Source organism: Lactuca virosa, chromosome 7 (genome assembly GCF_052849685.1).
Source record: "Lactuca virosa cultivar CGN04683 chromosome 7, Lactuca_virosa_CGN04683_v6, whole genome shotgun sequence".
NCBI classification, from domain to species: domain Eukaryota; kingdom Viridiplantae; phylum Streptophyta; class Magnoliopsida; order Asterales; family Asteraceae; genus Lactuca; species Lactuca virosa.
Genome location: NC_136432.1, coordinates 90,137,812 through 90,209,900, shown reverse-complemented (window position 1 = coordinate 90,209,900; position 72,089 = coordinate 90,137,812). Strand labels below are relative to the sequence as shown.

Below are 72,089 nucleotides of genomic sequence, written 5' to 3'. Positions count from 1 at the left end.
GCACGGTAATATATTTTTAAATATATTTGTTATTTTCTTAAATGTTTATAAACAAATTACATTGTTGATATATTAATGGTTTTTATATTGTTGTTGCAGATACGTTCTTTCAGAGAGTGTTGTAGAAAAGTTGTTATTATGGATGGTGCTCATTTGAAAGGAAAGTACAAAGGCACCATCTTGCATGCAGTAGCCATGGATGGCAACAATGAGATCTTGCCTATTGGGTATGGAATTTGCCCAAAAGAGACTACGGATTCTTGGACATGGTTTCTTGAAAAACTACATGAATGCAATGGTGATGTGGAAGGTCTGACAATGGTCACAGATAGAGCACCCGCAATTGTTGTAAGTATTCAAAATGTTTTTCCAAATGCTCAACATGGATTGTGTGGTTTTCATCTAATAGGAAACATAGTCCACACCTTTGGAAAAAACAAAAAAACAGCAATTTTGTTTTGGAAGCTGGTAAGAGCTTACAAAACCACTGAGTTTGAATTCTATTGAGGGAGACTTCATAATACAAGAGATGATGTAGCGACATATCTCAGTCAAATTCCACGTGAGAAATGGACCAGAGCGTATCGCCCTACCACGAGGTATGATTATATGACCTCAAATAGTGCGGAGTCCATGAATGTTGTATCAAATAAAGCAAGGAAGTTGCATATATTACCACTTCTTGAGTTCTTTTGCGCACTTATGCAGAAATGGTTTTACAAGCGGCGGATGGTTGCAGGTATGATTATGTTTAATTTTAAATTATATGATAAATGTCATATATAATAATATATGTTTGTTTTAATAGAAAAAGTACAACAATACTTACGAAGTGGGCTGAAGATATGGTTAAAAAAAATAAAGAGGGAATTCAAGGATGGTTGGTATCTGGTGTTGACAATACAACATATCAAGTGCATGACTTCAAAAGTGGCGGCATAGTGAATTTCAGGGAAAAGACTTGTTCTTGCAGATATTGGCAACTAACTGGTTTGCCATGTGGTCATGTGATAATGGTTTTAACGCACTTGAAAAATGATCACTGTGGGCATATGGCTATAGATGCTTATAAAATTGAAACATATCGAAGAACGTACGAGCAGGCCGTATACCCTCTTTCAAAACTTAGTGATTGGGAGGTTTCGGATGACCTTATGGTTGTTAACCGTCCTGTGATGGAAATACGTCAAGCCGGTAGACCAAAAAACACCAATCGTATTCCCTCTCAAGGTGAGGAACCAAAAATAAGAAGGTGTACTAGATGCCATAGCACAACTCATAATGCAAGGACGTGTAAGGAAATCGTTCCAAAGACCAAAGTAAAAGTAAAAAATGTTGGAAATTTAGTATAAATATTTATATTTTTACTAACTTTGGACATATATAAATATATACATATGTTGTATATATAACGAACTCTAAGTGGGTTTGTGTTCTCCTCCATGAGGACTTCGAAACGATATATTATATGTCCAAAATAGAGTATAAGTGAATGAGATATCGATACTCAAAGATGGGTATTTGAGAATAAGTTTAGCAAAAGAGAGGAATGTGGGAATGAGTCCCACATTGGTAGAGAGACCAAACTCAACAAGGTTTATAAGCTTCATTGCATGGAAGGCTTACAAGCTTGTGTCTATGGTTATGCTACAATTCCTACCCGCGCGCAGGGGGGGTGCAAATCTTGGTTCCGTAGACCAAAAACACCGAACTCGTGCATGGGCGCGACCTGCGGACACGAATGCAGCTCCGAAAACTCGGGCGCGCGCTACCCTCGTTTTTGCTAAACTTGACAGTTTTGGTCCCTATTTTTGAATTCTGTAACGGATGCATTAATTGCGTAATTAATGACATTTATTGCCATTAAACGCTCAATCAATTAGTGATTTGTTTCCGTTTCAAGATTCAACTATAAAAGAAGACCTTGGCCGTCTCATTCAAAGACACGGATGAAAATACTCTTCTTCTTCCTCCTTCTCTATACTCCTGCTTCCGGCGATTCTTTCAGGCAAGTCGTCATACCCGGCAGTACACAATACTGCTAAGGTTGTTGTACCCTGGGAACAGACGGTGAATCTGTTTAAGGGAATCGAGTCCAACTCGAGCCTCAGCCACATCGTTTGCTGCTAATCTTTTCATTACAGGAACCATTCTTAAGAGGAAAACGAAGACACTATAACTAACAGTCTTAAACAGATTATTCTTTGTTCTAACCATTTCTTTTTTTCCTTTTCTTTTATTCTGAATCGATTTTGTATCGACTTTTTCCTGTAATCTATTTAACTGTGGTTACGATTCTTTCAGAATGTCTGGAACTCCCGCTGCTACTGGAACTCCTGCTGCTGGTGCTAACCCTCCTGTGTGTTGGGGTACAAAGTTCTTCATGTATGACTTTGTAATGGGTTGACTTGTGTAGACCCACTTGCATGTGGTGCCTTAGCCTTTAGACACATGTGTTAGTGAGAGTGAGAGAGAGACATGTAAACACCTCGATAAATAGTGGGTTCATACCACTTGTAGAGGTGTGCTGGAGAGATGTAAAAGTGAGTGTGTGAGTGTGTGTTATTTATGTAGATGTAGATCTATGTCCCTTTTTGTAACACAATACATATTCAATACATCTCTTGAACACCCAAATCACCATGTTCATTGTGCAAACTTTAATTCCGCATGCCAAACCATGTTCTTTGTTACTACAATTGGTATCAGAGCGGGTCTTCAAGATCAAAGTGATATTTGAAGAACGATTCTTGGTTTGGCAAACATTTGTCACAATTTGAACAAATTTTTGGTGAGTCTCTCTCTATGATCTCTCGTAATATTTGAATCGTGCGTTGCGTTTTTAAAATTTTTTGATCGTTTGACTCGTTGGATCAAAATTTTCTTTGAAAAAAACTCATTTGTTGTGATCCAATAATTTTTGTTGATCAAGATTCGATCCAATCTAATATCCGTTCGTTCAAATTGATTTTATAATTGCAACTATTCTTTAGAATGAAATCAATCGTATAAGTGGTCATCAATTCGTGTTAAGCACAATGGAAAATTCATCTACTGTTCATGTTCATCCATTGAGCCCAAATTCGAATCCATTATTGTTCACAATTCTTTGAGCCCAAAATGTCGTATGGTTACTGTTCTTCATTCCAATTTGAGTTCAATTAATTTTTTTCAATTAAATGAGCCCAAAATATAACAGATGTATTTGACTCAATTCGCAGTTCGTCACTCTTCGTTCGCTTTATCTGTAATATATACTGTTCTTGATTCACATTTTGTTCAACTTGATCTCATAGATTTGATTTTGTTTCGTCATCTCTAACATTTGATTAGCTTTGATTCTTGAGTTAGAATTGTGAATCGGTTGTGTATGATAAGCCGATAATGATCAATTAATAGTCGATCCATTCTTTGATTTAGATGAAATTGATCAGCTTCTGAGTTAGAAGAATCAATTATTATCTGTTTGACATGAAAATCGATGATAGATTCATGGATTTATGTTTGTCGATTGATGATTAAAGATTTGGAAATCGAAATCGGTTTTTGTTTTGGATTGTTAACTGAAATCAAAAGCTTGATTTTGATTTCAATGATCGAATTTGGGCTGACGTTGACGAACTGGACAGTGACGTAGATTTTGGTTGTAATCTTGGGAAAGATTGATGAACAAATGGGTTTTGGTTTTGATAAGACGATTTGTTTTAAGATTTGAAGGACTATTGCTTGTTTGGTTTGAAATCGAGATCTGATTGTTAGTATGGGAAGATGATTTCGATTGTTGATGTACGAAGGGCTCTCGCATGGTTATGAACTGGGAAGCAAGGTCTGTTAATGGATATGTGATAATCGAATGATCGATTTTCGTTTGTTCATTGGCATCAACTGGAAAAGCGAAGCCTGTTTGGTATTTTGGATTTGAACGAAGGGGTTCTAATTTTGATTTTAGAATGAACGAACAGTCGATTTTGGAATTGGGGCAAATGTTCGAATGTTTGAAGGTGTATTTGGGTCGATTAAAGAAACTGGATCTGTTTTGGGGATGAACGAACCTTAGGTTGTGATTGAATGATCGAAGACTATGATTTTGAAGTTTTTGAAGTTCGTGTGTTTGTTCTTGGTTTTTTGATCGATGATTTGGGAAGCACAGTAAGAAACGAAGAATTTTTGGAATCGAACAGATGGGTGAATGTACGAAGCGTTCCTGTGTTTTGGATTGATGATTTGGGGAAGAACTGTAAGGAACGAAGGGTAATCTGAATGTACGAAGGGTTACTGTTCATTACTGTTCATATATCAGGCTTCGAACGCTTCGCATTCGTGTGTTTGGGAAATTTTTTGGGAAGAGGAGAGAAAATCAAAATTTTCGTGCCTGAATTTTCGTACGAAGTGTTTATAAGAAAACAAACGAAGCGTGAATTGGTGAATTGGAGAAGAAAACAAATATTTTCAAATTGGGTCCCTCATCTTTTATCAAAGTGACACAAACGGTCTAACTTCGAATGTTGGGGCAAGGCTTCGAACATTTTGATCAAAATGCAAAATTTTCGAATTCAGCCCCTGAAATTTCGAATGTTTGGCAAACCTCATCAATTCATTCAAGTTTCGAATATTTTGGGGATTCTTCGTATGTTTGGTGCAAATGGCAGAATTTTCAAAAATAGTCCCTGAGGCTTCGAATGTTTGGCGGTTCATACACAAATTCGAAAAAGGACTGTTTTTGCTGAAAATTGAAGAAAATGCATTTTAAGCCCCTACAGTTTGTGCAAATTGACGCTTTCTACCCAGCTTTGGAAAAGGGAGAGAGTTTTGCATATTTGGCTGTTTTGGGCGCACCGGGTCACTGCAGAATTTTGAAATTGACAATTTCTACCCATTTTTGAGAAATTTTGTCAAAGGCGATCCGTGAACGAAGCTAAAAATTCAATATTTTTTGGATTTTCCGGATTGAAGCACAAAGTTTATGCCACATGTTAAGGGGGAGTTTTGACACGAAAAATTTCAAATAGAGCACGTTCTCTTTCCTTGAAGGTTTTATAATCAAGTTTCGATTATAAAAAGGGGGAGAAGTTTTATATGGAAATTCGAACTTGAATTTTTCATATTACGCGGATTTGAAGACCGAAGTGATCTTGAAGTTTTGAAGCTTACGGAATGATGCAATTGGAAGTTCGAAAATGATTTATTTTCGAAATGGGTTTGGTTTTATTGAAGATTTTTGGGATGTGTTTTTATGCGCAACTTTTGGGTGATTATTTGAAGTTAATCATTCGTTGCTGCTCGGTTTGTATGGTCTCACATCCTAAGCCCAAATTGAAGAATCATGGAAGAATTGAAGATTGAAGTTCGTTTCGACATGTGTCACCTTTGAGGCTCGAACCGCGTAGATGCTCGATTTTGGAAGATTTGAAGTGGGTCATCTATTCCTAACTTTGAGGGGAAGAATGTTGGGGTACAAAGTTCTTCATGTATGACTTTGTAATGGGTTGACTTGTGTAGACCCACTTGCATGTGGTGCCTTAGCCTTTAGACACATGTGTTAGTGAGAGTGAGAGAGAGACATGTAAACACCTCTATAAATAGTGGGTTCATACCACTTGTAGAGGTGTGCTTGAGAGATGTAAAAGTGAGTGTGTGAGTGTGTGTTATTTATGTAGATGTAGATCTATGTCCCTTTTTGTAACACAATACATATTCAATACATCTCTTGAACACCCAAATCACCATGTTCATTGTGCAAACTTTAATTCCGCATGCCAAACCATGTTCTTTGTTACTACACTGTGAACCCAAATACACCAGTTCCAAACATCATGGCTAATCATGCTGAGAGACCTGAAAAATTTTCTGGTCTGAACTTCAAGAGGTGGCAACAGAAGATGTTGTTCTACTTGACCACCTTGAACCTGGCTCGATTCCTAACAGAAACTGCTCCTGTAATTGCTGAGGGGCAGGCTGATGCTCAATCTGTGAATGCAGTGGATGCATGGAAGCATTCAGAATTTCTGTGCCGCAACTATGTGTTGAATGGCCTGGCTGATGCACTTTACAATGTTTATTGTAAAGTTGCAACTGCTAAAGAACTATGGGAATCTTTGGAAAGGAAGTATAAGACAGAAGATGCTGGAACTAAGAAGCATATTGTTGCTAAGTTCTTGGAATACAAAATGGTTGACTCGAAATCTGTTATGAGTCAAGTCCAAGACCTTCAGGTCATCATACATGATAACAATGCAGAAGGGATGGATCTTAATGAATCATTCCAAGTTGCATCAATGGTTGGAAAGCTCCCTCCTGGTTGGATAGACTTCAAAAATTACCTTAAGCATAAGCGAAAGGAGATGTCTGTGGAGGAACTGGTGGTGCGTCTTCGCATTGAAGAAGACAATAGAATGGCCTTGAAGAAAGGCAGTGAAGGTGAATCTTCTAAGGTTCATATGGTGGAAGCTGGTCAAACTTCCAAAAGCAAAGGCAAGGGACCTCACAAAGGGAAAGCAAAGGGCAAAAACCTAGGCCCCAAGGCAGGAACTTTCAAGAAGAAGTTCAAGTGCTACAACTGTGGCCAACCGGGTCACAAGGCTTCGGAGTGCCCTCAACCTAAGAGGGAAAACCGTCAAGCAAACATGGTGAATGATAACATGGAGTTGGTGGCCATGATAACTGATCTCACGGCTATAGTTTCTGAAGTGAATATCATGAATACAAATTCAAAGGAGTGGTGGATTGACACGGGAGCTACTCGTCATGTGTGTCATGACAAGAGTGTTTTCAACACCTACAAAGAAGTTGAAGATGGTGAAAAGCTCTACATGGGAAATGCAGCTACCGCGGATATCAAAGGTGTTGGTGATGTCATTCTAAAAATGACTTCGGGGAAAGAAGTGAAGCTTAGGGATGTATTGTATGTTCCTGAACTTCCTAGTGTCGGGTGGTTTGTTGAACCAATTTGGTTTTAAGCTAGTGTTTAAGTCGGACAAGTTTGTTTTGTCCAAGAATGGTATGTTTGTGGGAAAAGGATATGCCTTGAATGGCATGTTCAAATTGAATGTAATGGTGACAAACAAAATGAATAATGAAAGTTCTAGTTCTGCTTATTTGCTTGAGTGTTCAAATGTTTGGCATGGTCGCTTAGGACATGTAAATTACAATTCAATTAAGCGATTAATTAAACTAAAATACATACCAAAACTTAATATTGACTCAAATCACAAATGCCCCACATGTGTTGAAGCCAAACAAACTAGATTGTCTTTCGAAACAATCAAAAGAAACACCGAACCTCTTGATTTAATTCACACTGATGTGTGTGATCTAAAGTCAATTCCTACTCAAGGTGGGAAGAAATACTTCATTACATTCATCGATGATAGCACGAAATATTGCTACATATATTTACTTAAGAGTAAAGATGAAGCAATAGACAAGTTTGTCTTGTACAAAAATGAAGTTGAGAATCAACTCAACAAGAGAATTAAAGTGGTTAGAAGTGATAGGGGTGGGGAATATGTTTCTCCATATGCTGATTTTTGTGCTAAAAATGGAATTCGTCATGAATTCACATCACCCTATTCACCTCAATCCAATGGGATTGCTGAAAGAAAGAACCGTACCTTGAAAGAAATGGTCAATGCCATGATAATTAGTTCGGGTGTAAACTAGTCAATGTGGGGGAAGCTATTTTGTCGGCTAACTATCTTTTAAATAAGATACCTCGCAAAGAAAAGAATGAAACACCGTATGAACTTTGGATGGGAAGAAAGCCATCGTATAAGTACTTACGAGTGTGGGGGTGCCTAGCTAAAGTTGTAGTGCCACCACCTAAGGTACAAAAGTTAGGGCCTAAAACAGTGGATTGTGTATTCATTGGGTATGCACAAAGTAGTAGTGCTTATCGGTTTCTTGTGCATGATTCTAAGAATCCTGAAATACACAAGAATACCATAATGGAATCAAGGAATGCTTCATTCTTTGAAGATGTGTTTCCCTGTTTGAACAAGGAAGTTGAAAGCCCATCTTTACCAAACAACGAAGCTGTTCGAGAGGAAGAACAAGCTCAATCCGAGGAGGAAGAGATAGAACCCAGAAGAAGTAAGAGGGCTAGAGTTGAAAAATCATTTGGTGATGATTTCTTCACCTATGTGGTGGAAAGTGAACCTAAAACCTACCAAGAGGCGGTAACTTCTTCTGAGGGACCTCAATGGAAAGAAGCCATCAAAAATGAGGTAGAATCTATCTTACAAAATCACACATGGGAACTAGTGGATCTACCTCCAGGTAGCAAGCCACTAGGTTACCTTTGGATTTTTAAGAGAAAGATGAAACCTGATGGCAGTATTGATAAATACAAGGCAAGACTAGTAATCAAAGGTTATAGACAAAAGGAAGGTCTAGACTACTTTGATACCTATTCGCCGGTAACGCGGATAACATCCATTAGATTAGTTCTTGCCATTGCAGCTATCAGAAACTTGCAAGTTCATCAAATGGATGTAAAAACGGCTTTCCTAAATGGGGAGTTGGAAGAAGAAATTTATATGGAGCAACCTGAGGGCTTCATTGCCTCGGGACAAGAGAACAAGGTTTGTAAACTTGTTAAGTCTCTATATGGATTAAAACAAGCTCCTAAACAATGGCATCAAAAGTTTGATCAAGTCATGATGGAAAGTGGCTTTAGAATCAATGAGTGTGATAAGTGTATCTATGTGAAAAACACCACTCATGGTTATGTCATCTTGTGTTTGTATGTCGATGATATGCTTATCATTGGTAGTGATGACAAGATAATAAGATCCACGAAGGATATGTTAAAATCCAGGTTCGACATGAAAGATATGGCTTTAGCAGATGTGATTCTTGGAGTGAAGATCACAAGAACCCAAAGTGGTTTGATTTTAAGTCAAACACACTATGTGGATAAAATTCTTGAAAAATTTGCTAAGGGAGACACTAGCATAGCTAGAACTCCAATTGACACTAGTCAACATCTACGTAAAAATAGAGGTGATAGTGTTAATCAAGTGGAATATTCAAGAATTATTGGCAGTCTGATGTATCTAATGAGTTGTACCAGACCTGACTTAGCATATGCTGTGAGCAGACTAAGTAGATACACTAGTAAACCCAGTTCTGAACACTGGAAGAGTATTACTAGCTTGCTGAGGTATGTGAGATACACGCGAGAATATGGACTGCATTATGGCAGACATCCAACAGTTATCGAAGGATACACAGATGCAAATTGGATATCTGACATAAAATATTCCAGATCTACAAGTGGATATGTGTTTACACTTGGAGGTGCTGCTGTAGCATGGAAATCATCCAAGCAAACAGTTATATCTAGATCCACGATGGAATCTGAATTTATCGCCTTAGATATTTGTGCTGAAGAGGCGGAGTGGCTACGTCAATTCGTAGAGGACATTCCCGAATGGCCTAAGCCGGTAACGGCCATATGTATACATTGTGATAACCAATCGGCAATTGGTAGAGCTCAAAGTACAATGTATAATGGGAAATCAAGGCACATTAGACGTAGACATAAAACGATACGACAACTAATCTCTACGGGGGTTATCACGGTTGACTGGGTGAAGTCAAAGGATAACATTGCAGATCCGCTTACAAAAGGCTTAAGTAGAGATGTAGTTTATAAGTCGTCAAGAGGAATGGGACTAAAGCCCATGAATGAATAAATTCATACGAAGGAAACCTTACCCAGAAGACTGGAGATCCCAAGATCTGGGTTCAAAAGGATAACCTAACTGTATGAGTGAGGCATGTCACTGCGGGGAGTTAACATGACTTCCTAGTCCATTTCTATATGTAGTGATAAAATTAGGCTAAACATATGGTTTTTAATGATTCTTGGAATCACCTATGTGAGAGAGAAGTGGGGTCGCTTCGAGGGGAATTATAGGGGCACAATTCCTAAAGCTCTTGCAGAACCAGGCTAGTGTTTATGACCAAAACGAACACGTCTATGAGGATATGACCTTGTCAGGGAGAATCCTGTGAGATTTACATTGTCGTCTACATAAATGGCAGCTTAGTTCAAAGACATCGAGATCTACTAACTGCTAGGAGATTAAGTGTAACTTCTTAAGGGAGGGTTCAAAGGGTAATACCTACCTATCCTATGCAGGATTCAACTGTTGAAAATTTCGTTTGGAAATTGGATGTGCAGAGATCGATCTCCATTCATGTGGGGGATTGTTGGAAATTTAGTATAAATATTTATATTTTTACTAACTTTGGACATATATAAATATATACATATGTTGTATATATAACGAACTCTAAGTGGGTTTGTGTTCTCCTCCATGAGGACTTCGAAACGATATATTATATGTCCAAAATTGAGTATAAGTGAATGAGATATCGATACTCAAAGATGGGTATTTGAGAATAAGTTTAGCAAAAGAGAGGAATGTGGGAATGAGTCCCACATTGGTAGAGAGACCAAACTCAACAAGGTTTATAAGCTTCATTGCATGGAAGGCTTACAAGCTTGTGTCTATGGTTATGCTACAATTCCTACCCGCGCGCAGGGGGGGTGCAAATCTTGGTTCCGTAGACCAAAAACACCGAACTCGTGCATGGGCGCGACCTGCGGACACGAATGCAGCTCCGAAAACTCGGGCGCGAGCTACCCTCGTTTTTGCTAAACTTGACAGTTTTGGTCCCTATTTTTGAATTCTGTAACGGATGCATTAATTGCGTAATTAATGACATTTATTGCCATTAAACGCTCAATCAATTAGTGATTTGTTTCCGTTTCAAGATTCAACTATAAAAGAATACCTTGGTCGTCTCATTCAAAGACACGGATGAAAATACTCTTCTTCTTCCTCCTTCTCTATACTCCTGCTTCCGGCGATTCTTTCAGGCAAGTCGTCATACCCGGCAGTACACAATACTGCTAAGGTTGTTGTACCCTGGGAACAGACGGCGAATCTGTTTAAGGGAATCGAGTCCAACTCGAGCCTCAGCCACATCGTTTGCTGCTAATCTTTTCATTACAGGAACCATTCTTAAGAGGAAAACGAAGACACTATAACTAACAGTCTTAAACAGATTATTCTTTGTTCTAACCATTTCGTTTTTTCCTTTTCTTTTATTCTGAATCGATTTGGTATCGACTTTTTCCTGTAATCTATTTAACTGTGGTTACGATTCTTTCAGAATGTCTGGAACTCCCGCTGCTACTGGAACTCCTGCTGCTGGTGCTAACCCTCCTGTGTGTTGGGGTACAAAGTTCTTCATGTATGACTTTGTAATGGGTTGACTTGTGTATCTGGTGTTGACAATACAACATATCAAGTGCATGACTTCAAAAGTGGCGGCATAGTGAATTTCAGGGAAAAGACTTGTTCTTGCAGATATTGGCAACTAACTGGTTTGCCATGTGGTCATGTGATAATGGTTTTAACGCACTTGAAAAATGATCACTGTGGGCATATGGCTATAGATGCTTATAAAATTGAAACATATCGAAGAACGTACGAGCAGGCCGTATACCCTCTTTCAAAACTTAGTGATTGGGAGGTTTCGGATGACCTTATGGTTGTTAACCGTCCTGTGATGGAAATACGTCAAGCCGGTAGACCAAAAAACACCAATCGTATTCCCTCTCAAGGTGAGGAACCAAAAATAAGAAGGTGTACTAGATGCCATAGCACAACTCATAATGCAAGGACGTGTAAGGAAATCGTTCCAAAGACCAAAGTAAAAGTAAAAAATGTTGGAAATTTAGTATAAATATTTATATTTTTACTAACTTTGGACATATATAAATATATACATATGTTGTATATATAACGAACTCTAAGTGGGTTTGTGTTCTCCTCCATGAGGACTTCGAAACGATATATTATATGTCCAAAATAGAGTATAAGTGAATGAGATATCGATACTCAAAGATGGGTATTTGAGAATAAGTTTAGCAAAAGAGAGGAATGTGGGAATGAGTCCCACATTGGTAGAGAGACCAAACTTAACAAGGTTTATAAGCTTCATTGCATGGAAGGCTTACAAGCTTGTGTCTATGGTTATGCTACAATTCCTACCCGCGCGCAGGGGGGGTGCAAATCTTGGTTCCGTAGACCAAAAACACCGAACTCGTGCATGGGCGCGACCTGCGGACACGAATGCAGCTCCGAAAACTCGGGCGCGCGCTACCCTCGTTTTTGCTAAACTTGACAGTTTTGGTCCCTATTTTTGAATTCTGTAACGGATGCATTAATTGCGTAATTAATGACATTTATTGCCATTAAACGCTCAATCAATTAGTGATTTGTTTCCGTTTCAAGATTCAACTATAAAAGAAGACCTTGGCCGTCTCATTCAAAGACACGGATGAAAATACTCTTCTTCTTCCTCCTTCTCTGTACTCCTGCTTCCGGCGATTCTTTCAGGCAAGTCGTCATATCTGGCAGTACACAATACTGCTAAGGTTGTTGTACCCTGGGAACAGACGGCGAATCTGTTTAAGGGAATCGAGTCCAACTCGAGCCTCAGCCACATCGTTTGCTGCTAATCTTTTCATTACAGGAACCATTCTTAAGAGGGAAACGAAGACACTATTACTAACAAAAAACGTATTGGGGCGTCAGGGAGTGGGACAAAAGCGACAGAAGAGGAACCGACACAAGCGACCGAAAACCAATGGCAGCATGAGCCAGAGAACCAATGGACACAACATACCGAACAACAATGGCAGCATGAGCCAGAGAACCAATGGATGCAACATACCGAACAACAATGGTAGCAGCAGCCAGAGAACCAATGGATGCAACATACCGAACAACAATGGCAGCAGCAACCAGACAACCAATGGACACAACAGACCGAACATCAATGGCAGCAGGAGCCACATAACCAATGGACGCAAGGGACCGAATACCAACCGCAGGAAGACCCACATAACCAATGGCAGGGTTGCACCGATTACCAATGGCAGCAAGAGCCAGATAACCAATGGACGCAAACGACAGTAAACCTAGGGACACAAGCAACAAATAACCCATGGACGGAATACGAAAACAGATCAAAGTTTCCGTGGTTCGATTTGAATGAATGAAGTTTATTTCAAAGTAGGTTTATTATGAAGGTTGTATGTTTATGTTTTCTAAAGTATGTTTTGTAACCTATAAAAAACATGGAATATTTGTATAATTTTAATTAGGTTATTTATATACACCGGTAGCAAACGTATTACATAAAACATTTCATTATTTTTAACCTTTTTTTTGTCAAATTTTTTACATAATAATCATATAAGGTATTAATGTATTTAAAAAAAAATAAAAAAATAATATTAATAAACGAAAATGAACGCAAAAAAACGAAAAAACGAAAAAAAAATAATAAATTAATAAACCCACATTCCGCAGAGCTGTAGAGGGATCCGCAGAGCTGTAGAGAGATCTGCAGAGGGTGCTCTGCGGATCCTTTGGTCATTTTCCGAAATCCGTTTTCTCTTGGTTATTTTCTTTAAACCAACCCTCTTTTTTTTGTTATATCTCGAATTTTCTCATTTTTAAATATAAATTAAGTAGGTCTACTAAATGGAGTGTACATTTAGACAAGCAAACTTCAAAACTTTTGGCGAGAAAGAGACTTCAACTGTTTTTTAAACCTCTTGTTACTTTAAGGGGCCAAGGGCAACGTTGTCGTTTTGCAAGGTAATTTCAAGATTAAAACTAATCATATCTAAATCTATAGGCATTCAAATACAAAATGAAAATAGAAACAATAATAAACATTCTATATTTTATATTGTAAATTTTTTGTTTGATCGACTAGCTGAAAAATTAGCTTATAAATTAAAAAGATTTGATAAAAAATAGCTTATAAAAACTATTTTAAAGTAATTTATTAAAAGTTAGCTTATAAAATAGTTTATAAACTATAATAAACTATTTTTATAATTTTACAAAAACAGTGAAGTACAGAAAACTAATTTATTTTAAAAAACACAACCCAAATACATGACAAAAGAAAATTTTAAAACTAAAAAGAAAAAAAAACAGCCAACTCAAATGGGTATATTGCAAGTAGGCATGTCACCATTTAGAGTACCTGACAGTTGGCTCCCAACCTGGAAATTATTTTGTCATTCTGCCCCTCAAAATATTGAAACGTTTAATTCGGTACATAGTTTTTTATAATTCGTGTGAATAAAAGCTTAAATCTTCGTTTTGAACCCTATCATCTTTAATTATAGATTACATCAACTTTCTATAGCATAAACTCTGCACCATTTAAATATTGTTGGACTACAACTGCAGTGATCTAGTTATCAACTTTAAAGTCAAATACTAATAGAACACACTCAAAAGAATAGTATGATAATGATTCAAACAGAGTATAGATTGTTTATGATATAGCAATATAAAGTAACGAAAACAAATAACAATAAAGAAAAGAAACACCAGGATCTTACGTGGAAACCTACACGGGGAAAAAGCACGGACATGAGATGTCTGAGAACCAATTCATTATATTGTTGTGGTGATTACAATGTTATGGAAGAAATTATTTATTGCTCATTCAATACAAGAGACCCAACCCCTATATTTATGATAAAATGATCGACTTAACTATGGTATGATAGGAGGTCCTGAGTTCTATCCCAGGCAGAGGAGAAATTTATATTAATTGCCGTTTCAAAAAAAATAATAATAATAATCTACTTAGGAGATTATTTCTTAATTAATCAACAACTTGCAGCTAAATAGCATAGAGAGATAACCACAAGGATACGGATCGTGTAAGGAAAATATCCTCCTACTTTTTCTTCCTACAAATCCTCCTACCAAATTCAATAGTGACATATGTAATATTTAATGTTCATTTAATGAAATTTAATGATACTTTAGTATTAGTAATATGTCACATGTCATCATTTAATTGGGTAGAAAAATTTGTAGGAACAAAAATAAGAGGATATTTAATTTCTCTTTTTCAAAATCTATGATTTCAAATATGTTGTCTAAGGTATCACAAAATCCGATTTAGGTTGATCTAAGAAAATCGATTTGAATATTCTACTAGGTAAGATGCCCTAGACCCCACCAGAGGTGACATGCCTATTCCTCTAGGGGTGCTGTCCCTAGACCCAACAGAGACGATGCCTTTTGGAACCCCACCAGGGGCGTTGCCCCTGGAACCGTGTTCAGTCTTTCTTTTGTAGTTATCTGAGTGTGTACCTCACACATCGTATCTCAAAATATAACCAAATAGAACTTAATTTGTCTCGAATAAAAGTCTCAGCTACACTAAATATATTGATGACACGAAAATCATCATCTTCAACTAATATTCCAAGCTTCATCTTCAACTAATATTCCAAGCTGCTAGATCCATTGCTAAGGAGTGTGAAGTAAATAAGGCAGCCAGGCCAAGAGCACAGCCTGAACTTTTGGTGGCATGTTATTTGGATATGTGAATTTAATCGGATTAAAATAAGATATAAAAATGTGTGTACCAATTATGCTTTCCATTTACGTCGACAAAAAGGACATGCCAATCTTTTTCTATAGCACTATGCATCATAAATGAAACTAAAGTCAGTATGCTGTGTCGTTAGGATATTTGAGAAACATTAATTGATAATGCAAACTTTATAACAAATTTCTTTTACATGAGTAACAAAAAAATAAAAATAAAAATAGTCAAGGTTTTGGGATGTAGTAAAATGCTACTTATACTTTTTTAAATCTAAAATATTTATCATAAATTTAATAAAAAAAAAAGCTATTGTTAAAAGTACCGAAAGATTTGTATAAGAACTATATTTTATTATATTAACCGTTATGTTTTGGGAAAAACTCGTTAAAGATAAACGTGTTATGCATATTAATGTAGATACTAAATTTAAAATGATATAATATTATAGGCACCATATGTATAATGTATACATTACGTTTCTCTTAAGGATGAAGATTTGTTCGATTTTTATTTAATCTCTTTTTATAGGAAAAAGATAACAAAAAATGCTTAAAACATGTTAGTAGATTTCAAGTGATTAACCTTCAACACAAACGTATTTCAGTTGCTATCTTTAATGGATTTTAAAGAGAAGTAACGTAAAGCAAAAATATTTTAAAAATATCAAGCTTGAATTATGTCTTAAGGAGTTAAGGGTGTAAACAAGTCGAACTCAAGCTCAAACTCGGCTAGTTTAAAATTCATGGGGTTCGTTTCGAGCTTAGTTTTCAAAGCTCAAGCTCGACTTGTGGAAAATTTAAAATGTTCGAGCTTGGCTCGGGCTCGACTCGTTTGTCAGATGAGCCTAAGCCCGGCTCGAGTTCGTCTCAGTTGATATTCAAATATCAAGCCCGTTTGTGTTTTTAAGCTCGTAAAATTTTAATTTTGTAACTTAATTAAAAATAAAAGTTATATTATATAAATGTGATCGGCTCGTTTAGGCTTGTAAACCTAATCGAGCTCGGCAGATGAAGCTCGGGCTCGAGCTCATTTAATAAATGAGTCTGAAACTAAGCCTGAGTCAGCTCGAATTTGTTTCACTTGAGCTCAAGTCGAGTTTTTACGAATAAACCACGAGTAATTCGACTTGTTTAGGATGATGTATGGTATCAAAAGAATAGAAGAGAATATGATTTTTGGGTAAAAATCGTAATTAACCAAGAATTGAAGGGGATGATAGCAATATTGTGAAGAATAAATTATTGATAACATAGTTTGCATCACCAATCATGATTCATATTTGTTCAAAAGATTCGATTCCATAATGAAAAACATTTTTTAAACCTTTTAATAAATAAATAAATAAAATTGAAGATTAAAAAAATTAAACTAAGAAAGATCCGAATCTAAACTATCGAACATTCCGAAACTAAAAACCCTAATCGTACGGTTGTCAATCGGCAACAACTGATCTTTAAATCTACCACCATTCGCCACCATTCTTCCAACAATGTCGATTGGAATCATTCCAGCATAAAACCTTTCTCTCTCCTCTATTTTAGAAGAAAAAATTACCCGATTTCTTCTGTGTCTCTGTCAAATAATTTCTAATTCACCGCCGGCAACCACCGTTACAAATTTTCCGGTGGGTTAAGTTCCTTTGAAGTTTCCGGCAAGTGGGTTGGAGTTGGTTGTGATTTCTTGAAACATTTACCATAAAACAGAATATACAAACATGTCTCTGTTGCGTCTCTCTTGAAATTTATCTTTATTTTAAGACACCCAATTCGTTAATCAAAGAAAGAGTCAATCTTTCCATGTTTTTTTTGCTGGGTTTGTTTTGAAATTCAAAAGCTTTTGAAGGTCTCTCGATTCTTCATTGAAAAACATATATAGTTGTATGTATACCGGTGGTGGTGGAGGATGGTGATGACGGTGGCGTCGCCTAAAAACTCGTTGAAGACAGTGTTCGAGAGAGTCGGAGTTTATGGATTTGGTGGTGGGAGTAGCAACAGACAGAAAAGAGTAAGATATGAGATTCACGATGAAGATGACACCATGGAAATGGTCCAGCTTGGTGCCAATAGAACAAAAAATGTGCTTATTTTAATGAGCGACACCGGCGGTGGCCACCGTGCCTCCGCCGAAGCCATCCGTGACGCCTTCAAGATTGAATTTGGTGATGAATACAAGGTATTATTACTTTCTTCCACTCCATATCTACATCTATACATATATGTTTATATAAATCATTCAATTTGGTTACTGGTTATTTGTTCGAGTCATCCAAAATAATCGATCTGTTGATAGATATTTGTGAAGGATGTTTGGAAAGAATACACGGGGTGGCCATTAAACGACATGGAAAATCAGTATAAATTCATGGTGAAACATGTCCAGCTTTGGAGTGTAGCATTTCATGGCACTTCTCCTCGATGGATTCATGGTGTTTATCTTGCTGCAATTGCTGCCTTCTATGCCAAGTATATATTTTTACCCTTTTCTTTTTTACAGTTTATAAAATTACTGTCTGGATAAATGTTTGTTAAATAGTTCTTTCTATATTTTTGAATAAACGAAAGACGATTCATTTCTTGAAAAGATTCATTATGTTGGAAAGTTTATGGGAACTCATTGGTTTTCTAGTAAAAGTTTCCCATGCGTACAAATTTTAAATTGATTCTTCTTTTTGTATTAAGTTTAAAAGAAACCCCGATAAATCGCATTATGGAAATCGCATTATGGAATATTAATTATGTTGGAAAATTTGTGGGAATTGCTTGTTTTTCTAAAATTCTTCCATGTGGCAAAAGAGACACAGTGAAAAGATTCATTATCTTGGAAAATGTTGTGGGAATTCATCGTTTTTCTAACATTCTTTTCTCATGTGGCAAAATTGTAAATTGAAGGGAAGTTGAGGCTGGTTTAATGGAGTACAAACCAGACATAATCATAAGTGTTCATCCTATGATGCAACACATTCCATTATGGGTACTTAAATGGCAAGGATTAGAAAAGAAAGTCATATTTGTGACTGTTATTACCGATCTTAACACATGCCATCGCACATGGTAAATGTCATAAATACCCTTTTCAATTCACCTATATTTGAATATTAAATTAAAATTCTTGTTATGTAATCAGGTTTCACCCTAGAGTCAAAAGATGTTATTGCCCTTCAGAAGAGGTAGCAAAGAGGGCTTTGTTAGATGGCTTAGAACAAAACCAAGTACGTGTCTTCGGATTGCCTGTTCGACCCTCGTTTGCACGCGCTGTCCTCAACAAGGTGGGGAAAATGACCGAAATACCCTTGTGTTTACTACATAATTACAAAACTAACATTAAGTGCAACAAATAGTTTTCAATCTTTATGTGTGCAAATGCCCATATTGCTGGCTATGTCACTTTTTTCTTATCATGGTATTTAAGATTTCATAGGGGTAATTTGGTAATTTTGCAGGATGATTTACGGGTAGAGCTAGAACTGGATCCGGTACTTCCTGCAGTTTTGTTGATGGGAGGTGGTGAAGGAATGGGCCCCGTGAAGAAAACTGCAAAGGCTCTTGCAGAATCTTTATTTGATAAAGAAAATGGAAAAGCTTTAGGACAAATGATCATAATTTGTGGTAGAAACAAAGCTTTAGCTTCTTCACTTGAATCTTTAGAGTGGAAGATTCCTGTTAAGGTAAAAAAAAAAAAAAAAAAAAAAAAAAAAAAAACTCAGTTGCCTTTGATTTTTATATAGCAATGCACTTTCATTTCTATATCTTCCTATATTTGAAAAATAAAAAATAAAAATGTAATTGGATAGGTTAGAGGATTTGAGACACAAATGCAAAAATGGATGGGTGCTTGTGACTGCATTATAACTAAGGTATATGATCTTTTTCACCTATCTTCATTATCAAATATTCAAATTACTATAATTGGTAAATCGTAAAGAGGGGCATTTTTGTCATTTCACAATTTTATAACACTACTTTTTTTGTAGGCTGGACCTGGCACAATTGCCGAGGCGTTAATCAGAGGGCTTCCCATCATCCTCAATGACTATATTCCAGGACAAGTACGTAAAATGTAAAATGAAAATATGATGTCATAATAATATAATAAAAAAATAAAAAATAATAATCTAATGAAAGTACATTGCCATTTTGGTTAAATAGGAAAAAGGGAATGTTCCGTATGTGGTGGGAAATGGTGCGGGTGTGTTCACGAGAAGCCCAAAGGAGACGGCTAGGATAGTGGCGGGATGGTTCACCAACAACTCAGATGAACGCAAGCAAATTTCCGAAAATGCCCTCAAGTTGGCCCAACCGGAGGCAGTGTTTGACATTGTTAGGGACATTCATGACCTTGCGTGTCAACGTGGGCCCCTCCCCTCGTATGATTCTTTTGTGTTGACTTCATCGTTTTCAAACTTAATTTAGCAAGATTGTATTGTACATGTAATTTTTAATTTTTTTTTTTATAGATGTTGTTAGATTATCTGTCTATTCATTCTTTTAGGTTTTATGAAGCTTTTTGTTTGTGGGAAATTGTTTAAGTTTTGTGGGTATGGATTTAGGGTTGGTTTAGAATTTGAAGAAATTGTTATGAATGATTTGTAGTTTGTAAAAATTTAAATGTGGGTTTTGTTTATTGAAGTTAAAGTTGGATTCTTTTTGTTGTTTATTGTTTTGGTGTTTAATTTGATCCCTTCAAAATCAGTAATTTAAATTTAAAATTTAAATATTTTCCGATTTTTATTAGAAATTGGTGATCCTATTTTGGTGGGACGAAATTAATTAATTTTTTACTCAAATAAATTCCATATTACTTTTCGCAGCATCTTCGTCGGGATCAGAAGAAGAGTATCCCTCCGTCGATTAAATTAATCTCCGATTTGATTGATCCGACAATAATCAATTGCAGGTATTTTTTTATTTTTTTTTTCTCATCTCAATTTGTTTTCTTCAGCTCGATTTCAATTTCTTCACCTGTGGTTTCATGGATATTGATTTGTTTTTTGAAACGGAAATTAGAAACTGAATTGATAATTGATATGCGATTGATAATGTCCATTTAGATAATGTTCATTTGGATTCTCTGATTAATCATTTGGGTGAAAATATTGGGTGCGAAATAAGGTGTATGAATATGATGATATATTATTATCTTCTTGTGTTTAACTTTAAAAGTGTTGATGTTTTCTGAACTTGTGTGTGTTCATTGAAGTTTAATATCAAGGGGGGGAAATATTCTTGTGGCAAGAACTAAGAAGCAATCCCACATTAAACATGGTAATAACCTTTTTTAGTTATTCTTATTTGAATTTTGACTTTTAGTTACAAACTAACCATTGTTTTGTGGAAATATGAAAATAACATTATAGTTAGCAAAAATAAAAGATTTATACAGAATGTGAAAATATAAAAGAAATATTGACATGAGATTAAGAACCATTGTGTTTGTCTATTTTCTGGTGTTTGGGATTGCTTATTTAAAATGATTTTTGTATTGTTTGACAAATGGTGTTTATTTGTAATGAAAAAATGGCTTGTCAAAAACTTCTTAAATAAGTCAATAAGCAAGGAAAAAATAACTTATCAAAATATATTTATTTAACTCAATAAGTACTTATGAAATCTTGGAAGTTGGAATCCAAACACTTTAAAAATTCTTATTACCAATGTCAACCCACACTAAATCAATAAGCACTTCAAATAAGTAATCCCAGACACCCCAGAACTTACGATTAACCATGGCTTTTAATAGAGAAAATGCTCTACAACATATAACAATAAATGATTTTGGATAAGCTATGTAGATGTATATAAAGTAAACCTAGTGTTTCCTACCACGTTTTTTGAAATTTTGCAAAAAAAAAAAAAAAAAAAAAAAAAACTGTGATTTGTTCTTTGTAGGTGTACCACTCTAGAATTGTGGATTTGAAGGGAGTTAGCAAAGCTTGTGGTTGTCCCCTACTTCCTCTTAAGAACCAAACAAGTAACCAAACAACTGGACATGGACATGCTCATACTCATGCTCCTCGTCTCTCTGATCAAGGTCTGGTTAGTGTTTTCTTTTTACTTAATGCAAAAAGAACGTCTTAACAGATAAAATGATGTATTTTAGAGGTTGGTTGGAATGATAAAGAGAAAACACATACTAAAATGATGTATATTAGTAGAGCATTGGAGTTGGTCTAAAGTCATGGAAACGACGTTTTCCCCAACTATATTGCCATTTTCTTAACTATTTTTAAAAATCTACTATAATAAATGAAAATTCATTTTGCCACATGTCAATCTCTCATTTGTTTTGACACTTGTCATTTTATGGTATTTTTAAATAAATAATATTCACATTTCAATTTCTGATTTTTTTCAAATTTTAAAATTAAAAACCACATATTACTTATATTTATATATGTAAAAGTATTAATTGTAATAAATATGATGGTAAATTGCAATAAATATGTTTTTTCCTTCCTTATTTTGAAATTTTGTTTTAAAAAATACTTAATATTTATATTTTAATATTTAATATTTTTTAATCAATTTGTGTAATACACTGGTCTCACACATAGTCATTTATATAGACAATACTTAACGGTTGTTATTATGATTATTATTATTAAAATCGTGTATGGATAAAATAGCGGAATAAATAATGATGCTAATGTATACACATAGGTTGTTTCTTTTTTTAACCAAACAAATCCCTCTGATATGTATAAATGATTGATTTACCTTCTTGTCTAGAAATCATGTTTATGTGATTTTGGAAAAAAAAAATACTTATTAAAAGGGGGCAAGTGTTTTATTTATGTATATTGGGGGGGGGGGGGGGGGGGGGGGGGGAATTATAAGGGGTAAGTAAAATAGGACCCATATGTTTCTTATTGAAATGTGTCAATCACAAAGTAATTATAATCTAACTTTTGAGATTGGAAGCCATATGAAGAACAATTGTATAATTTTTTTAGTTAGCATTTAATCTAATTTAGGGTGTGTTTGGGTTAGCTTTTTTTTTTTCACAAAAGTGATTTTTTTTAAAAAAAATGCTTATTAGCTTATGGCTTTTAGGAAAAACAGATTTTAAAAAATGTTTGAATAAGAAAAGTTGTTTTTTATGAGTAAAATGGTAAAAAAGCTAAAAAAAACTAGGATTTTCCAGTTTTTTAAAAGCTTTATTTTTTCCTATCCAAAAAGTTGTTTTAAAAAACGTTTTTTAAATACCCAAACATTTTTTTAGCTTATTAGCTTTTTAAAAAGCTAAAAACTAATAAACTGTTTTCAAAAGCTATACAAACACCTACTTATTTTAAAACAATACTTTAGCCACAGGTTTCATAGAAAAAGAGGGAAAAGATGGGTAGTACACGTAAAAAGAATCTTTAATGGATAAATGCATCATCATCAAGACCATTTTTATATATTAAGTAAAAAAAAACACCATTACACATATGACTAGTCCATTAAGACAAACAGAAACAACACCTTAATAAAATAAAATAAAAAATAAATAATAAAAGTGGATTTGATTTTGCAGGGGAAGATATTGTGGATGAAGCAATAAAGTTGTTTAGAGCAAATGTGTTCTTCAAACACTTTGATTTGAAAACTCCTGCTGATAGGATTCTTGTGTATTTAACATTTTATATAAATGTGGCACTGAAGAGGCTGGAAGGTTGCAGAACTTTGACTGAAGGGACAAAAGCCATTAAGAACTTGAGTTTGGAAGATGTTTATGTTCCTGGAGAACCTGCTTTTCCTTTTTCTGGAATTTTTCCTCTTCCAGGAAGTAAAAAGGAAGCAGGTACTAGTTTTTATAAATCCCTACAACAGAAATTTCAAACAAAAAAAAAAACTTGTTTTTTGTATAAAAACATGTGACTTTTCTTAATAATTGAACAATTTTGAGCTCGTAATAAAGTTTTGTTTTCGTGGTGTTCTTACAAAATAACAATTTTGCAGCAAATAGTGAATTTCACGATCGTTTTTTCTTTTTTTTTTTTGTAGGGAGCATAGAAAAAAAACAATTTTTCAATTACAGCAAATAGTGAATTTCACGGTAGTTTTTTTTTCTATTTTTTTGTGTGGACCATAAGAAAAGCAAATTTTGCAGCAAATAATAAATTTCACGGTCGTTTTTTTTTCTATATTTTTTGTGAGGACCATAATTTTTTTTTTGCAGCAAATAGTGAATTTCATGATCGTTTTTTTCTATTTTTTGTAGGGACCATAGGAAAAAAAACAATTTTACAATTGCAGCAAATAGTGAATTTCACAGTAGTTTTTTTTTTCTATTTTTTTGTGTGGACCATAAGAAAAGCAATTTTGCAGCAAATAATAAATTTCACGGTCGTTTTTTTTTCTATATTTTTTGTGAGGATCATAATTTTTTTTTTTTGCAGCAAATAGTGAATTTCATGATCGTTTTTTTCTATTTTTTGTAGGGACCATAGGAAAAAAAAAACAATTTTACAATTGCAGCAAATAGTGAATTTCATAGTAGTTTTTTTTTTCTATTTTTTTGTATGGACCATAATAAAAGCAATTTTGGATCAAATAGTGAATTTCACGGACGTTTTTTCCTATATTTTTTGTAAGAACCATAGAAAAAACAATTTTGCAGCAAATAGTGAATTTCACGGTCGTTTTTTTCTATATTTTTTGTGAGGGCCATAAATTTTTTTTTTGCAGCAAATAGTGAATTTCACGGTTGTTTTTTTCTATATTTTTTTAGAACCATAAAAAAACAATTTTGCAGCAAAAAGTGAATTTCATGGTCGTTTTTTTCTATATTTTTTGTGAGGGCCATAATTTTTTTTTGCAGCAAATAGTGAATTTCACGGTCGTTTTTTTCTATATTTTTTGTGAGGGCCATAAAAAAACAATTTTGCAGCAAATAGTGAATTTCACAGTCGTTTTTTTCTATATTTTTTGAGGGTCATAGAAAAAAAAACAATTTTGCAACAAACGGTGAATTTAACAGTTGGTTTTTTCTACTTTTTGTGGAGACCATAGAAAAAAACAATTTTACAGCAAATAGTGACTTTCAGAGTCTGTTGCTATTTTGAGGTTTGCAACAAACAGTAAATTTAATGGTCGTTTTTTTCTACTTTTTGTGGAGACCATAGAAAAAAAAACAATTTTACAGCAAATCATGACATTCAGAGTCTGATGCTATTTTGAGGAATAAGAAAACATTAGGCTATATTGGCAAACTTTAAGCCAAAGTTGCTAGATTTGCCTTTTATTATTATTATTATTATTATTGATATTTTTTGAGAACGTGTAGCAATTTTGATGTGTATAAAAATTTTATGAAATGCAGAGGTAATTCGAGATTATTTCAAGGTAATAAGGGAGGAAACAAATAAAAGATTGTTAAACGTCGCATATAGAGCCAATGGGACTCCAAACAAATGGTGGTTAGCATTCTCCAAACGTAAGTTCATTAACAATCTCATTGTTTAGACTCTTTTATACTCCATTTATCACATAGTATTATTATTCTAAATTATTCCTCAATTTATCTATTCATATTACACATGTTCCCTTAATTATTTAATAATAAAGTTCAGACATCAGAAAAATTGCATTTGCGATCCAATTGACATTAGTCTCAATACCAGTATAAGTTGTTGTATATCGTAAGAAAAGTTAGAATTAGTTATAGTGTTGATGAAATAGTAAAGATTGGAGAAAGGGAAAGATTCTTACATTAGTGAGTGAAGCTTCAAGGTTTTTTATAAATAAAATGAAAAAAAAAAAAAAAAAAAAAAAGCATAAGATACAAAGGAAGAGAATACAAAAAACCAAAATTGTGCTACCCAAACAAGTGAATGCCCTTATTCGACAGACTTCCGAATTTACATAAAACAATCTTTGAATTTTTACCATAATTTTTCACAAAGACTTTATGTACTTCTCACAAAAACTAAGAATCACGATAAAGTGGTTGAGCCATCCACTTGAGGTTCAAATGTAATCTTCCTGATTTAGCCCCATCAAGTTGAAAACACTCTTTGTATTCTCCTTCCAATATTACCCTTGTTAGTGTCAAAATGCATCTTCCAATGTAGTCCTACATTTTTTTAAAAACAAATAAATAATTTAAACCAGTGTTTCTTTTTTTTACTTAATGGACTTGTCAGCTATTTGATAGTTGTTGATTCAGTCAGATCTGATTCACTCAGCTTCTTACCAGACCCAGTAAGAGGCATATCAATATTAAAAAAAAAAAAAAAAAAAAAAAAAAACTTACTTTGCCAAATGTATCATGATCATATACTTCAACAACAAGCATATCATGCAACCCATCCTCAACAACAAAGTCAAAAGTCTGATTCCAAACCGGGTTTAAATTCTCATTCACAACCTATAAAATTAATATAATGTAAATATGATCAAGAAGAGACAAGTATAGTATTTATTATTCATATGTTGAAAAGACGAAAATACCCTTGTGCTGTTTTTCATCCCGGTTTTCTTCATAGTGAGCACGACAAAAGGATCCGCCTTTCCCATCAAATCGACAGCTGGCAAGTCTTCGGCGGATATCACAGTGACAGAAAGGACTCCTCTTATAATTACGGTTCTTTTTTTATTTACGAAATCGCCATTTTCATTATCACCACTTTTAAGAACTTTTTCAAGAGATGTCATTGTGTAATTAGAAGCAAATGGATTTGTGAACCCGTTTTCCATTCCATATGGGCAATACAAAAGCTCCAAGTGCACCTATAAAAGTTTTTTTTTTTTTTTGGATTTTATAAATAATTAGTGTGTTAAATATGACTATAAAAACGTGTAGTAACACAAATAACAAAAAATAATAAAGTTAAATCACAAAATAACCTCCATTTCAACTTTATCATAAAATAAATATCCATTTTGCAAATTTCTTTATCAGTGGTCCCCACAGAAAAAAAAACATCATAATATTTCACAATTGTTTTTTAAAGTAAATTCCAAAAAAAAAAAAAAAAAAAAAGCCGCTCTGGTTTTAAAAAACTTTGATTTTGTTACAATTTAGTCCTAAATTTTCTAAATTTTTGCAATGTTGACAACTTGACCAGTCAACCCAGTTGCCAACTAACATGGCATGCTGATGTGTCAGTCTTTGGTGACGTGGTATGAAGACATGTCAAAATTGAAAAAAGTGGCACAAAAGACGCTTTTTTTTCAATTTTGACATTCATTTTTTTTATTCCAAATCGAACATTATTTTTTCCAATTTCATTCAATGTTTTGACCATTTCCATTTGAAACCATATAAAAAGGAAATACTTTTTTTACATTTAAAAACCACATTTTTTGTATAAATACAAGTTTTCTACATCTGTTATGTATAAATATGTATTATTACTGTCATTTTTTGCAAAAGAAGTAAAACAAAAATTTCCACAACAAAAGTAAAGAAGAACAATTTTGTAATAAAAGTTTAAAAAGTGGTCATTTTGTGATATAATAGACTAATAATAATAATACCTTGTCATTTTTGGTTATTTTTGTGATTAGACCATTTTGCCCTTATATTATAAAGATAAACATATAATCAATCACCTTTCCCCTGTCTTTATTGTCTCTTTGAAGATCCAAATCTTTTACCAATTTTATCCATATATCCTTGACTTTACCAGGCACAAGTTCACTTAATTTCACATGACAACATCCAAGAAGCTCAGCTGCTTGAAGCCCTTCATCATCAAATATTTTCACTGTTAAATGTTGTGTGGAAGTATCTTCCACTACAAACTCAAAATGTTCATTCCAAATTGGATTCAAATCGTTGTTCTGAAACATAAAATAAATGTAACATCAACAAGTTTAGATCATGTGTTTAATTGAATATATGAAAAAGAAAAAAAATTAGAAGGATAACTTACGATAACTTTACTGGTTTTTGTTCTATTACGCAAAGGGCGTATGTATAACTCAGCAAAAGGATCAGATTTCCCAATAATGTCTTTATTTGTTAAGCCATTAGCTTGAACAAGCTTCACCTCCAATGTTCCCACAGGCTTTAGTTCAAGATCACTAATGATTAAGACATCATGGATCAGATAAAAGGAAAAGGGTAAAATGGTAATTTACACACTAAGTGACTTGTTGTCAACTCTTGAACTAATCAGTATGCTTATTTTAAAGATATTAAAGTTAGTGACATGACATCATCATAGATTTAGATCAAGTCTTCTCTCCAAATGTGTTTGTTTTATACTGTAGGGGTAAAAATGTCATTTGAGTTTGAAGATTGTGGTTGTGGGTGTACCTGTAATCTCCAGCCAAAATGGGAATAACTTTTCGAACTGGCCAGGTGATTGAGTCTTCAACAGCATCACGTATTGTACTCTGAATAAACAAAAAAAAAATTTAAGAAAAAGGGTATATAAGAAATATAATATGTGGATTGTTTTCCTTTTGTGAAAAAGAAATACAAAATCTTTGATCTTTCCACACCTCAAGGGCATCAGCAACACCAGGAATAGCTGAAATGTCACCACCAACTACTTTAAGTGTAAAATCCATCTTTTTCTGCAAAAAAGAAAAAAGAAAAAAGAAATAAAGGAAGTTTTACTTTTTACTTTCAATTGGATTTATATTCAAAGAAATAGATTAAAGAAGGAAAAGATGTATACTTTTTGTCTCAAAGAAAATGACACAGCTCCAAAACAGGGAAATTCGGGAACTAGAGGCTTAAAAATCAACCTAAAAACCCCAGTGAATGCAATATTCTTCACCTGTACAATAAAAGAGATTAAGATTTAAGAATATGGTTTGTTAATAGTAAACAAAGATGAAGCCAATTATTTTCCAAATTCCAATAATAACCCTTGACAGCTAGGCAAATTGAATTACCTGCACAGGCAACCCAACACCGAGTCTGGTCTTGATATCAAGTATTATACTAGGGTTTCCATCCCAATTCATTTCCAACTCCATAGTTATTCCTTCACCTCCATCTTCAACAATAGAAACTCCTAAACAATATAAACAATTGATAATTAAGATTCAAGAATATGTGGAATCTTCTTACTATGAAAGGATAAATGCAAATGGTAATACTATCAATTAGCCTAACCTGTAAACTGTGGGGCCACTGTGCCAAGGGTAAACTTGGAAAATGACAAAGAGGACAACACCATTGGTCTATATTGTTCAAGAGTTGGCTCCAAATTAGCCTTTATAAGCTCAGATGCTGCCTACAAGACAATCCAAAAACACATGATAAGCATATTACCATAATGATGGTGAATAGAGGGGTTTAAAATTTAAAACTGACCTCATCAACATAGGGCCAGATCTTTGTAAGATGAGCATTAAGCCAGGTCAACTGAAAGATTAAGCAGAACAATCAGTCCCTGAAGAAGATAGAAAGAAAATGGAGAGAAAGTACATAAGCAGGAAGAATGTAGGGTAGAAAAGTAACACTCAACTTCTGTCTCTGTGAGAAAACAACCCAAGAAGGGTAGAATTCTGGTGAAAGCAACTTTTTTGAATCTTCAACTGTCATTCTCGCAAAAGCCGCAATCGTTGTTGCCTTCAACACATAATTTAACCCAAATTTCAATAAATTCACGAATATTCAGAGCATACACTCGCTTCAAATCATGTTTTAGGGCACGCATTAAGGAAGATGCATATTGTGTGTTTTGTTAAATCAAACAATTCACACAAACTATTACACATAATGGAGACTGGAGTGTTTGTGATGTGTGTAATCCAAATCCTTTTGAACTAACTCATAGACAGATGCAGATACAAGTGTGTTATGGCGTGAAAGCTACGATGAAGCTAAATATATAACTTTTGGTTTCTTCCTCTACGAAATTAAAGCTTTTAAAACAGCGCTCATCGAATCAGGCTAATCCATGAACGTACATATGCAGCTTTTATGATACGAGAGTTACAAATTAAGCAACTTGCATCAAGTCAAATCAATTCAATTCAATTCCACGCACCAATTTATCATTCTGACCACAATAAACCAAAAACATAGAAAATCGGAGTTTTCAAACTTACAAGTGCAGTGCGACGCATAGATCGTGCATTCTCAGACCGAACAAACAGAACAATCAGTGCTATCCCCACCACAAGTCCGGTTATTAGTCCCGCAATGAACGACATTCTTCGAACAGGAAAACGATAGCAACAAACTCAACAGATTTGCTGAAAGACTTGGAAAAATTAGAGCCACAAAACACCAAATTTCAAACAGTTCACGAACAACAACAGCATCCAAAGAAAACTCCTATTTAGTGGGTGTTTTGGTGTTTGTGTGTGTGAGAGAGAGAAAGAAAGAAAGGTAACAGTTTCTAGAGTAAAGTGGCGATTGGTGTTCTGTAAATTAAGCGAAGATTTTGGGCAGCGAGGAAATTAGAAGAACCGTGTAAAGTGTGTACTTCATTTTGATTTGTTATTACAATTTGATTAAAAAAAACATTTGATTTAATTAAGTAATTAGTGGGTTATTACGTATTAATTAATATTTTTTAAAGTTTTATTTAGGTCTTAATTGGACACGATGGTTTTGCCGACAAGGAAATGCTTGACTTTTATTAACTTCGACACGTCATAGTTTGCGGATTGGCTTTTTCTTCGAGTTAAAGATATGATTTTTTAAGGGTTATAAGCTTTTTTAAGGATACTCATCAAATTGCTCTATTTTGGTAATATATAAAAGGATATTTATGAAAAATATGATATATGTGGGTTTTTGTTATTATAACTAAGTGTAATATTTTTCAAAAATAATTTTCATGTTCAACATAAATGGTATCACGGAGAATTTTCAATTTTTTATCTCAACAAAGTATATTACTATCAAATGGCTTTCTAGTCCAACGATATCAGGTATTGTCCTCCCTCCTTGAGGTCGATGGTTCGAGTCTCATCTGATGGTAATAGAAGTAGTTAATAAAATAGAAAAACAAAGTATATTACTTGACAAACATACACATACATTTCCCATACGGACTACAAACTTTGAATTACAGAGTATGGAATTTAAATAGATGTCGCATACAGACTACAAACTTTGGATTACATAGTATAAATTTTAAATTTCAAATAGATATTTTACATAAGAACCTCTTTGAGACAACCAATCTCGAGCACTTATTCACATGAATAATGCAAATACAATTTCGTTCAAATGACTCAAGCTTCCAAACTCACGAACGAATACAAATAAATCAATATTTCTGTAAATGTGTTTATGATATTCAAGCTATGTTTTTAGATTTTTGTAGTGATAAAAAGTCATGTAGTCGTTAACATTGGTTGCCCATATTTTCTAGATAATAATCAAAATTGTGGGTATTTTGAGGGGTATTATGAAGAATTACCTAGTGTGAAAAAACCAATCGAAGTAAACAAAGTAATATGGTGAATCTAGTCATGGTTATTATTTTTTATGAGTACGATACTTAAATATGTCACAAATAATACTTTATAATAAGAATGTTGTGATAAAAGCGTGTTTACACAAGAAATACGACAACCCAAAGTGTGTTGCTATTTTGTGAAATTACGGGACAAAAGCCAAAATAGATGTAAAGTACATAAATCAATGATGTGAAGTTTGAATGTTACTTAGAGGGTGTTAAATCAATGATGTGAAGTTTGAATGTTACTTAGAGGGTGTTTGGGTTTACTTATTTAACTAAAAAAATGGTAAAAATATTTATAGACTTTTAGGTGACAAAAAATAAGTTTTTTAAAAAAAAAATATTGGGATAACGACTTAAAAGGGTAATATATTTTTCGATTTGTACATATTTGGTCACTGAGTTTTTTTTCGTCCACATTTACCCCTTCAACTTGTTAAACTGTATACATTCAGTCCTTATGACCGGCTACTCCAGGTTACCCGGTAAAAATGACTTAATAGGGTAATATATTTCTCACTTTTTACACATTTAGTCCTTAATATTTTTGTAAACATTTAGTCCTTATTTTTTTATTTTTTTATTTTATTTTTTTTGCAAAATAAGTCATTTTTTTGTACTCATTCAGTACTTATGAATGATTTCTTTAGGTTTTTCTCACGAAATCTTACGTGAGACATTCATTAATGAGGTGTATGGGGCTTTTGATGCTTATATCTATCGTGATCTCGATTACTTAGTTGCTTAGTTCATGTAGTCTGAACGTCATAACTTCTTCATAGGATCTCGAATTTTAACGAGCTTTATATTCATGCGTTTGTATTTTAGTCCACTACAACTTTCATTCAGATTACTCTCATTAAAAAATAATATTTTTTTACTTACGATTTTTATATCCATACGCCGGGGCGGATTTAGCATGGTCCCAGTGTTGCACCGACAACACCTGTTTTTTTTTGTTTGCAGTGGAAAAAATTTTATTTTTTTTGTTTATACCTATTTTTCATGTATCGGCAATACCTACTATATATTCCTACGTCTGCCCTTGTCCATATGTTTTTTTATGAATGCATGTATGGATGTTTTTTTATAAAATCGTAAGTAAAAATATATTAGATTTTAACCGGAGTAATCTTAATGAAAGTTGTAGTAGAGTCAAAAAATGAACATGTGAATATAAAGATCGTTAAAATCTGATATCGTATGAAGAAGTTACGATGTTCAAAATACAAGACCTAAGCCAAACCACAAGACCTACGCAACCAAGCAGTCGAGATCAAGTTAGACATAAGCATCAACAACCCCAAACACCTTATCAATGATTGTCTCACGTAAGATGTCGTGAGAAAAAACTAAAGAAATCATTCATAAGTACTGAATGGGTACAAAAAATGACTTATTTTGAAACAAAAAACAAAAGTTAAGGACTAAATATGTACAAAAATATTAATGACTAAATGTGTACAAAACGAAAAATATATTACCCTATTAAGTCATCTTTCCCAACTAACCTGGAGTAACCGGTCATAAGGACTGAATGTGTACAGTTTAACAAGTTGAATGGGTAAATATAGATGAAAAAAAAACTCAGTGACCAAATGTGTACAAATCGGAAAATACATTACCCTTTTAAGTCATTATCCCAAAAATATTTTACTAGCTTTTATAGTGACAAAAACTATAAGTTGATAAGTCATTTAAAAAAAATGTTTGGATATTTAAAATAACCAAAAATAAAGTCATTACGTATTTGGAACTATTTACTATTTTTACATATAATATTTTATACTTAACAATTTATTATTTATTTATGTTTGATAGATATTAAAAAAATATAATATATATATATATATATATATATATATATATATATATATATATATATATATTGGAAAAAGTGAATATATCTTTAAAGGTATATAATGTTAGGTATCCAAACCCACCATAATACGTCGTTTTGTTTGATATATACATTATAATGTTCTTAATCATCAACCTCTAACTTGATTTACTTTTAAGATTTACGAAATTTCACTATTATCTTCCTCTTACATCACATTTTTTTGTCGAACACCTACTAGGCTATATATATTATAGTCGAAATGAAAATTATGTAAGAAGAAAATAAATATGAAATTTATAAAAATCTTGGAAGTAAATCAAGTTAGAAGTTGAATTATAATAACATTGGACAATTACAATGTATATATGATACAAAACAGCGTAGTATGGTGAGTTTGGGTACCTAAGCTTATATACTCTTAAGGTTATATTTACTTTTCCCATATATATTACTTACATCACGATAATATTAAAACTTAAGTTTAATTCGTGACTCTAAATTTGGTAAATTCTTTATCTACCTATAAGATAAACATGAATCATGAACTTCACTATGGAATTATAAATACACATGATTTAAAAAAATAGTAAATTTTACCTTTATTTTCTCATCCTACCATCGAGACCATGCATCTAATGTCTTTATCTTCCCCCATTTATTCAGATTTCAAACCTCATTAAGTGGTAATAAAGCCTCCATTATTATTATTTTTTTTTATTGTTGTGCCCGTTTGTTTTTAAGTTGTTTGTTATCATATTTTCCTTATTTTTTTTCCAGCATGTTTTTCTCTAAATTCGTCCATCCAACGTTATTGAAGTGACTATCGGTTTATATCTAACGCCATGATTTTCACCTTAAAACATTTTCTTTTATTTTAACATCTTTTACCAAAAATTGTAACATAATTCTTTTATTCAAACATTTTAAAAAGAAACCACCAACATTCCGTGAATTCCAAAAACATCCCAAATAAAACTGTTTAAATATGATCAAACCAAAAACACTATAAATGACCATCAAGTCGTGACACATTAGAGGACTTGGTCTCCTTGACATGTCTTTTGAAATAACTAGAAGAATAGACATTTTATGAATTAGCCGGAGAAAACCACTTATACAAATTTTATTTTGTTGTATTTTGATGATTCTTTTATGGATTCTTATGAAGTTTGTTACCCACTTTGGATCGTATTTGTAACGTTTCAAATTTCAACCCAAATTTTTTGTTTTTAAAAAAAGAGGAAAACATACCTATATATATACTCATTAATAGTGGAAAAACTTATGAACAGTACCCTTCAGCCAGTCCAATATTGTTCAACGGTTGGTCAATGGTGGTGGTAGTTGAATGATATTTTGGCCTCATTTTGGTTGGTCAACGGTGGTGGTGGTTGAATGATATTTAAGCTCTACCAGATCCCCTTCACCTTCGTTTCTACCAAGCAAATAGGGTTTGTGTAACTCAAAATACATTCATGCTTCACCATCGTCGCTTGTTTGATTATCTTCATTTGGGTAGAAAGATGAGTAAAGGGAGATATAAACATGAGAGAGAATGATACAGTCGTTTTATTAGGGTATGAGGTGGGGCATGAATTATTTAGTCAAATCACTAAAAAAATTTGGCCATGTCATTATTTTACCTGAGGTAAGGTTACCTACAATAACCAGTCACCATAAGAAAGGAAACTTCCCTAATGATGGTTTCGGACCAGCTTTCACGTACTAACTAATCTCTCGTTGCAAACATGAGGTTTTGCCCCATGTCCTGGAGTCACTGCAGGCGAATCTCCATGGCCACAAGGGATGAGTAGTGTCAGGATTTGAACATGTGTCAATAGGTTATCCACCATATCTTTCACGTGCCTTACCAAGTCACCACAACCCAAGTGGTCAGTCACCATAGTCCATAGCTGTCAATGGTATTCTGTGTATAAATTATATACTTCAATGGTATTTTTTTATAAAAAAAAACTATAATGTTATTTTTTGAACATTTTAGAAACTTTACCTTTTAAGTCATTTTCCCTTATAGAACCACTAAAGTCTAGTCTCTTAATTTATAGACATGTGACATATCCATCATATTACACAATTTAAAGTCTAAAGACCCGATATGTCACTATGACAAACATAATGGTATAAAATATAATTGTACCGAACATGTAATTAATATTACCAAATAGTCTTAAGGACACACTAATGGGTTATTTTCCAACATGATAATAGCAAAAACTTATATGTTTAAGTTGAAAGACCTTGTGTTGTTACATGGCCGGTCTAAGCCTATTTGCGGCTCTGGACAAAAAAAATAAAATAAAATAAAATAAATAGGCCTTTACAATATAAAAAAAATAGTAATGGAGGGTGATTTTTTTTAAATGACCATTGTTATAAATGGATCCTTAGATCGTTTTTGTAACAATATTAGCTATGCGGTTTTTTGTTTTTTTTCCTTTTCTCAGTACTGATAAATATTTTCTAGTCAACTTGTTATTATTTTAAACTTTTAAAACAATGAGGAAAAAAAACAAGTAAAGAAAACAAAAACACTTAGTTGTGAACTTGTGATGTTGAACCGTTTTCCATCAAAAAAATATAACGATTTTTTAATTGTTTTCTAGGTTCCAGCAACAAGGATTTTAAAACTCTAAGTTATCTATAGAAAATCAAGAAGAAAGTACATAAATTAACTTTTTATTAGAAAACTAACACGGAAGAGGTGAAGAACATTAACGAATTCTTACAATATACACGAATCAGAATTCAGATTAACGCGAATCAAAAATCAGAATCGGTGAGGTTGCCTGGAATCAGATTAACGCAAGTATAAGATCAAATTTTTGAAGGATGCATGAAATCAGATTATCAGAATCAATGTATTAAGCAATATTAAAACATAAACTAAAAAACATAAAACATAAATTGAAATTGAAATTGGAAATCAGAAGGTTGCGTGAAAAAAACCAGAATCGATTCATAGAGTCCTTCAATCGATAGTGGTGAGAGACCAAATGCAATGATTGTTCCAGAAGAATCGCACGAACCTTAGTCTTCTCTGCTAATTATTTTTCTCATTTTTTTCGCTCAACCGCTATACACGATATATCAATTTTTTTTCTATACTAACATAACAAGATATATAAAAATGGGGCCCTAGAAATTTGGAAGTCTAGGCCATTGTCCAAGCTGTCCCACCCATTGACACGACCATTTGTGTTGATGATCATAAGTTTTGCTATACATATCTAATTATTGAATTATAAAAAATATCCTATTGGGATTGATACTATAGCATTAAACTATTTACAAAGTATGTTAGTTAACCAATAAAATACAATAATCATCCCTTACACATTTATAGAATATACTTTGTTGATGAGATGACTACAGAGTACATAACATCAAGTTGTTTTAACCAAAAATGATCTTGTAACACATTTTGATAATACAATGAATAAGCATGTAAAAAAAATAGTGATGTGAAACAAGTCAAAAACTACATTGTTATTCTATACATTATCATTTTTAACAGTGATTATTTCATCCAAAAAGTTCTATCATGCCAAGTTGCCAACAACATTAACTTTTTATCCCCGATGCTCGAAAGGCAATTACATTATTTTTGTGTCCAATAAAACTGTTATTACATTTTCTGATTTTTGTTAAATTAATGTTTTACAACTAAATAACCCAAGAGAATCAATTAAATAGTCTACATAGTTAAAAAAAAAAATTAAATGTCATTATTGATTGAATTTATAAAGCTTATGTGCAATAACAATTACACTTTCTAGAAATTAAGGGTATTACAGTTTTTGACAAATTATAACAAATACTCCTCATTCTGTAGTTTTTTTGTAACCAAATTACAACAAACACTATGAAGTAAACTCACAATACATTATATATATACATATGGTACAAGTATTTCATGCACAAATACACATAAAACTAATCCAACCAACAAAGTCCAAACTCAACCATCTTCAAATGGAATCGGCAAAACCATTCTCGTAAATCCCATGCATAAGATACTTGTACCGCATTCCACGCATTAGACGCTTGTACACTACACCATGGTACAAGTCATCTAAGCATGAAAAAGGTGATGGGTACAAATGAGAAAAGCTTCAAAGCTTCTTGTTTATATCAGAATTCAGCCTCTTTTTCCGTGTCTGAGATAATCCATTCTGATAACCCACAACTGCTCCCCCACCACCTTCATCTCCGGCCGATCTGCCCTTGTAGGGGCGGCACATTGAAAAGCTAAACCGAGCATCTTTGAAAATATTTCAGTGTCCACCGCTTCTTTCATTTTCATATGTGGGTCAACCAAATCCATAATCTCACCTTCATTGTACTTCCCAAATGCCTGAAATAAGATACAATACAAAGTACAACTATTACTGCACAAGTTACTAGTCCATAGGGACGAAAAGTAGAATAAAAAGACAGCAATCAATGCTTTTAAACATGGTACAAGTAACGATGCATAAGGTACAAACCATCATTACATAAAGTACAAGTGGATAATGACTGGATGGAAGTAGGGTAAGAGGGTCAGGAACCAATCGTCTCTCACCACATGGTTTGGCTATTTGCTAATAGACATGGTACAAGTAACTATGCACAAGGTACAAGTTGATAATCGAGGAATGAAAAGTGGGGTAGAAGGGTGAGGAACCCATTGGCTCGTATCCATGGTTGACATGGTTAAAGTACCGATGCCCAACATACAACTATTGATGCACAAGGTACAAGTTGACGATGCAGGGATGGAAAGTAGGGTTGAATGATGAGGAACCCATGGTACAACTACCAATGAGCAAGGTACAAGTCGTCAATGCAAATATTAAAAAGTAGGTTAGAGGGTGAGAAACCTATTAGCTAATACACCACTTCGGTCATATTAAAATAAAAGGTTTTGAACTTTGTGCAACTACCAATGAGAGAAATAAGTTAAAAGGGAAATTATGTCGAAGTCTCAATATTTTGGATCAGTTTATGGTTTAATCCTAATATATATATATATATATATATATATATATATAAAAAGAGTTGATTATTTAATTTAATATGATAATCTATCATTTGTGTTGAAAAAAAATAAGGACTGTATCATTAATTTGGGCAAAATATAAAATATTCGAGACTTTTCTGTTAAAAAATAAAAAGGGTTTAGGTCATTTTTGGTGACTTAACTTTTGGTTTTGTACTCATTTGGTCACTTAACTTTTTTTAAGTTTTAAAAGGTCATCAAACTTTTGGCTTTGTGCTCATTTAGTCACTTAACTTTTGTTTTGGTCACATTTAGTCACCAAACTTTTAAATTTGTGCTCATTTAGTCACTAAACTTTTAATTTTTTTAAAAAGGTTAATGACTAAATGAGCACAATTTTAAAAGTTAGGTGACTAAATGAACACAAATTTAAAAGTTAGGTAACTAAATGTGACCAAATTAAAAGTTAAGTGACTAAATGAGCACAAAGTCAAAAGTTTGATGACCTTTTAAAACTTAAAAATAGTTAAGTGACCAAATGAGCAAAAAACCAAAAGTTAAGTGACCAAAAATGACCTAAACCCAAATAAAAATTAGAATTAAACCATAAACTGACTCAAAATATTGAGACTTCATTGGAGATTTCCCTACGTTAAAAAGGTAAGAAATGCATACTTTTGAACATGGTACAACCACGAACTGCACAAGGTACAAGTTGATAATGCACGATGTATAAAGAAGAAGTAAACGTAAATACATAATATAAACGTACCCATCTTATGGTGACCTTCTCCTCGGGTGATCTTCTTGACTCAATAGGGCGACGACCCATAAGAATTTCAATAAGAAGAATGCCAAAAGAGTAAACATCACTCTTTGGGGTGAGTTGATACGTTCTCATATATTCAGGGTCAAGGTATCCAACTGTGCCTCTTACTTTGGTCACAACGTGTGTGTTATCAGTCTCCGCTTCTCCAACTCTTGCAAATCCAAAATCCGCCACTTTTCCTCTCATTCTTTCCGTTAAAAGAATATTCGATGACTTCACATCGCGATGTATAATTTGCTTTTCTATTCATCATCAAGAAATACCAACGTTGTACTTTCATTTATTTTGGGATAACTATGTAAAAAGCCAAAAAACGTAAAAATAGTATAATAAGAGTTAGGGTTTACCTGCGTATAGATGGAGATATGTTAAGCCATGAGCAATATCGATGGAGATTTCAAGTCGTTGACTAAAGTCCAAGAAATTTCCATGAACACCTGAAAAGAGGAACCATTAAACTTAATGTTGCTAAGATGAAGACCTAAATCAAGGTGTTAATGGTAAATTTGAAAAAAAAATTACCATCCAAATGTTCTCTAAGTGTACCATTAGGCACATATTCTGTAATAATAAGGCGCTCATTTCCTTTATCAACATACCCAAGAAGCTTCACAAGATTCCTATGATCTATTTTTGCAAGTAGTTCAACCTCACTTCTAAATTCACTTCGTAGAGCATCAAATTGTTCCTACACAATGATTTCACATTTTAAAAATGAAAAAAAAAAAAAAAACGGTTTTTTTTAAAGAAAACACAACAAATTTGAAGGATTGATTCGCGTATACATTTCTCCTCCATTAATACAGAAAGAACAACTTAATAGAGAATGATGTTTGTGTTGATAAAGTGTTGTATCACAAAGTGTGTTCCTTTTTGGTCTGAAAATGAGTAAATGACCATTTTACCCTTACACCCCAACAAACATGAGTGTTCATATTACCTTCTTTGCTCGTTTTATGGCAACCGTTTGACCATCTGGTAGTTGAGCTTTGTAAACTGTTCCAAATCCCCCTTCACCTAATTTTAAAGATGGAGAGAAATTTTGGGTAGCTCTTGCAATTTGACTCATAGTCAAATGAACTGATCCAACTCTATCAAGTTTTGGAGACATTGAGAATCTAGCTGGACTAGGTGGGACCCGTAGTGGACTAGCTGTAACCTTTTCAGAAACCGAATTCATTTCTATAGATGAAACTGAATCCACTGCAAAACAAATATTAAATTAACTTAACTAATCACATTTGATTTGACAAATAGTTATGTATAAATGTTAAGCCTACTAATCAAATATCTGAAATGCCCCTCAATGAAGGTAACATATTCTTTTAGACCAAAATTTTATATTGAAACTTTGCTAAAAGGGAAACTGATGAATTTTATATTGAAAACTTACTTGAACTTGGATCCTTAAGAACAGTGTGGGCCATATCCTTCTTTCTTGTATGAAAGCAAGGGCAAAGAAAACTGCAACACAAAATCAAAATTCCGGATCCGCCCATGATATAATATTTTGTTTTAAATTCGGATTTCTTTTTATCATCTTTTGTTGTCTTTTGATCTTTAAGAAATCTCCTCCCTTCTGCTCAAGAATACAACAAAAATGTTCAAGATTCACAACTATGTATAAAACCTACTACTCCATCTCAAACTTGCAATTTTTCCTTTTATGAAAGATTCCAAGATAAATTTACGTATTTGCCCATCATCGTTGTTACAAGATCCTATCGTAATAGAGGGTGTTGTTGACATTTGACAAATAATCAAAATTGTGATTTTCATTGGAGGGAGTATAAAAATATCTTTTTTCAAGATGCATAATAAAAGTTGTGAATTTCCCTTAATGGGAAGAATCCAAGATAAAGGATATTTTAGACATTCGACAACCAATCAAAATGTTGTAATTTTCATGAGATGGATCCTAAAGGATATTTTAGACATTTGACATCATGTACCTGAAGATTGATCGAATTCATGGCAATGGCTTCCAAGATTTGTATTGATGAAACAATCGTTTGCATGATTTGACTTGAGAGATTTGCAAAATGAATCTTTGCTTACTAATTCTCCATTTAAATAAAACAACTTGTGATTATAATTACTTGAATAGTGGATATTGTAAGTGTTACAACCCTTTAAAGGCAAAACTCCTGAGGCGAATATGATTGGTATTTGGATCAATAGTAGAAAACTCAACAAGATCACTTCCATCCTCATATACGAGCATATTTACTCCATTTTATCAAGAAACTACAACATGGGTGTTGCTAAATTCTTCGAGTCAAAAGTCATCTGAAGCATAATTGGAGGAATCACATGTTGTTTATATATCAATAAAGATAGTTTCATAGTTCATTCAAGAAAATTCTGTAATCACTGTTGAATTCAATCCAAAGTCTTCCAAGTTCCAACCCTATTCACAAAATCAAAAAAGATGATAAGATATCAAAGAAAACAAGGGCCTAGGAAAAAAAAGCATAATTTATTCCAACTTCCGAGAAGCAAGGGCCTAGAAGCAAATTCAACCAAGTCTTCTTGAAAAACAATTCCTAAAAAGTCAAAATTCCTACAATTCTACAGTAATTAGCTCAATTGGAACAAATCAAGATAGTAAGACATCAAAGAAAACAAAACCCCAATTTCTGATTGACATAGAGCAAGTTTAATTCTTTGATACAACACAAAATGAATCAAATGAGTATGCAGTTCTAAATTGATGCTCCCCCTTTCAAGATTTGGGTATCAGGGAACTCAATTTTCATTGTTTTTCTTCATAAATGAGACAATTTACGATGTCAAAACCTAAAATAAACAAAACCCATCACTGAAACCTCCTTTAATTGCCACTGAATTCAAAAGAACACGTAAAAAGACTAAAAATTTGTGACCAATTAAGATTTGCGTATGAAGGAACTCAGACTTCATTGAATTTCTTCATAATTGAGACAAACCCAGATGATAAAACAAAAAATAAACAAACCATATCACTGAAATCTCCCTCAATTGCCACTAAATTTAAAAGGATCACGAAAAAGCTAAAGAATTCTGAATCATCAAGATACTAAGGGACTGCATCTTCAGTGAATTTCTTCACAATCAAAACAACCCCAGATGATAAAACAAACAACAAACAAACCCCATCAACAAAACATCGTTCAATAGCCACTGAATTAAGAAGAACACAGTAAAAATATTAAAGAATTGTCAACCAACTCAGCAAGACACCACCTCAGGATACAAGTCAACAGATGTGTAAAAGAAGAAAGTTCAAACCTTTACGAAGTCGGATGAGCAAAAGGGCATAAATCTTGAGAGTAGGTTAGTTTATATAGTAGATTGTTGAGAATGTCTTGTTTTTTGGAGGATTTGATGCACAAGAAATGCGAAGATGGAGAGATAGAGAAGAGGGAGGGGGTCTGATGAATATAGAATATAGATTTAAGGGGCATCCATGAGTTTTGCATTTAAAATTGGTCAATCATTTTGCCCAAATATTGAAAAACTAATTTATAAATGATGTCACCACCCATGTAAGCAAAGTGAGCTGGCTTTGGAAGTTCATGTGCTTTCCAGTTTTTTAGATGTCATCTTGCAACTCTGGCATGGAGAAAGATTTGCCTCTATCCATGTGTATTCAAAGTTGTATCAAGTTTCTTACTTTCTTTTACGAAAAGTTGAGTTATAGAAAATGATCGAATTCAAAGGATTTATGATTATAAAAATGTTTAAAGAAGAGAAAATCACAAAAATACCAAAGAGTTTAAGAAAAAATTGAATCAACCGACTACCCATTCATATAGTTTTTGGTTTAATAGTAATGTTTTTTATCATAGGTCTTTAATACCATCTCCAATGTAAAAAAAAAATTATAGATTATTACTATTTAATTGAGTGGTCAAAACAACTCAAGATATTTTTTTGCACATTTATATATATATATATATATATATATATATATATATATATATATATATTTTTTAATACATTGAACATTTTAACTTTTTTTTTTAATAATATTATATTTTATCCTATTGATTTAATTTTAAGTATTTATTATTTATCTAAAGTTTATAGATAATATATATATATATATATATATATATATATATATATATATATATATAAACTATAGTAATATGTAAATTTTTGTACATGACTGAATGTTTATATTAAAATAAGTCGTGTTTAAAAAAAAGTTAGTTAAATGAGAGGGTTTTATATAACATTTTAAATAGATAAATATAAAATAATTAAATTAATGAAAAAAATCATAAAAAAGTTTAATCATTGGAGAAACAATTTAATTAGAAATTAATATAATTAAATAGTGAGATGACAATTTTTTTACCTATCATATTATCATATAGGTTTACCATTATAGATGCTCTAAGGCCCCATGCGCGTTACACACCCTCTTGTCGTGCGACAAAGAGCTCGCCACCGTCGAATTGCCATAAACTCAAAGAGAGAGAGAGAGAGAGAGAGAGAGAAAGAGGTAGCGGTAGGATTTGATTGGTGCTTGGGGTCTTGGACTTTTGACCAGACCAGAATTCAAACACATTTTTACCATTTTTTAAATAAAAAATACTCTTTTTTATAAAAAAAAAAAAAATAAATAAAAACTAGCTCTTTTTTACCCTAAAAGTTCAACTTTTCAAATTTTAAACCAACCACTATATATAAACACTACAATCTCAATATTTCACACACACAATATTATTCTTTCTTTCAAAAAAGTTATCAATTCATCAAGCACAATGTCTTCACCTAACCAAAACAAAACCCTAAGAAGAAACAAAAAAAAATATTCAAACCTTTCATCACTAAACCCTCAATCATCAAACCTTTCATCACAAACTTGTTATCGACCTCCACTTGATCAACTCATTCATTCACCAACTAGTTACTATTATCCTACTATGGCTCTACAAATATATCCACTCCATCCATATTATTCTCAATTCCAATCTCAACCCATGCCATTTTACCAAAACCAACCCCAAACTAATTTCAAATCCCAACCCATTATGTGACAACCCAAAATATTTGGATCAAGCAAGGTCTAAATTTCAACCCTATTACACTGAAAAATCTTGAAAACCAATAGGGCATAAGTGCATGTGTATGAAAGTGTACACTTTGGAAACCACATACAAGGTAACCTCTTGAAAGTAAACAAGTTTATCAAGGCAAAAACTAGACAAATGGAATTGATTAAGAATCACAGGATATGGATGTAAGAACTTGTGTTATGTTGCAACCTTGAATGCTTGAACCTTAAGGCCATCATTTTTAGCTTTCTAAGCACAAGAAACATATTCATATTTATATAAATCATCCAAAACGTATAGGCACTGAAGAAAATCATCTAAGACCATAAACCCTTTCATTAAGCCATGTTTGGTCATGAACTACCCTAGAGCCTAAGAAATGGTCGTGAACACCATCCTAGGGAGCTTTTGGCCGTGAACCACCTTTGGTGGACCTCCATTTGGCCGTGAACTCTAAAGGAAAACATATTTGGTGTGTAAACACTTCCCTAGAAAGCATCTTGAGCATAAACACTTCCCTAGAAAGCATCTTGGGCGTAAACACACTTCTAGAAAGCATCTTGGGCGTGAACTCAATCCTAAAAGGCTTCTAGGCCGTAAACAACTTCATTTCCATGGGGTTTACGGTCAAATGTCATGTATAAGACAAAAGAAGTTGACTCTAGGATTTGATTACTCACTTATTTCCAATAAAACCTCAGTAGACCACGAAGTATCCACCATATACCAATGCAATACCCACCAGACCACCAAGCACACTTTATCATCCCCATTCTTCCTTATGACCAAGAACTACTTCTCATTTATCATATTCACTTTCTGTAAACTTCTAAAGCTGCTCCTAAACATATTCAAGCTTCAAGTCTTATTTTCTTCAAAGCATCCCCCATATTCTTGTAAGTAACTCATATTTGGCTAGCGATTCTTCATATTATTTTGTTTATTTCATCATGGTTACACAAATATTATGTGATGATGTTCCTAGGAAAGATTAAAATTCAAAGAGTTGTCAAACTCTTCAAGTGTTAGGACTTAAACACTTCTCAACATCTAACCACATCATCCACCAAATCAAACCAAGGTGAGCTTCATACCCCTATTTTTGAGTTTTCATTATTTTGGGGGAGTATACAAGTCAAAGGTCTTGTGAAAATCTTGGTATAATTACTTGTCTATACATGTATGTTATGTTGTGTGTAATTAAGGTTATGAAACTCCATATGAATAGTCCAAAAACTCGAGATTTTGGTTAAGTCTCAAGAGTTTGAACTATATTCCACATCTTATTTGTTGATTTGAAACAAAAACTAGTGTTTATTTAGACTATGAACTAATTCACAAAACCTTATGTAGAGAACCACAAGGAATTGCTTCAAAATTTACTTAAACAAAGTTGTTGGCATAAAATTTTGGAAGATGTAAAGTTATGAAAATTTATATTATTTTGGACCATTTTCGGCCATAAATATATATATAAGGTCATTTTTGAAATAGACAAAATTGCAAAAATGGTCCTTGTGGTATGCAAATTTTTGGGGTTTTAGTCCAAACCCCGAGTTTTTTGGATTCATGGTCCTTTTGAGCTAGTTTCGTTGTGTTTTTGGTCCCTCAGAAAATTGAAAAGACTAAAATGCCCTTATGATACATTTTTATGATTTTTTCTATTTAATTTAAAGTTTTATTAATTATAATTATGGGGCCCACCTCTCTCTCTCTCTCTCTTATTTCCAAACAACCCTAATTTCGTAAGTCGATTCAGAATGTCTGCACCTCAACCTACATCCAAAAACCGTACCTCTCTCAAGATCCATCTCGCTTATTGATTCCTTCTTGCTTTAAACAACCTCAACATGAAAAGATCAGCTTTTGATCACACCCAGAACCATAAAAAAGGTCTCACCGTGTAAAGATTGCAGCCTACACATCAATGGCTTCTGTGGTTGGACCAAGAAGAGCTTAGAGCCATGCGATTTTATGGAAGATCAGAAAAGGAGGAGAAGAAACCCTAATAGAGAACATGTTAACCCGTTTTAGAATTCGGGTCTAGAAGTGAAGTTGAGAAAGCTTGTACCTGGTGCTGAAACAATGGATCCATACGATTTGTTGGATGAAACTGTTGATTTATATAAAGCAAGGTCGAATTCATGAAAACTCTGGTAGAGATACACAGTTGAAAAAAATTCAATTTTTTTACATGAATGAAACCAACTTGATCGGAGAGATACCCAAAAACTTCAATTGATATATGTTGATAAAGAATCAAGAAAATTGAAACTTTGAATGAAAAGGCACTTCAAGATCTGGAGAAGGTTGTCGCCATGGTTGAAATGTACGAATTCAAGAAAAGTTATGGTGATGGTCTCTCAGCATATTGAAGGTGTTGGGGGTGGAAAACGATGGTATTGGTGAACAAGATATCATCCCCTGTAGGCGAAGAACGATGAGGGATATGGGGTTGATTTTGGTAATCTGATGTGAGAGAGAGAGAGAGAGAGAGATGTGGGCCCAGTTGTATATTTAATAATAATAATAATAATTTTAAAGATTGAAAGAAAAATGAAAACTAAATTCATTAAGGGTATAATAGTCATTTTAGTTTGAACGGGGACCAAAATTGCAAATAAACTAGCTCAAAAGGACCATGAATCCAAAAAACTCGGGGTTTGGACTAAAACCCCAAAAATTTGCATACCACAAGGACCATTTTTGCAATTTTGTCTTTGCAATATTGGCTAAATTTGAGATTTCGCTTTTAAATTGGGCCAAAATGGAAATATCTAATAAATAAGGGTCATTTTGGACATTTTTCTTAAATATGAGCCAAAATGAGTATTTTAGAAGAAATGGGCTATTTTCAACAACCCTCGTATTTTTGGATCACTCATGACACTTTTTGACAATTGTGGGTCTTATTTAATAAATTATAAAAAGGAAGGGCCACTTTTGACACATTGGCAATATTGAGCCAGTTTTGACAAATATGATTCAAAGTGAATTATTTCAATAAACAAAACGAAACAAAACACCTAGTCAACGAGCACAACTAAGGGTATGAAACGAAACGAAACATCTAGTCAACGAGTACAACTATTGTTATTTATTAAATAAATAACGGATTTCAACTATTTGCGTAAATACCTGTTAGTATTCTAGTCAGACGCATCTTCACCGTACCTATATAATAGCGTACGTTTAAAGTTCTGTAAGAGTTATAACCAGAGTCTCCTGGAGGGAGAGCTAGAATTTGTGTATAGATCTATACGGGGTTGACACCCCGCACCTTCGATGTTCGCTACAGCTAGACAGGCCAGTCTAGGGTGACAAATGTCTTCAACGAAAACAACGCCTGAAGAACGTTAAAACAAACACTCTGTCATATTAGTATGGTTATAACGACTCACTTAGAATATAACAATATTATTTAGAGATTTACGTGGGAACACATTACAAACGGTTAGCACATTGTGTTGATCGTCCCCATGCATGGTATTGATTGTCCACATTCGTTGTGTTGATCGTCCACATGCATTGTGCGGATTGTCCACAAACGCCCGTTGATTACTCACACCACCCCGGTCTTAGAGTTTTAAAATCACGAACGATTACACAATTTACACTGATCACATCTTTTGTTCATAATCAACTACGATTTTGAATATCTTGAATGAAACTTTATCACTCAAGTCTTGGGGTTTTAAGACTGCTATTTTTGTATATCAGAAAATATAGGATTTTCTGGGGAAAAACGAACTTTATACAATTTTCGAAAAGTTATAACTAAAACACACACGTAATTATACTTGATTGGAAACAAGACTTACAACTATTTTGACAAGAAAATATTGGATTTTCTGGATTTTTTTATACAAAAGTGCTTATGAACTCACCAACATATTATATATTGACGCTTTTCAAACGACTTGTATTCTCAGGAAATCAGTAAGCAGGTTATGGATCGCGGATTTTGGATTACTGTGCTGTAGTTTGGAAGTTACTTACTAATGTCTCTTTTGTGTAATTTGAGAACAAATACATGATGAAAAAACAATGTAAGTTTGTTATCTCAATGTATGAATGTTTGTGTTGCTACGTTTCATTATTTCACAATTGTTATGATACTACACAACGATGTCACTCGCCTCCCGATGTTTCCGCCGTCCTGGTCCGGGGGTGTGACACATTACCCGTCCAAATTTCGAACTTGATCCATCTGATTCGGTTCAAGAAACCCGATTCTTTTTCCAACCCCAACCCCAAACTAATTTTTAATCTGAACCACGTTGCCTAGTCGACGAGTCTACTGATTCTTCAGATGAAGGACCCGTTAAAGAGTCTGTTGAAGAGACCGGAGTTGACCCTCAGATGAAAAGGTAAAGAAAAAGCGAAGGCAAAATGCCAAGGATGGACGGATGGAGAAGAGAATGCATTGGCACAAGCTTAGCTAGATGTATCGGAGGATCCGACGACGGGGGACGACAAAATGCGCAAACCTTTAAATTTAGATTTTGGAAAAGTTTTTGTGCTCGAATGAATAAGGAGTACCGCAGTACTAGTCAAGTGTACTCGAAATAGAGGATCGCCAACAAAAATTCAATGGAGTTCAACGATATCTACATGAACGCAACCCACAACTTGCAAAGCGGTGCAAATAAAGTGGATGTTATAGCAAAATGTCGTCAAATTGATAAGGAAAAAGTCGGAAAAGCTTTTACAAATGAGGCATTTTGGGGAGTCGTGAGGAACAAACCACAATGGATGAATCTAAAAAAATGTTGATGATTTTGCGGGTATGTCCAAATGAAGCAGAACTTCCGTGTCAACCCACCATCAATATTATAATGCTCATATAAGGATTGACCTCAACAACGATGATCCATATGAAGCTCCAACTTATCCTATGGGACGAGATAAAGCTAAAAGGTGGTCAAAGTTCATCGAGTGGATATATAAAGCAATGAATATTGGCATGTGTTTCGGACCTACTGAATGCATGAAAATAAATATATGTAAAACAATTGGAAAATGGATTTTCGAAAAGGGAAAAAATATCTAAAAAAACATTCATAAAATAAAGATGTCAAAAAAGTTGTGAAAAAGTAATTTTGTAAAAATTATAAAAACATATTTGTAAAATACAAAGTCGTAAAAAACGTATAAAAGGTTTTAAAAGAAAATAATGTAACACCCGTTTTCCAGAATAGGTCGGTTTAGGTCATTAAGGAGCCTAAAGCATGTTTTTTTATGGAAAACTGTGTGTCACAACGTGAACATAGTATGCTCACAACGTGAAAAATTAAATGAGAATCGTGTATCTGAAAGCATGTCACGACGTGACATGTGTATGGACAGGTCATGAGGAGGGTTGTAACTCAAGCCCATGATCTTTTAGGGTGTCCTCCGTATTTAATCCTCCATAGCTCGAATTTAGGGTTCATTATTAGCCTCCATTTGTTGTGACATCTCACCAGGTCTTCAGGTATTGGTATCTTGGATCCAGATCGGAGATTAGGGTGTGATGCCGTCTGTGTATTCCTAACTTGATATCTAGCAAGAATCACAACAGATCGTTAGAGTTGCCCTGGGGACTGTGCCCCGGGAGCAAGCTCTGACGATCAAGTCAGATCGGTTGGTAGAGACGAGATGATTCTCCCTAGCTGGAGAGAACCATCCTAGTGTTTGGTGTGTGTTTGGTCATGGAGGCTCTAGGGTTTAGGTCTCAAGAAAGGTCCAAAAGAATCTCCCCTCTATGGGTAGATTATGTTCTATTTATGGGGGACAATTAGGTCAAAGGAGAGTTAGGTCAGGCCTTGGGCCGACCCAACTCAGGCCCAACTAGCAAGGAGTTGGGTAAGGCCTCTTGGGGTCGCCAGGAGAGTGCCAGGAGCGGGCGTTAGGCAAGCGCCAGGTGTGGACGCTATACAAGGCTGGCAGGTGAGCGCCCGGAGAGCACCAAGGAAGGCTGACATGCCAAGTCTTGACGTCTGGACCATGCTAATGGACCATACGTTAAAAATTCCCCCCAGTCCAATATGATTGGTGAGCAGCCAATAACATTGGATTGGATACAGTCAAAGCAATAATGCATTAAAGAGATAAAAGGAACGATCGAACCTCGACCACGATAGACGTGGTGTTGCGTGATGGGCTAATGCAACACTGGCTCGATTGATACTCCTTTATCCTCACGAGTATGATTTGATCGATGCGATGTAACGTAGCTGTTGCTGATAATGTGATGCAGGGCAGGGATATTAATGACATTATGCAGAGGAAGGCTACTACTAATGTTATGCAAAGCCAGGATGCTATGTGAAAATGGTTTCGATAAGATGTTGGGCCAAGGTAGCTAGGAAGCGCAACCTCGCCATATAGTTTCTGAGATTGTTATTTGGCACGATTGTTGTACCAAGCTTCGAAGTTCGTAAAGCAATTGCGACGTACTCGATCCATGATTCTTGCCTCCTAGTCACTCCCGAAATTTGTCCATGGAAACACCATTGAGGAAAACGTGCATGCTCTGGCGAGGGGGGATGAGATCCGCGGCCAACGTAGGGTGACTGGTCAGCAGTGCACATTTCACGAGTCCCCCTATAAATGCTTTACATGTCGAGCTTTGTTCTGCGATCCTGTTGTCGGTATGCTATGAGTGTCGCGGTACTTGGAGCGGTTATCTGAAAAGACAACACAATAAAATCATAAGTCGATTCGAATTTCCTCTCACAGTTGTTTCAAAACGCTTTACAGAGTAGCAGTAGTAGCGTACTGCTCTTCTCCCTCCCCTTTTTCCTTCAAAACCCAAGTGAAACGAGCTGTAACGCTTATTCTGAAAGCGTATCTTGTTTATCGGGGTCGTAGTGCATGAACGCTTGAGCGAGGCTGATTCTTGTCTTGTAGAGTTGGTGGGCTATTTGTTGTCTTAAGCTTGCTTGCTTTAGTCCTGGATGGTTCATGTTGGCCACTGGTTTAGTTTCTTCTCCAAGGATAATGTTGGTCCATGAGATTTATTTTTTCATGTTTTTCCCATCGGAGGGGTTTCTTTCCAAAGGTTTGTGTTATCCTTAGGAATTGACTGGGATTAATTCCTACTTGCTATGTGGGTGTAAATATTCGAAGGATTCTCTCTTTTTCTAAGTGAGAGTTTATTTGTACTCAACCAAAGTTCTTTAGCTTTGTCCCAAGAGTTCGCACTCGTGAGCTCGGGGCTCATCTTTCCTTCGAGTCATTAGCTTGTGTTTTCAGGCCGAGACCTTGGTTGGTCCCTTCTTATGAACCTCGGTTAGTCCGTTTTGCTAGGTTACTCTTTTTAGCTAGAGTTTTCTAGTTACCCTTTAAGACTTTATTCTAAGTCTTGGTCCAAGGAGGGTTGCATTCCGGGCCTAGTCATCAAAGTTTATCCGAGATCGCCACCTCGAGGCATTTAGGACTTAGGGATTTTTATATCAAGGGAAAGGTTATGAGCCTTTAAAGTGTTTGTTCATGTCATGGGCAAAGGTAGTGGTCCTTTGGATTGGACTAACATGTTTAGGGAAAGATTATGAGCCTTTGAACCCTATTAGTTGCATTCTCGCATCGATTTTTCTCAAGTGACGTGGATGATCAGTCCTTGTTATCACTTGGTAAATGTGCACAACCTCTTATTGAGATGATATCAAGCTTGAATAATAATAAGCCTTGATACGAAAATGGTCCCAGAACAAGAGCTAACTATTAGGGTGTGATTATCCACTTGGAGTTAGATCACATTGCCCTCGCCCTTGTTATGTCTTATTTTGTTTTTTCTCCTTTCTCTAGAACTAAGAGTGGCGCGAATTGTATGCGTTCCAAGTCTGGGGGATGGGACTCCCATCTTGTGCTTTCAAGACACGAGCTCTATTCTGGTGCGTCTCCACTATCGGGCCGGTAGACCAAAGTTGTACATGACATGCTAATAGACCTGACATCAACAAGTCTTCCCGATGATAACATATAGAGTGAGGCTGCTATGTGAGTATGCAAAATTGATGTCTTGGCGTTTCTTTCATGTCTTGATGGGATGTCACCGATTAATCACCTTCATAGTCTGTTTTATAATGAGCATTGATGGCCATATTCAAGGTGTTTCTTGCATGGGCTATATCTAGCTGATTTCTGCCTAGTCGGATGTGGGTGGCATAGGTAGCTGTATCATACTATGATGTGTGTGGTGTTAATCATGGAATAGGCTTTTTATTGTGAGTTACGGTACGCGGCGATGCACAAATTATATTGTGCAGCTTAGAAGAATGGACTGGGCATAACAACCAGTGATCATGGAGATGTCACGCAGAAGAGATTACGTGGAAGATGTCGGGTTTAGCAACCATTGGCTATGAATATGTCACACGGAATGACATTGCGTGGGAATGTATCGGCAAAGTTTGTGAGCCTTCAAGGCTTGTTCGCAGGGCATATCATGATAGAGGAGTTAAACTGAGGAGCCAAGTGATTCAAGGCAAATGCCATGAACCTTATGATCATTATAGGTGGAGCAGGCCACAATAATGGAATCGGGCTGGGAGGCCAAGCGACATCAAGGAAAGGGTTATGTCTGAACCTTACAAGCGGAGCTTGCCACTATGATGGAGTCGGGATGAGAAGCCAAACGACTCAAGGTAAGGGTTATGACCCTTTTGAACCTTTAGCAAGATTAGGCTTAGCAGCCTTCGATTTATGAGCCTGGACCGGGCGGTTGCTTCGGCCGGAATGTGACGGCACTCATGCTTTGCTATATCATTGGTTGTAGTGACAATCGGTGCCTCGTTGTCTTAGCCTGTACATAATGCAAATGGTTTGATAGTAACATGATTTATGTAGCAATGGCAGTGTTATGCACCAAGAGGCGGCCGAGATCATAGTGATACTGTTTGCCGATAGCTAAGGCTACTGAGAGCTGGACAACAAGGTTGTTGAGAGCCGATCTGTACTACTTCTGAGAGATCATAATGCAAATCGTTCGTTTCGTTCAGCTTTTCGAGGTAGAGTTTTCCTCACTAGGTTTAGCGGGTCTAAGGCACCAAGGCCGACCCTTGATGATTATGTTGATATACTTTTTGTCTGTGTGATACTTGTATGTGTTTGTATATGTTTGCTTATCTAGGCAGGGCCCGTATTGCAAGTGTGGGTGGGGCCAGTTATGCGAGTGTGGGCGGGGCCCGTATCTTGTTGGGCGGGGCCTGTTTTACGAGTGTGGGAGGGGATTGTATCTCTTTGGGCGGGCCCCGTTATGTGATATGTTTGGTATACGGTATCTTGGGGAACTCACTAAGCTTTGTGCTTACAGATTTTAGTTTATGTTTCAGGTACTTCCGGATCCAAGGGGAAGGGATCGAGTTGACTGCACCGAACACACGATGGCGATTCCGTATTTGATATTACTCTGATGTTGATACATTTGATACATTGACTTTTGTTGAGATGTATGTATTATATTTGAAATTACTATTTCTTCTATTATAAAAACGAAATTTTTGGGACCATATTTTAGATGTTTCATAAAGGTAGTCGGACAACCTTTTCGTAACATAATATCTCCGCTCAATGAAGTGATAACCAATCCACCCCGATGATTACATCGAAGCTTCCAATGCTCATAGGCATTAGGCTGACATGAAAGACGTGGTTATTCATGGTGAGAAGGCATTTGGTGAGTATTTATAAAGTGCTTTCTATTTGATCGTTTGCTACTTTTACCGTGTAAGCTTCATTAAGTTTGCATGATTTATGGTAATGCTTCTAAACTTATGGGAAATAAAGCTTCTGTCGGCACCAGTATCAAATAATACGGAAGCAAAAATATTGTTGATAGGAAACGTACTAGTAACCACAATTGGTTCGTGGCGAGCATCTCCAACACCAATCACACATGATCTTCCTTGGCCACCATAATTCTTCAATTTCGGACAGTCCTTAAACTGCCCTGGTTGATTGCATTCGTAGCAGTTACGGCTTCCTCCCGTAGTAGTGGTTGATTTTGTATTGTTTGGGGTCTTTCTACAGAACTTAGAGGTGTGACCTTTCAAGTTACAGTTGTTGCAGACCATGTAATTTCTGACATGGTGGAAATTGTACTTGGTACAATGGGGTAATTTCCCAAAGTATGGCTTTAATGGGGTGGGAGTGTTTGTGATTGTGGCATAAACAGCCACAGGTTCTAGCTTAGGTTTGTGATGCTTGGAGTTTCCTTTTGACTTTCCATGGAACTTCCATTTCGTACTCCCAGTCAGGTTCTTTTTTGTTTGTGGGGTCATGGTACCCTGATGGATACACTGCTCAGTCAATTGATAGGCTAATTGCTTAGCACTATCAAAAGTAGTGGGTCTGGATGCAGTAACCAGACCTTGAACTGGTGAAACTAATCCCCAAATGTACCTCTTAGTCTTTGTATATTCCGGGTTCACCATCCAAGGACAAAGATTTTCTAAATCGTTAAATCGGGAGGTGTAGGTAGTCACCTCCGATCCTTTCATGGTAAGATTCCAAAGCTCTTGCTCCAGAGCCTGGACTTCTTGTTGAGGACAGTACTCCGCGATCATCATTTTTTAAAGGTTCCCAGCCCATGGCATAAGCTTCATAGATTCCCATGGACTTGGCATGATCATTCCACCATGTTAAGGCAGAATCCAATAGCGTACAAGTAGCATATTTAACTTGGTAGTCTTCAGGGCAAGAACTGATGCGAAACACTGCCTCCATTTTCTCTATAAAGCGGGATAGACCAATAACTTTCTTACAAGTCGAAGAAATATCAAGGTTTGCATGCCATGAAATCCTTGTACGAGCGGGATTTAGAATTGTTTTGGTTAAGAACTGGAATACCACCACCATTTCTATTGTTCCTGGAAGATCCGTTCTGGTCATCCTTTATTACAGCTAAGGTTGTGGCAATCCCTTGTGCAATCAAGGTCTGCATCAGCATGGGATTCATATGAAATGGTGGGTTTGAGGGATTGATAACTGGTAGGGTTTTGATTGGAGTTTCTCCGGAAGTTGGGGTTACCGTTGGTACAACTCTTGGAGTGACTTGGGGAGTTAGTGGTGGAAGAACTCGCGGAATCTTTCGTGGAGGCATCGTCCTAATATGTTTAGACAGATATGTTAGGTTATGTTACTGTAACATCCCATTTAAAATAATAATTAAATGATAAACCCGGAACCCTGAGGAGCAATTTTTATTATTATTATATGTTATTATAGTCCAAAATCAGATAATACCTGGTGGAGGGTTGGTTTCGGGGTGCCAAATAATATACTTTTGATTTCTGAGGGTTAAAAATGTGAGTTTCAGACTAGTTTCGTAAATAATTGTGAAGGCAGGGACTATGGGGTAATTATTGAGACTTAATATGAAGAGATGATGGAAGCTAAGTGCTAAATGGTAAATTTCGGACTAATTTTGTAAGGATTTTAGAAGGCAAGATGTAAAGGGTAAATTACGGACTTCATTTGAGAATAATTTGTAGAGGAGGGGTTGTTTTGTAACTGTTGGACTTATATTGAAAGGATTTTATGGAGTCAGGGGCCAAATGGTAATTTATGGAGTTAATATGAAAGGAAAAGGAGAAGGAGGGATCAATTTTGACAAATTTGGATCCTAGTTAAATGAAGCGGGTATAATTGTTCCATTGCATCTAAACCCTAACCCTAATACAACTATAGCCGTCACCACCCTCTCCACCCTTGTCCCTCCAGCCGCCATTACCTCCCTCCTTCCTCTGATCTCCGACATCGCAACTCCCTTATGTGTCGAGTCGCAACCGTCTTCGTTGGAGTCGTCGAGCACCACCACCACAGCTAATGCCGCCGGTGATGTCGTGAATGACCGAAGAAACCCTCCACCGAGATCGAGGTCTAAGCTGTGAACGGGGAGGAACGGGTTGCTAACGTCCAAAAATCACCTGGTGGGATCAATGTCATCTCGCACTTTCGTCCCTCTTGAGGTGTCCGATGCCAGGTGTGTCGTTGTGGCCATCGGACACGGCTTTATGGTCGCCATTCCGACTCGTTCAAATACCACCAGCCGCCTAGTCGATAGTCGGAGCTGTGGGTTCGTGTTGTAAATGATTAGGTGCCGCCGAGGAACCCAAGATGTCTTGGACGTGTATTGCTGGCCGGAAACCGAAGAAAAGAACCACCATGGCTGCCAGCCATGGTGGCCGCCGCTGCTGCTGCCGTTTTTCGGTGCCGCTGCCGCCACCTTACGCCACCAGGTGGGTGGTTAGACTCCGTTTATAGCAGAAGACCTGTGGGAGTGTTTTTTTAGTGTGTTCCGTGTGTGTGTGGTCATCTTGACCGGATTTCACAAGAGGGCCACAGCCACCACCGTGAGGTGGTGGCTAGCACCTCCGACCACCACCTGCCGCCATAATATGGTCGTGTGTGTATGTTATTTAGGTGTGTGTGTTTATTTGGGTTTTGGATGTAGAATGTAAAATATTGTAATCGGCCGGATAATAATAGAAAAGCTTATAACCACCACCATGAGGTTCGTGGTTGCCGCCTCCTGCCGCCACCGGCCGCCGTGTCTGGTGGCGGTGTGCTTTGCTTGTGTTTGGACCTCGTTTGGGGATGTTTGGACAATGAGGGGCCAATGAAACCCTAATGGGCCCAAAGAAACCCTAGTGGGCCCAATGGAACCTTAATGGGTCAATAAGGCCCATTGTGACCTAAAAGCCCAACCAATGGACTAATAAACTAGTATTGGGTTGGAAAAACCCTAAGGGCATAAAACCCTAACTTGTGGAAATTGATCGGGACACACACACGAGAATTATTTAATAACTTGAAATATTAAATAATAGTCATTGACAAATTAATGTAAGGCAACAATAGACTTAATATATTAAGTCCTTAATGGGTTAAGTAAGAAACACTTTACCCTAATCATCATTTCATGTGAAAGCCCTAATCTTACTCGGGCCTTGAGTTGGGCCTTCTTATTGGGCTTTGGTGATTGGACTAATAATGGGCTTTCCAAGAATAAGTAAATGGACTAAATAATTGTATGGGCTTTAGGGTAAGGCCCATGTGAGAGTCTTGGGCCCAATTTGGAAATTTGGGCCATAGATGGGCCATAGTTTGGGCCTTTATGATTATGTGATATTGGGCCATGGAAAATGGTTGGGAATAATTGGATGGGCCTTAAGGAAAGACCACGAAGAGGTCTGGGCCCAATTTGGAAAATTGGGCCATATGTAGGGCTTTGGCCTATTACTTGACTATTGAGCCTTTAGTGTGTGAGTTGGACTTTGGGCTTGGAACCTAATTATTAATTGGGTGTTGTTTGATGTTAACAGTTCGGGAATCTGTCAACCAGCAGCTCGAGTTTTATCGGCGGGACTTCAGCAGTGCCAGGTGAGTTCTCCTCACTATATCAACAGGGTCTAAGGCACCAAGGCCGGCCCTTTATGGACTGTATTCGGATTATTGCATGTATGCTTACTGATTTATATCCTGGTAGTTAGGATGGAGATATGCTATGCTTTAGTGACCCGGTTGGGTCGGTTTCTTGGTATATAGGATGATGCTATGTTAGTGACATGTTAGGTCGATATCCTGGTTATAGGATTGTTGCTATGATTTGTGATCTGTTAGATCGGTTTGACTGTTATATATATATATATATATATATATATATATATATATATATATATATATATATATATATATATATATATATATATATATATACATGCTAGTCTTATATGATGTCTATGTGCACATGATTGTCCTGGTTATAGGATGATGCTATGTTAGTGACCGGTTAGGTCTATATCCCGGTTATTGGGATGTTGCTATGATTGGTGATTTGTTAGATCGGTTTGACTGTTATATGAAATGAGCCAGCGTATGATATTTATGTGCACATGTTTGTTTGATTTAGGGTTAGGTTGAGGCGGTCTTGCTTTGTGCTGTAGGCCAACATACCCGGCGAGCGGTCCGGATAGGCTGTAGGCCCTGCATGGCGGTCCAGACGTGCCGAAGGCGCGAAGAGCAGTCCACATAGACTGAAGGCCTGTGAGGCGGTCCAGTCAGGCTGATGACTCATTATGCATGATGTTCTATATTGGTTATATGATATGGTTATGTTTGTATGGCGTTGGTATTTTGGGGAAACTCACTAAGCTTCGGGCTTACAGTTGTTGATTTTGTTTCTGGCACTTTTGATGATTGCGGGAAGGCAAAGGCGTGATCGTGCACCTCCTCATATTTTCATGATTGATTCTGGGGATACTCTGATGTCTAAACTATTTTGAAAACAAATTGTAATGACTTAATGGTTTTAAATGTTTTAAAAAGTTTTAAATTGGCTTGAATTTTTGGGGTGTTACAATTTGGTATCAGAGCCTTGGTTTGAGTGGATTGGAGGAACACTCGTGTGAATCCAGTCTCAAATCAAGGAAAAGATTTTAAAATGAATTTTTAAATGGTTTTCAAAATAAGTAAAGGAGGATGCAGGGTGTACGATCAGCCAGAGCCAGTAAGTAGACCCCAAAATACCATACAGTTATTTGATTATGTGATATGTTAGAACAGCATGCTAGTACTAGGCTAGGGATCTTCAGGAACTGCATGATAGAATTGCCTGATTACATGATGCCTGCTAGCCTAGGGTTTCCTTATATGAGATTGACATCATTACTGTAGTTACTTGTGTATGCATCACGGCTGTATATAATTAAGATCTTATAGCCTGAGAATGTTTGATTTGGGCTTATGTTCTATTCTTATTGATTAGGGCTTAGGGTAGGATCGAATATTCAAAAGTCTATGGGGTCCAGCGTTATGTATGGGTAGCATACACTAGTGCTGCAGGGTTGATGGAAGTTTCATGGATGGGTGGGTTGTGTGAGGTCGGGAGGCCAATTATGAGGTATTTAGCATTCCTCTAGGAGTGAGGATTGAGTGCTCGCTATGTTTATGTATATTGTTAGGGCGTTGTGATGATACTTGAGACAAATATGGGTAGGTGTGGAAGGTAGTATGGGCCCGTACTACCGAAAGCACAGGACCCATACGCGTAGCAAGGAAGTCACAACCCCTAGGGTTTGGTTGGGAATTGGCTCTTTGCCATTATATGGGTTATCAGAGACCTTTCCGGTGTGTTACCAGAATGGTGGTTACGAGACGTCTTGAGAGCGGATTCGAGTTAGGATCGGGAGCTGGCAGCCAGGATAGACCAACATTGTCAGTGGATCGTGTCGGTGAGATCATCCGGGAGGAGGTGATCGAGATTTGTCCGGGGTCAGATTCCGGAGATGTTTGGGTCTATCAAGACCGCCATGGTTGAATAGCTTGATGAGCGCTATGTAGCCATTGTTGAGACGGCTGCCGCAACAGCTTCAACAGCTGTAACGACGGCAGGGGGAGGAGCTGGTCGAGCTTTTCAGTACCGGGACTTGTTACTGGGACATATTCTGATGAGCAGAGGGCTACAGTTATCTGGGATCATGAAGATGATTTGTACTCGTTATATTTCTGCGGGTGAGCGGGAGAGGATAACACCTTAGTTTCTAGATTTGAGGCTCGGGGGTTTTGCTCGGGGGTTTTGCTCGAGGCCGGATGTGAGTCGCGGGGACTCCGGAAAGGAGTAATAATTGTGTTCAGCTGGAGTTATGCAACTGGAATTAAAAAAGGTTTATTGATAGGATTGAAATGCCGTTTTCTAGGGCAAGGATTGTGCCCTTTCAGTTTACGAGCTCGAAGGATTAAGCAGGCTTGTGACCCCAGGATCATGTTGTATTCTAACTCAGGGTTAGTGGGTCGTCGGGATTGGCGACCGTGGTTTAGCGCGGGTAAGCGCAGGTGGGTCGATGTGGCATAAGCAATTTGGAGGTCCATTTCGCCTTGGATCTCTTGTATCGGACGGTAAGGACTGATTGTGTGATCTATTGCACTTTCGGGATTGTAGACTATGTCTTGGGAGTGGTTGTAGCCTGGTTTAGGGCAAAGGTTGTTTCAGCTACTGCAGTTCAGTTGTGGATGATTGAGCTGGTGATTGAGTCAGGGTGCGAGGCCCTGAATGATATGAATTCTAGAGCCGAGAGCGGGAGAATTGTTGGAGCACCTTGGGAAGAAGGGTATTATATGGGAGGTCTGCGGACAGGGTCCCACATGATGGTTATTCAACATTGTCAGGATTCAGTGGTTTTAGTTAGCGTTATTGATTGGCGGAGGAAAACACCAAGGGAAGTAGCTCGTTGTTGAGACATTAGTTGGAGCATCTATCTTTGGACTTTAAGATTTGGGAGTGGGATCATTCGAGCATTGGGGACTGTTGGTGTCCTTGGGATTCAGAAAGTGTTCAGCTAGTTGTTAGAAGTGTGTGATCACTGGGGATTGGCTGGTAATAGAGCACTAATTGGTAAGAGTTGGTTGTATCTGGATCGATCGTTGGTAGTGAGAAAGATTGGAAATTCTCCAATATTCATGTATTGTGGAGACTTAGTCGAATCTAAGTGGGGGAGAATTGTCCCTTGATATAGAGGTAGGATTGGTTTTGGAAATAGGATAAGTTTCACATCATTGTCATGCAGGAAGACAACCTAAGTGGTTGTTTGGTTTGTGGGTTGTGTGAATTGGGAGTTCGGTAAAACTCCTGAGCATGTGTATCACGTTTTCCTGGTGATTGATAGCAGAAGTTGGGAAACCAGGTTGGAGTTCTAGTAATGAATGGTGTTCAGTTCGAGTATTCGGCCGAGGGTGTGCTCGACTCTGAAGGTTTTGGATTGATAGGTTGAGGGTTTTGATAGCTGCCAGGACTCGACAGTCCATTCAACACAGGTGTGCGGGTTATTAGCGTATGTGGTAGACACGCAGGTCAGGGAACAGACCACGGATTTCCGAGAGGATGGACGATCGACATGAGGCCTAGGGTTAGGCCGGGGTTAGAGTCCACAAAATGGATCAGGGGTTCGGAACCCTAAGTGGGTGAGAACAGTCTGCATGGGAAAGATCACCAGGGGGTGGTCCAAGGAGATGTTCATAGTTTAGAGTGGTCCAGATGACTGAAGGCCTAGTGAGGCGGTCCAGTCATGCTGAAAACTCTGAATGTGTTTGTAGATGTATGTGCGGGTATTGAGTATGCTGATATGCTATATCAATCAGTAGGTCTGTTCCTAAGTATCGAACGTGTTGCTGGAGTAGGCTGAAGACTCCGGTATATTTTGGGTTGATCGAGAGTTGTTATTAGAAATCGGATAGAGTACAGTGGATCTTGGTGATCTCATCAGTTCGGAGTGTCTCATGGGATTAATCTGTTTGGATCAGGTAATACTCCAGTTAGGTGACCGGGAGTAGATCTGAATGGGTATCTGTCAGTTTTAGGAAGGCTTGGGATTAGAATGTTCTGTTGTTCAGGCTCTGGGAACCGGATTAGACCTGGTTAAGCTAGTGATAAGACTGTAGGAACGTCACTACAGTTATGAGGCCAAGGAAGCAATGGATTGCTTAAGGTTCCGTGTGATGTAAGGCTACCATTGGTCATGTAGAAATCACTTTTAGCCATGGGCAAGTAGCGACGTGATTCGACGCATGTATCCGATCGGTTGGATCAGGAGGTTATTAGAGCCTCAGTGACATGATAACTAGTGGCAACTAGTTCCAGAGAAGGATTTCGTTTAGAAGTCGTGTGAGGCAACTATGTGGTAGTCCTTTAGCTCCGCGACCAGGTCGGAACCCAGCATGTTAGATGATTGGTGAGCGAATTGAGTCCAGGGAGGTCTCGGTAAGTTTTTGGAAAGCAGCCATGTGGCAACTTACTGCTTCTGGCAGGTTAGTGTTCATACAGTTTCCGTGATTAGGGCGGTATTGATGCATGGGGTATTCAGGTGTATGTGAAGTATCCAGATGTTGGAACCCACAGATGTCAGGAGTTGAATAGTTAGATGAAAGACAAGCGGATTGGACTCAACAATAATGATTTGGTATGAGAGGTCTGTCAGGGAGCCAGACCATCTCGAGACTTCAGGTTTCGAATCGAGTAAATGTGATCATATTGCAAGGGATTCGTTTATTTTCAGGTTTTGGAACCCTGCAAGGGTTGGTTGCGGTTGCCTTGGAAAGGCTAGGGTTATGCTCGGGATTGTAGTTCAAGTTGTTTGGCATGAAAGGAATGGGAAGAAATGATTTCGAGGACGAAATCAAATTTAAGTGGGGGGAGAGTTGTAACATCCCATTTAAAATAATAATTAAATGATAAACCCGGAACCCTGAGGAGCAATTTTTATTATTATTATATGTTATTATAGTCCAAAATCAGATAATACCTGGTGGAGGGTTGGTTTCGGGGTGCCAAATAATATACTTTTGATTTCTGAGGGTTAAAAATGTGAGTTTCAGACTAGTTTCGTAAATAATTGTGAAGGCAGGGACTATGGGGTAATTATTGAGACTTAATATGAAGAGATGATGGAAGCTAAGTGCTAAATGGTAAATTTCGGACTAATTTTGTAAGGATTTTAGAAGGCAAGATGTAAAGGGTAAATTACGGACTTCATTTGAGAATAATTTGTAGAGGAGGGGTTGTTTTGTAACTGTTGGACTTATATTGAAAGGATTTTATGGAGTCAGGGGCCAAATGGTAATTTATGGAGTTAATATGAAAGGAAAAGGAGAAGGAGGGATCAATTTTGACAAATTTGGATCCTAGTTAAATGAAGCGGGTATAATTGTTCCATTGCATCTAAACCCTAACCCTAATACAACTATAGCCGTCACCACCCTCTCCACCCTTGTCCCTCCAGCCGCCATTACCTCCCTCCTTCCTCTGATCTCCGACATCGCAACTCCCTTATGTGTCGAGTCGCAACCGTCTTCGTTGGAGTCGTCGAGCACCACCACCACAGCTAATGCCGCCGGTGATGTCGTGAATGACCGAAGAAACCCTCCACCGAGATCGAGGTCTAAGCTGTGAACGGGGAGGAACGGGTTGCTAACGTCCAAAAATCACCTGGTGGGATCAATGTCATCTCGCACTTTCGTCCCTCTTGAGGTGTCCGATGCCAGGTGTGTCGCTGTGGCCGTCGGACATGGCTTTATGGTCGCCATTCCGACTCATTCAAATACCACCAGCCGCCTAGTCGATAGTCGGAGCTGTGGGCTCGTGTTGTAAATGATTAGGTGCCGCCGAGGAACCCAAGATGTCTTGGACGTGTATTGCTGGCCGGAAACCGAAGAAAAGAACCACCATGGCTGCCAGCCATGGTGGCCGCCGCTGCTGCTGCCGTTTTTCGGTGCCGCTGCCGCCACCTTACGCCACCAGGTGGGTGGTTAGACTCCGTTTATAGCAGAAGACCTGTGGGAGTATTTTTTTAGTGTGTTCCGTGTGTGTGTGGTCATCTTGACCGGATTTCACAAGAGGGCCACAACCACCACCGTGAGGTGGTGGCTAGCACCTCCGACCACCACCTGCCGCCATAATATGGTCGTGTGTGTATGTTATTTAGGTGTGTGTGTTTATTTGGGTTTTGGATGTAGAATGTAAAATATTGTAATCGGCCGGATAATAATAGAAAAGCTTATAACCACCACCATGAGGTTCGTGGTTGCCGCCTCCTGCCGCCACCGGCCGCCGTGTCTGGTGGCGGTGTGCTTTGCTTGTGTTTGGACCTCGTTTGGGGATGTTTGGACAATGAGGGGCCAATGAAACCCTAATGGGCCCAAAGAAACCCTAGTGGGCCCAATGGAACCTTAATGGGTCAATAAGGCCCATTGTGACCTAAAAGCCCAACCAATGGACTAATAAACTAGTATTGGGTTGGAAAAACCCTAAGGGCATAAAACCCTAACTTGTGGAAATTGATCGGGACACACACACGAGAATTATTTAATAACTTGAAATATTAAATAATAGTCATTGACAAATTAATGTAAGGCAACAATAGACTTAATATATTAAGTCCTTAATGGGTTAAGTAAGAAACACTTAACCCTAATCATCATTTCATGTGAAAGCCCTAATCTTACTCGGGCCTTGAGTTGGGCCTTCCTATTGGGCTTTGGTGATTGGACTAATAATGGGCTTTCCAAGAATAAGTAAATGGACTAAATAATTGTATGGGCTTTAGGATAAGGCCCATGTGAGAGTCTTGGGCCCAATTTGGAAAATTGGGCCATAGATGGGCCATAGTTTGGGCCTTTATGATTATGTGATATTGGGCCATGGAAATTGGATGGGAATAATTGGATGGGCCTTAAGGAAAGACCATGAAGAGGTCTGGGCCCAATTTGGAAAATTGGGCCATATGTTGGGCTTTGGCCCATTACTTGACTATTGAGCCTTTAGTGTGTGAGTTGGACTTTGGGCTTGGAACCCAATTATTCATTGGGTGTTGTTTGATGTTGACAGTTCGGGAATCTGTCAACCAGCAGCTGGAGTTTTATCGGCGGGACTTCAGCAGTGTCAGGTGAGTTCTCCTCACTATATCAACAGGGTCTAAGGCACCAAGGCCGACCCTTTATGGATTGTATTCGGATTATTGCATGTATGCTTACTGATTTATATCCTGGTAGTTAGGATGGAGATATGCTATGCTTTCATGACCCGGTTGGGTCGGTATCCTGGTATATAGGATGATGCTATGTTAGTGACATGTTAGGTCGATATCCTGGTTATAGGATTGTTGCTATGATTTGTGATCTGTTAGATCGGTTGACTGTTATATATATACATGCTAGTGTTATATGATGTCTATGTGCACATGATTGTCCTGGTTATAGGATGATGCTATGTTAGTGACCGGTTAGGTCTGTATCCCGGTTATTGGGATGTTGCTATGATTGGTGATTTGTTAGATCGGTTTGACTGTTATATGAAATGAGCTAGCGTATGATATTTATGTGCACATGTTTGTTTGATTTGGGGTTAGGTTGAGGAGGTCCTGCTTTGTGCTGTAGGCCAACATACCCGGCGAGCGGTCCGGATAGGCTGTAGGCACTGCGTGGCGGTCCAGACGTGCCGAAGGCTCGAAGAGCAGTCCACATAGACTAAAGGCCTGTGAGGTGGTCCAGTCAGGCTGATGACTCATTATGCATGTTGTTCTGTATTGGTTATATGATATGGTTATGTTTGTATGGCGTTGGTATTTTGGGGAAACTCACTAAGATTCGGGCTTACAGTTGTTGATTTTGTTTCTGGCATTTTTGATGATTGCGGGAAGGCGAAGGCGTGATCGTGCACCTCCTCATATTTTCATGATTGATTCTGGGGATACTCTGATGTCTAAACTATTTTGAAAACAAATTGTAATGACTTAATGGTTTTAAATGTTTTAAAAAGTTTTAAATTGGCTTGAATTTTTGGGGTGTTACAAGTTGGTATCAGAGCCTTGGTTTGAGTGAATTGGAGGAACACTCGTGTGAATCCAGTCTCAAATCAAGGAAAGGATTTTAAAATGAATTTTTAAATGGTTTTCAAAATAAGTAAAGGAGGATGCAGGGTGTACGATCAGCCAGAGCCAGTAAGTAGACCCCAAAATACCATACAGTTATTTGATTATGTGATATGTTAGAACAGCATGCTAGTACTAGGCTAGGGATCTTCAGGAACTGCATGATAGAATTGCCTGATTACATGATGCCTGCTAGCCTAGGGTTTCCTTATATGAGATTGACATCATTACTGTAGTTACTTGTGTATGCATCACGGCTGTATATAATTAAGATCTTATAGCCTGAGAATGTTTGATTTGGCCTTATGTTCTATTCTTATTGATTAGGGCTTAGGGTAGGATCGAATATTCAAAAGTCTATGGGGTCCAGCGTTATGTATGGGTAGCATACACTAGTGCTGCAGGGTTGATGGAAGTTTCATGGATGGGTGGGTTGTGTGAGGTCGGGAGGCCAATTATGAGGTATTTAGCATTCCTCTAGGAGTGAGGATTGAGCGCTCGCTATGTTTATGTATATTGTTAGGGCGTTGTGATGATACTTGAGACAAATATGGGTAGGTGTGGAAGGTAGTATGGGCCCGTACTACTGAAAGCACAGGACCCATACGCGTAGCAAGGAAGTCACAACCCCTAGGGTTTGGTTGGGAATTGGCTCTTTGCCATTATATGGGTTATCAGAGACCTTTCCGGTGTGTTACCAGAATGGTGGTTACGAGACGTCTTGAGAGCGGATTCGAGTTAGGATCGGGAGCTGGCAGCCAGGATAGACCAACATTGTCAGTGGATCGTGTCGGTGAGATCATCCGGGAGGAGGTGATCGAGATTTGTCCGGGGTCAGATTCCGGAGATGTTTGGGTCTATCAAGACCGCCATGGTTGAATAGCTTGATGAGCGCTATGTAGCCATTGTTGAGACGCCTGCCGCAACAGCTTCAACAGCTGTAACGACGGCAGGGGGAGGAGCTGGTCGAGCTTTTCAGTACCGGGACTTGTTACTGGGACATATTCTGATGAGCAGAGGGCTACAGTTATCTGGGATCAGGAAGATGATTTGTACTCGTTATATTTCCGCGGGTGAGCGGGAGAGGATAACACCTTAGTTTCTAGATTTGAGGCTCGGGGGTTTTGCTCGAGGCCGGATGTGAGTCGCGGGGACTCCGGAAAGGAGTAATAATTGTGTTCAACTGGAGTTATGCAACTGGAATTAAAAATGGTTTAGTGATCTGTTAGATCGGTTTGACTGTTATATATATATATATATATATATATATATATATATATATATATATATATATATATATATACATGCTAGTCTTATATGATGTCTATGTGCACATGATTGTCCTGGTTATAGGATGATGCTATGTTAGTGACCGGTTAGGTCTGTATCCCGGTTATTGGGATGTTGCTATGATTGGTGATTTGTTAGATCGGTTTGACTGTTATATGAAATGAGCTAGCGTATGATATTTATGTGCACATGTTTGTTTGATTTGGGGTTAGGTTGAGGCGGTCCTGCTTTGTGCTGTAGGCCAACATACCCGGCGAGCTGTCCGGATAGGCTGTAGGCCCTGCATGGCGGTCCAGACGTGTCGAAGGCTCGAAGAGCAGTCCACATAGACTGAAGGCCTGTGAGGCGGTCCAGTCAGGCTGATGACTCATTGTGCATGTTGTTCTGTATTGGTTATATGATATGGTTATGTTTGTATGGCGTTGGTATTTTGGGGAAACTCACTAAGCTTCGGGCTTACAGTTGTTGATTTTGTTTCAGGCACTTCTGATGATTGCGGGAAGGCGAAGGCGTGATCGTGCACCTCCTCATATTTTCATGATTGATTCTGGGGATACTCTGATGTCTAAACTATTTTGAAAACAAATTGTAATGACTTAATGGTTTTAAATGTTTTAAATTGGCTTGAATTTTTGGGGTGTTACAGTTACACTATGTAGTCATAAACAAGTACGTATGAGTTGTATTTTTTGATAGTGTATTGGTGTAATTTTTCCTGAAGTCAGTAGGATTTCCAATTTATGGAGTGAGAGTCTTAACCGATATTTTTAACTGACCAATGATAGTGTGATACAAGCAATACAGATAATGAGTTCCAACATTTAACAAATACTGAAAATATTTTCATAGATTAGAACTGCTTGTTTTTGGTTACAATGGTAATAAAAGTACCAACCGTGTAAGGTCAGAAATGGAAAAGCATTACAAAAGAACATTTGCTAAACAGACAGTGATAAACACTTGCAATATAACAACTATTCCTCGAAAGTCCTAACCCAACCTTAGGGCACAAGCCGCCATAGATGAAATATCTACCACCTAAAACATGCAATCAAATGGTAGACCAGCTCATCGAACTGCTCCTGAATATGACATTGCCTTTGCTCAGAAACGACCACTCGGTGCTCGACTGCATCCATCTGACTCTCTACAATCTGAGTCGGGTATGCTACGGCTCTGAAATGAGCACCCAAAGTGTTCACCTCGGTGCAAATTGCACCCATGCGATGGTAGAGGGTCTGGATGGCCACTGTGTCATCATTCTCCTCTTATTCGAGTCTTCCGACTCTTTGCTCAAGTGACCTGGAAGTAGTGCCTGAAGCTCTTAGGAGCTCCTCCAAAGACTAGACTTTGTCAGATAATCAGACGCCCTGAGTCATCAGGCAAGGGACCATGTCGTTCTCAGGATCATCCCCGAGTGGTACGTGAGGCGGAGCCTAAGAAGACTCGCCTATATCGAACCGTGGAGGATCATCAACATTCCTCTTCTTATTGAGCAAGTCAGTGAGCCAAGTTGTCTCATGGGTCAAAGTCAATTTCCTCTTATGACCACTAATGGGTCGGGAAACGTGAGTGGATGGGTCCAAGTGATATACTGGATGAATACTCGTCCTCGAGATCCTCATCAGTAGGGGACTCTTGCCATGATGGTGATATGGTTGATAGTATGGCCTATGTGGAGAGGATGGTAGAGTAGGAGGGTCAGGTTCCTCATCAGTGAGGCCCTCCCCATCTTCTACGGGACTTCCATCATCTATCTCTTGAGCATCTTATAGTATGCCCTCGTCCTCAGACTCTTCGACTTCCTATGGATCATCTTCCTCTTCATCCTCTGAAGGATCCTCCTGTAGGTCAGCTGGGGCTATCGAATGGCCCTATGGGAAGTACATGTCTCCTGATAATTGTATTAGGACCTCATGAAGCTCCTTGGGATCTACAAGGTCAATCCAAACTGGGTGGTCGTTGGGTAATCCAATCATCTATATAAAAGGGTTGGAAAATTTTAAGTGTGTTAGTGATGAGTTTTTAAATGTATAAGTGTTTTAAGGTTGACATAAGGATTCTAAGGTACTAGATATCTACCGCGAATCTTGAGAACATTCTTCAATCTGTAAAACTCTCAACCATTGTAGCTTGTCAAACTCTTTGCTCAAGGTTGGTTATGCACCGGCCCGACCATAAATAACATAGCCGCACGTTTCAGGTTTATTTGTGGTATGGCTTATGTATGGTACTAACCTTAGTCGAGGCGTTTGATCTAAAGGATTGGGTTTGTAGGATTAGTGGAAGATATGTTAGAATTTTATTAAGTGTTATCATCACGGGCCAACGTATATATAACACTTATATATTATTATTGGTGAGGTTTGCAGTATTATTAGTTTTTCTTTTGTACTCCAAGACTATCAAGTAAGGATCAGGGCCATATGAGAAGTAACAGAGGGCAGGACCCATTTAGCATATAGTCGTTTTGAAATCCAGCAACCCAAGCGATAGTTCAAACCAGTTACCTCTCCTATGAGTAGTCGAGAAGTAAGGTAATTAATAATAATACTTTTATTATGAGCCTATAGCTATAGTTGTATTTCCTCTTTCGAGGATACGAGTTCTCTATAGCCAATTTAGCTCCGATACTAATCTGTCACACCCCCGGCCGAGGCGACATAATATGTTGGGCTGTGCGAATTAGTTCATGGATCACAGGTAAACTGAATATATAACACAAGTACAACAATAAACAAATAGTAGTTGTATTCCATCTTGAAAGGTTCTTATAGATAATAATAGGGTACATGAATCTTCCTTAAACAGGTAGGCAAATATAACAAAACCTAGTAAACTAGGTCGGTTGGAATCCATGACTATTCCGTCGTATGAATTGCTTGTTTAGTGATTCCATGAGAATACATGTATTTTGAGGGTCAACACAGGGTTGGTGAGAGTTACAGGTTTTCTGCTAGTGTAATAATGATACTTTAAAAATGTCTAAAAAGTATTTTTCCTTGTAAGTAAATCCATACTTAAAAATGTTTTGTAGTGAGATAAACCATAAGTAAATCCATACTTAAAACGTTTTGTAAAGAGAGAGAGTTTCGGTTAATGTTTATATTGATTCCTATGACCGATCTATGTGACTCAAGTACCCCCTCCAACGCTTCATTGGACGTTGTAGTAATTTATGTAGATAGTAATCACCCACTTTGATTGATCGGTCGAGGTTGTAGCTAGCAACCGCAGGTGGGGATGCCAACCCCGTATAGATCTATACATACGTATCTCGCTCCGAGATTAATGGTTATAGTAGTGTGGATATGCTAAGTGTTTAGACTTAGAAGATGAATAGTGTCTCACTATAAAACCCTTAACTAATGTATACGAATAACTCCCAACGCTAACTTATATGTGGATAAGTCACTAGGCAAAAATGAATTTCGTTACATAAAGTTTATAAAAGCTGAGTATGTTTGATAAGTAAAAGTGTACAATACTCACTTAAATAATTGGTAAGTCTTCATGTAATGAACATAAGTACATGTATAATATATATATATATATGGCATAAGTTTTTGATCTTTGAAATACTACAAAGTGATATCTTTTCATGACATAAGGTTTATGACATACATTTCCCACATAAAATCATAACATAATGTAGTAACGAGCATATGATCATTTTGACTTAATTGTTTTATTTTAAAGAACATAACATATGTATATATTAAGCTTAAAAACTTGTTTATGTGTACCTAACATGTTATATGTCAAAATAAAATTGTATAAGCTAGATATGATGTGTAAGTGTTTTTCATAAACGATATATAATATTTCATATGTATCCTCCCCCAAAGTATTTAAAAGCTTAAAAAGAGGGGTCGTAAACACTCACCTTAGTTACGTGAATTCGGTTTAGATTTGAGAATGTGATTTCCGGGATGCACCGCGAAATAGCACGAAATGGAAATGAAATTGAACCCAGTTTTGGACTTGAAACACCCACAAAATAAACACTAAAAACTTGAATCAAGAACTTGGAAACACCAAAAAAAGTAGCAACACAAGGTTGCAAGGTGGTGGTCGAAGGGTGGTTTATCGGTGGTAGCGGGATGCTCCGGCAGCCTTGCTGCATCGTTTTCTTCCCTTTTCTGCCGGCAGCGAACGACGAAAGAGGGAGGAGGAAGGGCAATAGGTGGCGGGGGATGGGGGTATTCGGTGGTGGGTGTCGACGCAAACAGGGGCAAACCGGGGGTGTGCTGTGGTGGTTCTCGGTAGTGGATAGCCACCTTCGGTGGGGTGTTTAACCAAGAAAAGAAGAGAGAAAGGGAGGAGGGAGAGTTTAAGAGTGAGGGTTGTGTTTTTGTGTGAAGAAATATAGAGCCAAACTTCCTTTTTATAGTGTCTACCACGTTCTCATGCATCTATGCACCATGCTTAGAAATCTAGTCAAACACACAAATGTATCCATGCTTCTGTCTTTAATCAAAAACCCATGCATTTACTATGAAAAGAAAGGGTAAGGGAGGAAGGGTGGAGCGCATGGGTCATGCTAAGAGAATGGACAATTGGCTATCTTTTGACTCTCTCATGCAAGGCTTGTAGTACATGGTGATGTCACAAACCTCAAAATGCCCTAAAAACCTTCCTAGATTTGTGTGCCAAAATCCCGACACCTAATATTTTTTTCCCGAAAGTGGCAAATGACAGAGTCGAGTTCAAGGATTCCAAAAACCCTAACGGATAAAATTTTTGAGTTGTAGAACTCCAGGAAATCGCGTTTAAAGATTCGCGTCTAATTGACCCGAAACGTCCGATTTTTCGATTTTTACAAATATTTGCTAAAAATATTTTGAGTATGGAATTAATAATAGACCATAACATGAGTCAAAAAAAAGTTCTCGAAATTTCATCTGAGGTGTGCAACTGCCTCAATGAATCGAAACAGTTTATGCACTTTTAAGAAAATCAATATTATATTGGTTTGGTTTCTTATAACGGTCGTATGTTTTGCATACGAACTCCGTTTTGGACGTTTTTTATATTTTCAGAAACATGTACTACTAGACTAGAGTGTTTTCTTTGCTCACAACCACTTAATACGAAATTTTAGTTTTTCAGACGTATTAACTATGGTTATAGTTTGTGCTTTGTGATTCGTTTGAGATTCCACAACTAAAAGTAAGATACCATATGATATCTTATTTTAATTGTAATGGCACTATTTATTTATTTTTTCGAAATATGCATTAAATCTCAATAGGTTAAGTTACAAAGAAGTTCGCAATGAATTGACTGTCTACAATTTTAAACCTAAATCCCGAGATGTCATAATAAAACCTAAACTATGGCAACCTTATAAATTATTAACCCTGGTAATAAACATTATTTAAGTTTATTAAAAGAAATGTTAAAATTAAGACAAAGTTGCGAGTTTGATCCATTTTGTTTTATTTTTTATGAAATGATGATTTTGCCCTTTGTATTTTCTTTTTTTGGTTATTTATTACATAAAAAAACCAATCCTCTCTCTCTATGTATGTGTGTGTCTCTCTCTCTTCAACTTCACGTAGTACAACACACTTTCTTGAATCATACCCACGAAGAATTCTAATATTTCTGCAATTTCATTCACTACTTCAAAGAAACACATACTTTATTTCCTTCTTTTTGGGTATTACTTTACTGGGTTTTGAAGATGGGGAGCAGAATCCCATCACACCAGCTCAACAATGGATTATACGTATCGGGTCGACCCATCTGATCTGTGTTGTTTTTCCCTAAACACACACACACACATCATATTTCTGCAGGAAAATCATAACACACACACACCACTCCTTTGTCGAAGCTACCATCGGGGCT

At 36.5% G+C, this 72,089-nt stretch overlaps 4 protein-coding genes across 4 annotated transcripts; 2 read left to right on the top strand and 2 right to left on the bottom strand.

Moving 5' to 3' along the window:
- The first annotated feature begins 16,877 nt into the window (after window positions 1-16,877).
- LOC145124683 (monogalactosyldiacylglycerol synthase 2, chloroplastic-like) lies at window positions 16,878-20,093 on the top strand. Its single transcript, XM_079060112.1, has 8 exons — window positions 16,878-17,625; window positions 17,743-17,915; window positions 18,342-18,503; window positions 18,577-18,718; window positions 18,893-19,117; window positions 19,244-19,306; window positions 19,424-19,498; window positions 19,599-20,093. Exons 1-8 carry the CDS (start codon window positions 17,356-17,358, stop codon window positions 19,860-19,862), a joined length of 1,374 nt encoding a protein of 457 aa, XP_078916238.1. The 5' UTR covers window positions 16,878-17,355; the 3' UTR covers window positions 19,863-20,093.
- A 159-nt stretch (window positions 20,094-20,252) lies between these two features.
- LOC145125959 (actin-related protein 2/3 complex subunit 3-like) lies at window positions 20,253-24,976 on the top strand. The gene is made up of 5 exons (XM_079061370.1): window positions 20,253-20,346; window positions 20,650-20,714; window positions 21,339-21,480; window positions 22,969-23,235; window positions 24,757-24,976. Exons 2-5 carry the CDS (start codon window positions 20,712-20,714, stop codon window positions 24,897-24,899), a joined length of 555 nt encoding a protein of 184 aa, XP_078917496.1. The 5' UTR covers window positions 20,253-20,346; window positions 20,650-20,711; the 3' UTR covers window positions 24,900-24,976.
- Window positions 24,977-25,231: 255 nt separating this feature from the next.
- On the bottom strand, window positions 25,232-29,783 carry LOC145124761 (synaptotagmin-5-like). Its single transcript, XM_079060221.1, has 13 exons — window positions 29,451-29,783; window positions 28,866-28,968; window positions 28,711-28,763; window positions 28,510-28,630; window positions 28,287-28,408; window positions 28,067-28,168; window positions 27,888-27,962; window positions 27,700-27,779; window positions 27,314-27,464; window positions 26,991-27,221; window positions 25,887-26,165; window positions 25,690-25,803; window positions 25,232-25,509 (listed from the first exon to the last, which is right to left on the bottom strand). The coding sequence occupies exons 1-13, from the start codon at window positions 29,553-29,555 to the stop codon at window positions 25,363-25,365; spliced, it is 1,683 nt and encodes a 560-aa protein (XP_078916347.1). The 5' UTR covers window positions 29,556-29,783; the 3' UTR covers window positions 25,232-25,362.
- Window positions 29,784-36,383: 6,600 nt separating this feature from the next.
- LOC145124419 (calmodulin-binding receptor-like cytoplasmic kinase 3) lies at window positions 36,384-41,929 on the bottom strand. The gene is made up of 8 exons (XM_079059744.1): window positions 41,762-41,929; window positions 40,444-40,901; window positions 39,885-40,070; window positions 39,432-39,694; window positions 39,014-39,179; window positions 38,839-38,928; window positions 38,435-38,733; window positions 36,384-37,035 (listed from the first exon to the last, which is right to left on the bottom strand). Exons 2-8 carry the CDS (start codon window positions 40,703-40,705, stop codon window positions 36,820-36,822), a joined length of 1,482 nt encoding a protein of 493 aa, XP_078915870.1. The 5' UTR covers window positions 40,706-40,901; window positions 41,762-41,929; the 3' UTR covers window positions 36,384-36,819.
- Window positions 41,930-72,089: the final 30,160 nt, after the last annotated feature.

Coding starts and splice junctions, on each gene's coding strand:
- LOC145124683 (XM_079060112.1), top strand. CDS start 17,356: ATGGTGATGACGGTGGCGTCGCCTAAAAACTCGTTGAAGACAGTGTTC. Junction 18,504..18,576: donor AACACATGCCATCGCACATG/GTAAATGTCATA, acceptor TTATGTAATCAG/GTTTCACCCTAGAGTCAAAA. Junction 18,719..18,892: donor CACGCGCTGTCCTCAACAAG/GTGGGGAAAATG, acceptor GTAATTTTGCAG/GATGATTTACGGGTAGAGCT.
- LOC145125959 (XM_079061370.1), top strand. Junction 21,481..22,968: donor TCCTCGTCTCTCTGATCAAG/GTCTGGTTAGTG, acceptor TTGATTTTGCAG/GGGAAGATATTGTGGATGAA. Junction 23,236..24,756: donor AGGAAGTAAAAAGGAAGCAG/GTACTAGTTTTT, acceptor TATGAAATGCAG/AGGTAATTCGAGATTATTTC.
- LOC145124761 (XM_079060221.1), bottom strand. CDS start 29,555: ATGTCGTTCATTGCGGGACTAATAACCGGACTTGTGGTGGGGATAGCA. Junction 28,409..28,509: donor AGTGGCCCCACAGTTTACAG/GTTAGGCTAATT, acceptor TATATTGTTTAG/GAGTTTCTATTGTTGAAGAT. Junction 27,963..28,066: donor CATTTTCTTTGAGACAAAAA/GTATACATCTTT, acceptor TCTTTTTTGCAG/AAAAAGATGGATTTTACACT.
- LOC145124419 (XM_079059744.1), bottom strand. CDS start 40,705: ATGAGGATGGAAGTGATCTTGTTGAGTTTTCTACTATTGATCCAAATA. Junction 38,734..38,838: donor ATATCTCCATCTATACGCAG/GTAAACCCTAAC, acceptor GATGATGAATAG/AAAAGCAAATTATACATCGC. Junction 37,036..38,434: donor AGAAGGTCACCATAAGATGG/GTACGTTTATAT, acceptor ATCTTATTTCAG/GCATTTGGGAAGTACAATGA.